Source organism: Xiphophorus hellerii, chromosome 3 (assembly GCF_003331165.1).
Source record: "Xiphophorus hellerii strain 12219 chromosome 3, Xiphophorus_hellerii-4.1, whole genome shotgun sequence".
NCBI lineage: Eukaryota > Metazoa > Chordata > Actinopteri > Cyprinodontiformes > Poeciliidae > Xiphophorus > Xiphophorus hellerii.
The window spans coordinates 22,231,610-22,303,698 of record NC_045674.1 but is presented as its reverse complement, the minus strand read 5'-3'; the positions used below and the strand labels follow the sequence as shown (position 1 = coordinate 22,303,698).

Sequence of the window (72,089 nt, the reverse complement as noted above, 5' to 3'; positions counted from 1 at the left end):
ACGTTGATCTCTGGTTGGTATGGCCAGGGTGTACTTGCTAAAAACATCAGTTAAGACGAGCACATTCTCCCGCCCATCTTGAGAAGGCTCCAGGATTGTGAAGTCCATGGCAAGGATCTCATTGGGTCGTGACGCTAACAAATGGCCCATATAGGTCCGTGCAAGAGGTCGAGTATCTTTTGCCACTTGGCATCGCTCACATGACCTGCACCAATCAACGACATCAGAGGACATTTTTGGCCAGTAACATCTCGTTCTCAGTAATGAGAGAGTCCTGTCCACACCTTGATGGCCATGGTCCTGGTGAGCCTGAGTCAGGACCTCCTCCTTCAAGGCTGTGGGCAGCAACAGCTGTAGCATCTCCTCAGCACCATCGGGACGAAAGGTCTTGCGGTGGAGGACACCATCCTTCTCCACCAGGCGATCCCACTGCCTCAGGAATGCCAACAGAGGTGCAGGTAAATTCTTTCGCTCTGTGCGGTCGGGTTGTTTCTTGCGAGCCCAAAAGGTCCAAAGTTCCTGCAAAACTGGGTCAGCATGTTGTAATACTTGCATATCCTTTGTAGTGCGTTCAGGGAGGACTGTGATGGCAGCTTGCGTAACTTCCCGTCTTTCCATCATCAACTGCAGAGATTCAGGCAGACTACTCCCTGGAACAAGAGCACCAACCTGTTCTCTAGTAGATGGATGTTTTCTGGAAAGAGCATCTGCGTTCCTGTTTGTACGCCCTGAGCGATACTGGATCTTGAAATCAAAGGAGGCAAGTTGTGCAGCCCATCGATGTTCAGTGGCACCCAGCTTGGCAGTACCAAGATAACTGAGGGGATTGTTATCAGTGAATACAAGACATTTATGGCCCAACAAGTACTCTCTGAATTTTTCAGTCATGGCCCATTTAAGGGCTAAAAATTCAAGTTTCATGGAGCTGTAGTTATCCATATTACGTTCAGTTGGCCTTAATCCTCGGCTGGCGTAGGCAATGGGACGCACTACCCCGTCCTGTTGTTGGGAGAGGACAGCCCCCAGACCACCATGGCTCGCATCAACCTCTAGGATAAAAGGCAGAGAAAAGTCAGCATAGGCTAGCACAGGTGAAGTAGTTAGCCTCCTTTTCAATTCCTCAAAGCTCTGTTGGTGTTCTGCAGTCCAGCCCTCAGCGATGTCCTGTCTTAGCCGCTTCTTTGTTTTTGAACTGCTTAAACGTCCCACTAGTTGGTGAAGGGGCGCAGCCAGCTTGGCAAAGCCTGCAACAAACCGCCGATAGTAACTGGCGAACCCAAGGAAGGACCTCAGCTCTGTGGATGTGGTGGGGCGCTGCCAGTTAACCACTGCCTCAATCTTAGATGGATCAGTTGCAACACCTTTGCTAGAAATGACATGGCCTAAGTATTTAACTTCTCGTTGAAGAAAGGAGCACTTTGTCAGCTTTGCCTTGAGACCCTCTTTCTTCAGGCGTCCAAGCACCATCCCCAGGCGCTCCAAATGCTGTTCCACCGTGGAGGAAAACACAACTATGTCATCAAGATACAGCAGCAATGATTGATTCTGCTTATCAGAGAAAATGCGTTGCATAAGCCTCTGAAATGTACTGGGCGCATTACAAAGGCCAAATGGCATCCTATTCCACTCAAATAGACCAAATGGAGTACAGAACGCAGTTTTATGACGATCTGCTTCTGCAACAGGTACCTGGTTGTAACCACTTGCCAAGTCCAAGGTAGAGAACCAGCAAGCACCTGTAAGTGCATCCAAAGACTCTTCAATGCGTGGTAATGGAAAGGCATCTTTGCGGGTTTTGCTATTAAGCTGCCGATAGTCCACACACATCCTCAGGCTCCCATCCTTCTTTTTAACTAGCACAATGGGAGATGCATAGGGGCTGCAGCTCTCTCTGATCACATTAGTACTAAGTAACTGATTGATGTGATCCTTTACTGCTTCATAGTCTGACGGTGGTATACGCCGGTATCGCTGGTTTACAGGGGTCTCATCAATAAGGGGTATGTCATGACTAATTATGTTTGTACACCCCAAATCACTGTCATTTTCTGCAAAAACTGATGAATAATCCCTAAGAAGGGTCCTCACCTGCCCCTGGTGTGTGCAGGGCAGTTGGGAGAAGTCAATAGCCTCAATTTGGTCCTGCACAGTTGGGACTACCACCTGAGAGGACACCTTAGCTGTATATGAGGGCTCTTCTTTAACACCGGCAGGCAGACTGATAACATTAACATGATGCAGAGTACCTACAACAGTACGGGGGTAAAGCAAGATATCTGTAGAGCCTACATTAACAATTGGTATGTAGGCTGTGCCTCGCACCACACGGACTAGGGCAGGGGAAGCAAGCAAACCTCCTGGCAGACCTGCCTCAGGAGGCTCAAATAGTACAGCCTGTGACAGCTGATCAGAGCATGTAGCAGCCACAAGCTTCATAACCCCACCTGGGACCCTGCATGCTGCACGACCCCGCACCTTTACCTTCCCCATATAGTCTAATGGGCCCTGCAAGCTTGCCTGATGGCACTTTTGCAATGCAGGCCAGATTTCATGAGGAGCCTGTGGGACATTGTCCTGACTGAACAACCCTGCGCCATGCTGTACAAAAAGCTCATGATAGCATTTTTGGATTACATTCATGCCTAAAACACCTGGTGTGGGAGCCACTTTGCCGGGAGGATCTTTTACAATTAAAACCCCGCAGTTTGGGATGTCTTTGCCGCAAAGCTCAACACTAAGCTCTATGTAGCCAAGGTATGGGATATTTAACCCATTTGCTGCCTTAAGCTGCAACCAGTGACAAGGGCGTAAACCATCAGGGCCACCAGACTTGAAATGATCCTTAAAGAACCTTTCTGTAAGGGTCGACACCATAGAACCAGTGTCAATTAGGCAGGGCACCTGAACACCTCCCAAACACACATCTAAATGAGGACACGATGCAACAAGCTTTGGCGTTTCCATACCATTATATGGTGCTGTGACTGAGCCAATAGTGGCCCCACCCGAACTGCGGCTCAACAATTCAGTGGGAACTAGTTTTCCGAGACCGCAGAATTATGAGGCAGGGAACTCGAGGGCTGCTGAGGGCCTCGAGTGTGAAAACGGGAAGGGACACGTACACCATCACATTCCCTAGCATAATGACCTGGCTGTTGGCACCGTCTACAGACTATAGGGACATTACGAGAGGGATGACTCTGTTGGTGAGTTTGACTAAGAGAGGCAATGCTCTGAGTGAGTTGATTTAATTGCTCTTGTTGTCGTGCCAACATATCATGCAGTGACCTCAATTCTGACCCCTGATCCCTTGGACTAATCTGAGAAGTGCCATGGACAGCATATTGAAATCCAAGTGATGGAACTGAAAGACTCCGAGCCCTACTACCGCCTGATGATCCCTCCCGTTCCCACCTAATAGCTTCAGCCCTGACATCAAGTAGTGTAGCTGCAGGTTTCTCCCGTACAAACTGTTTCAATGCACGCCGCAGTGGACCATCTAAAACATGCTCCACAAACTGATCCCTCAACAATACAGCAGCATTAACCATGCTAGTGGGTGCACAAGCTTTAACCTTCTCCATTAATCCCATTAGTGCAAGGGAAAATTCTTGAAGGGTTTCACCCTCCTGCTGCTTTCTAGAAAAGAAAGCCTCTTGCAATGAGACATAGGAATCAGTACAACCATATACCTCTTTTAGCACTCTAATAATGCAAGCTGGATCAGTCCGTTCAGCACTAGGACGGTGTCTAAGTTCCTCTCGTGCCTCACCCTCCAGATGATCATACAAGTAAAAAGCCTGATCAACAGGTGATAAGTGACGTGCCCTCATACAGGCCTCAGCCTCCTCCAACCACTCATTTAACCCTATTCCTGATCTTCCCCGGAACATCGGACATTTCCGGTCACGAGGCACAAACACCAACCTCTCTGACACAGGGGGACCCAAGGCAGGCAAAGCACTCTGAGATGTGCTTGAAGTAGAAGGGGCAGTAGAAGTACCTGGGGCCGAGCGTGACTGTTCCTGTCGTAATCGCTCGTTGTCTGCTTTCAATTGGGCAATCAAGTCCCGCATTTCTTGGATCTCCTCCTCCTCCATGACCTGGATCCTTTGTGATTAGATAGGCTCGCTGCTGTTTTGCCTGTACACACAACACAATTCTCTTCCAACGCAAAAAAAAAATACAACGCCACTACACAAACAGGAAAAAAAACAACAAAACAACAAAAAAAAAAGAGAAACAGCTGAAGAATCAAGTCTCACTTTACACAGCAGATCCTGCCGACAACGCCAATTTGTGGCAACCTGGGGTGGATTTTCTTTATTTTGAAACCCAAATGTAAGATGTTAAAGTTTAAGATAAGGGAAACCGACAACGCCACCTGGAATAACTCCAGGAAAATAGAATAATAATAAGGACACAGGTACGTTCTACTGGGAATGAGACAAGATTCAGACAGTTCTACAAAAAATTTATTAAACTTTAACGGGTTGTTTAAATTCACAATAACCTGAAATTGAATAGTTAAAACAGTGAATGTCTTTTTAATAAAGTTGATTATAAAATGTTTAAATGTCAAAGGAAACTGAGGCTTACCAGTGGGGGGAGAGTAGTGAGGAAAGGGGCAACATCCAGTGAAGAAAAGGGATCACCCTGGACACTACAAAGACACGGCAAACACACACACACAAAAAAAGGGGGGTTCCACAAAACACACGAGACAAGACACCGCCACCAGGGGTCACCACCGCCACCACAGAAGCCTCAGTCCCTAAAAGAAAGACAAAAAAATGAAACAATACGAGTAAAACAGTGATACAATAGCACTACAAGATTGCTTTTTTTATCCCGTTTGTGGTGCCATCAATACTCCCGGCAGCGGGGGAAAGTTCATACAAATCTTTTAAAACAATTCAACGTAGGCAAAACAGCAGCGAGTGTACATCCAAATAGAATAGTTGTCAGGGACTTGGCAGGAGGCTAAAAAAATAAAGTAGATTATTAATACAACTGCTGATAAAAACTATGACTTATGGTAGCTGCTTACCTGTAAATTACCACACGGCCAGATTAACAGATCCACAAGTTCACCTACGGAGCGCAGCTGTAACAGAATACTACATAAAGGCTTCGTTTACATGAGACGGATGTTACCTAGCCATGCTAGCGCTTACCTTACCGGCAGCAAACAACCGAACAAATTGGTCCAGGAGTTGGAGGCACAGCAAGGGAGGCTAAACAAATCAAACCAGCTTGCATTAATGGCTATGATAAAAGCTGACAAACAAAGAAACAGCCACGCTTACCCAGCACAGCTCAGCAAACAAACTAAGCAAAATGAGTTGACGTCATGACGCAAGTAGTCATGTGGCAGGTAGAGACCTGCTTATATGCAGCAGCTGAAATTGATCTTAAAGTGGCAGCGTACCATTTATGCTGCTACATCTAGAATAGCTTACTTAGGGGAAACTATGTACGCTAAATGTTTTTAAAGTTAGCAAAGCGCTAAACAAACAAACAAAAAAATATAGCTCCAGTCTTGATGAATTACCAGAAATGAGCCCATCACTGGGTCTTAGTTACCAAACAATGCATTAAATTTAGTTCATTATTCAAATTAGAGTAAAGTTTGTGTGTGTGTGCACACACACCTGCCCGACGCAGTCAGCTGTTTGATCCAGCAGACTTGATCAAGCAGCTGACTATTTGGGCGGGGCTGTCTAAGTGGTGTGCTGATGTATTTGCCTTCTGTCTATTGCATCCATTAGTTTGTCTAAAAATGTATCATCAATACCAAGAGTTTTGTATTGGGTTTCCACGTTACATGCAACATTCACTCCTGGATGAGCATACAACCCATATATAGATGCACTAGTCCTCGACGCAGCCTTCACAACTTGAGTCCCATCCCATTGGCTTGTCTTCCCCCTCTCTCACAACCGACTTTACTGTCTGACCACTGTCAAATAAAGGCTACGAGCCAAGGAAAAAGACTTTAAAAAACAAGTATAAAGTTAAAAGAAGAAAAAGAACGTTGATTTGTTGGCAGCAATATCTTAGATGATGCCTCCCTCCAGGAAGGGACCACAGCTAAACAGAGCACCAGATGTAGCTTCTATGGAGAGGAAAAAAATAATGAGAGAACATAAAGTTAACAGTGGAAATAACAGCAAATGTTGCAACCTGGAGAGCAGCAGAAGAATAAAGCATCAGAGTGAGGAAAAGTGGTTAGTTTGTCCTCCAGCAGCCTAAGCCTATAACTGCATGACTACGGAAATCGCTCAGGATAACCTAAACTCTTAAAATGAGGCACGAGAGAGACAGAGCAACGGAGAACCTTCTTTCCAGGCAGTACTCCCCTCGCCAAGTCGGGCTGTAGAAACTTTGAGCAGGTTTTAAACATACTATTCATTAAGCCAACACTTCAGAAGTAAAAATCTTTATTTTTTTCATAGTCTTATGTGATATTCTACTTTTACATGTCATACTTTCATCGACTGCAAACAGAAAATCAACAACATTAAAAGAAATAAAAGCTTGTGTTTTATGAAATTTCAGTAATATTCTAATTTATTGTATGCGTCTGCAAATGGTGCAAGCAAAAAAATAAATAAAAAAATGTTGAGTAGTTGCTATCGGGATTAAAATTCCCCATACATTAAGGCTGCTAAATGTGATTTTTTTTTCTCAGTGGATGATCATACAAAAAAATAACTTTTTGAAAGTTGGGATTAAGTGGCAAAGTTTGGATTTATAATGAATTTTCTCTATTTCATACAAAGCTAAAATAGTGCGTAGAAGCTCAAATGTTTTGATGAGGAATCAAGATTTATGTTTATGTGAAATTCCATGTTACATATATATTCCTTTTCCATATCTAAGTTGTACTTTTATTGAGTTTCTATACCTTGTATATAACAAATTCAGAAATAAAAAATTGAGGAGAAAGAAGTGAAAACAATTGAATCTGATTTTTCTGTAAACAAATTTATATGAATTGCACAATGCAAGGCTTCTAAAGAAAATGACTTGTATTGTCATTTAAATTTACCATATGAACTAAAAAATATGATGAAAAATGTAGGACACAGTGAAGAAGAAGAAGACATGAGAAAAGAGAGTGAAGGTGGGTGCAAAGCACTCTAATTGAAGTGGGCCAGTTGCAGTGGGGTGAAACCCTTTAAGACACATGCATTATTTACATAGTGGGTGTGTGTGTTGGCGGGCGTGTGTGTGTGTGTGTGTAGATTCTGTGTGACACCCTGTCTGCATTGCACCTCCTTTGGAGAATGAATATATGCTATCATTGGGCATTCATGTGGAAACAAAGACTCTGCAGTTCTCCATATTGTGCTCAAAATGGAAATACTGTCACCAACGCATTACTTAACTGCCACTGTCAAGAAAGGAATCTCAAGTGTTCTTCCAATATAAATCTAGTTTGCAATAGATAAAAGGTGAACTTAGTGGTTGAATCACTATTCCAACATAGCATAAAAATCAACTAAAGGTAGAGTCTGGTCAACTGGTGGGATGTGAACAGTTTTCTTCAAAATATACAATATATCTAGTACTTTAGCTAACTTTGTAGAAGTGGACACCTGAATGCCTTCAATAAAGATGGGGGATCCTATGTAAATATGTAGAGGACATGTGTTTCTTATTGCAAAAATTTGAATTGTTGAACAAATCAAAAAGTGATTTTATGTTGCAACTTATATATTACTCAGTCACTGATTCATGTAAATTCAACTTTGGCTTTAGTCAGAAATCTTCAGTCCAATCCAACAAATCAGGATATGCATTTACATGCTGGGAAATAAGATCTGAGAATTGAGCAGCAGGGTGAGAACAGTAGATGCTTTATTGAACAACCTTTTCTTGCAGAGTCACAAGAGCATGTCCATTGTTCATGTACAGTTTACTAGCAAACTGAGAATATCATCTGATGTCACTTTAAAAACATTTTCTTACCCCAAACCACAACTATAATTCTTATTACACTGAACTAATTGTAATATTTGAGAAATAGCTGCAGTTGGATATTTTACTTTTATGTCTCTCTCTCTCATAAACAAGTTGGGAAATCCCATAACAGTAACATGGTCAATTGACACACCTGAAAATGAATTTTTCGGCAATACTTCAAACACAATGCTTTTTGACATCATGAAAAAAATAAATAGAAGTCAGGAAAAGCATGAATAAAAAAAATGGTGGACCTTTATAGATCTGGCTCATCATTGCCTACAACTTTCCGGTGTCTGAAGGTGCCATGCTCATCAGTTCAAACTAATATGCACAATTTAAAACAGAAAGGGAATGTCCAGCCGTCATGCTTTTCAGGAAGTCGACACAATCTGTGTTTCAGTGATAAAAGTGCTTTGGTGCAAACAAAAAGAAAAAAAGAGAACAAAAAGAAAGACACCTTCGTGAAGATACTAAGATTGTTAATATTATTATCCTTAGTGAAACAAGCCCTGTGCTGGAGGCTACTCAACAAGGAAGAAACCATTACTCCAAAATCACGATTACAAAAGCCAGATTGCAGGTATAGCAGACACACAGTGGGATTTCTTGAGACAACTATTGGCACTAAAATTGAAGCGTTTGACCATAACCTCGACTATTACATTAGGAGGAAAAATGGGGAACCTGCATGTTTGCAAGACTCAGAACTCCATCCCAGGTGGGACGTTTGGGGAGTGGGAACATCATGTTGTGTGGGGGATTTGCTGCAGGATGGACTGGTCAACTTTACAAAATGGCACAATGAGGAAAACACGGTATGTGGAAGATAAAAAGGAGAAAATAAAACAGGAAATGTTCAGTCTGATCCGTCAGACAATGGGAAAAGAATGCTGGGAGTCTAAGACATATTTGGTTTTAATTGTATCCCTCTACCTTAAGTCAAAACAAACACTTGCTGACCTAACAAACCCATGAGAACAAGGCCATGACCGCTTTGTGGAGGGTTGCATATGCATGAAGCAAAATTCAGCTGTAACTTTAAGCAACGTCACTTTTTATCCCGTACCAGAGTCAAAATGAGAGTATGGGAAATGTCACATGAGAATTTATAATGACTCTTGCCCAGCAGGTTATTGTTGTTGTGTGCAAATAAGATTAGCAGCTTGTATTTTCTCAGGTCTGTGCTTTGAAACAGTAAGCCTGGCTGTGTATATAATTAGAGAGAGATTATGGCGAGGCCACTGCCAGCGACCACAGCCAACTGACATACTATGTGTGCATGTGTGTGTGTCGACGTGAGCTGGCTGCGGTTGTTTTGCCATTAGCCTCTCAATAATCTCTATGTGTGGATGCATATGAGGTTACAAGACCACAGGTGATGTTTGTAGTGCAAAAAAAAAGAGAGGGAAAAAAAACACCCAGGTCATCAGGCGAAACTGAAAAGTATATTTTAATAAACTACAGTGTGGTAAGCAAAATGCATACACGTGTCTGACGGGGCCACTACAAATCTCATTCCGTGAAAGACTAATGTTAATTTGATTGTCAGCGGTTGCCCTTTGTTACTCCAGGCTTCAGACTCAATCTGAGAGTAAACATGCCACACTGTGAACTTGGCAGATGTCTGCAGCTACTATCTATCCTCCTGATGCTCCTGAGTGTTTAATTGTGGGGCCATCAATATCCTGTTTATTCAGTCTGCATACGAATAATCACTTCAGTAAATGTGGGATGTTTTGACAGGACATTTAGGGGTTTGTAGGTCAGAAACCTTTCCCCATATAACCCAGGAAGGAAGTTTTGAAAATGAATTCAAACCTTTTCTTTTTTTTTTTTTAAACAAACTCAAAAATATTCCAATATACACCAATAAAATACAGATTTGTTTTTTAATAGGTGACTTATGATTAAAATCCTTCTCTAGAATTTCTTCTTCTTGTACATTTATTTATTGCAAACTGAATTATAGCTCTTAAAAATAAACAAAACGCTTCTTTTTATACCTCAGCATCGTCCGTCGTATCAACTACACAATGCCTCTCCTTCCATTACATTACCATCTATTTCCCGTCACTCCATGTAGCCTGAAAGTTACTAAATAATAGAAGAATTATGGGTATTTTATTCAGCCACTTTTCACGCGCAGTTTCACACAAATTTGCGCTCAGAGCGTTTTTCTAACTGACTGCAGAATCACAGTGGTTTACTGCAGCCTCTACTAATAGACATCTCCCCTCTTGCAATTAGTTTTCATTGAATGCTATTGATTTTTAACCCCTTTCAATTACATACACAAAAAGTCAACCACCTAGATGTTTGTAGTCATTAGGTGCAACTCTTTTGTGTCTTCCTCGATACTAATTATGTGTGGCTGTTGGTGGCAGCATCTTCCCTTCTTGGAAGAAGCAGAGAGAGAGAGAAAAAAAGAAAACACTACATGCACCAGTGAAGATCTGGGGTCCTGTCGCATATGTGTGTGCATGGGTGTATGTGATCGAGTGTCTGAGCGCATGGCTATCCTTCCACCATGAAGCCTATGGAGAATACACCTAATAAAATAAATATGACTTGGATAAAGGGAAAAAAAAAAACGTGGAAAGTGTTTGTCCCATGGCACGTCTTTCACTGAGTCGGTAATGTATTGCATTGTCTGTGTGGCCTGGCATTTCTCCTGCATTGTTAAAGGAATGCTCTCAGAAATGTCCTTGCTGTACTTAAGTCTAAATAAATCCTGACGTTAAACTTTTGTATCCTTTCAACAGGATTTGAAGATTTATATTAAAATGCTTTGGGGATTGAAAGGAGAGCTAGAAAAAGGAAGGAAAAAAATAAAAGGAAGAAAACAAATTTATAGATAGGAGTCTTTGAACAGATGTATACCTTCCTGTGAAGGTATACATTAGATAATCAAAAAAAAAAATTATCTTATGATGATTAAAAATTACGATTTTAAATCATGAAGAGAAAAAAAAAAGCCATCGTAGCCACAAATAAAACACTGTTGATCTTACTGAAGGTCAGTGTCCCCAGTTCAGCCATTGAAAAGAAACTGGGCAAAAAACAAGAGTGCCAAGGTAAATAAAACACAAACAAACAAACAAACAAAAAACAACCCTCACTGCTAATCAAGAAGAACATTAAGGCACATCTTACATGTATATAAAAATAAAAATCTAGATGTTCCTAAAACATTTGAAAAAATATTCAATGAGCTATCAAGAAAAATTGTAAACTTTTTTCAAGGCTTGTGACATCGGTGTAAAACTACCAAACAATTTCAGAAAAAAACATCAAACATTGTGGTAGTGGTATGATAATATGTGTCCTTTTTTTTATTAATTAAGAAAGTGAAAAATCGGGCATATCCCACATTTGATTTTGAATGTCAGCTCAAGCAGGGGCATGCCACATGTCTATGATCCAAAGCACACTAGCAAGTCAACCTCCAAATAGCTAAAAAAAGAAACAAAAAATGGTGCTCTGGATACAAACTTGATCTAAATCCCTTGGCGTGACTTTACAAATATCAATAATTCAGTTTTGCTGCAAACAAACAGAAAAGTTTTGGCTGGGTTGGTCTGGATAGCTATTTTTTTCCTTGATTTATGAAATAATTGCTTGCAGACTGCATTTGGTATTTACTCAAGTTTTCTTTCTCTGATATTAAGACTTGTATGGTAATCTGAGCCATCTAAGTGAGGCAAAAGAACAAAAACAAAAACAGAAATAATCTGTATATAATTTGGATTTCTATGTCACTGCTTACTTCAAATACTGGAGATAAGCTTAAAAAGTAGCACAGGTCTGTGTTTGTGCCAGCGTCACACATATTTGCTCACCCTCTAAACAAGGATGCCATGCATATGTACAGAACAGATTTGGCTACCTCCTCAGAGTTGAATCATTCAACCTATTCCGGCTGCATGGCAACAGTTCAATGACTATGAGAGGACATGTATACATGGTGATACAATAAAGCAGAATCTGACTTGTGCTATTATTTTAGATGTTTGATCTCAGAAACAAACATTATTTCACACTAATATGAAAAGTGACTAAGTGGCAGAGATTTGTCATAAATTGATATTAGATAAATATTAAAACATTACAGAGACGATAGATATTCTACATTACCAAACCAACCATCAATTGTTGTAGAGCCAAAGCTGATGTGCTCAGTATGTTCAGCTCATTTTTCATACTTTTTAAAAACAATATTCACACCGACAATGTAAATTAGTTTGCTCCTAATGAAGATAAGAATATTTTATGGAGGATCAAGACTAACAAAAATAAAAAAAATATATATAAATGGCCTTTAAATAAATAAATAAGCTTAACATGCTCCATTGGGGGTGTTCTCATTGATCTTTCCTCTCACTAAAGAAAGGATCTAATGGGGCGAAGGTGACATCCGAAGCAATGTCAGTACGGAAAGTCAGGAAGTCTAGGTCATAATGGTTTGAGGTCGACAGGTGGTTATGAATGGCCCCTTAATAATGGTTACTAGTGATGTTACGTGATGTGCCGAGGCTTCGAGGCGTGTGTCGAGTAATGGAGGGGGCGTTTCCGTAAAGCGCGTATCGAGGCTTGCTTCATTTAGGGGAGGAGCCGAAAACGATGACGTCCGAAGCCTCGCTGCCTGGCTGTACCACGTGACTGCTTCGGGAAGTGGCTCAGATGTTGGCGCGGGGTTTGACAGCTTTAGAAACCCCACAGGCTCCATTCAAAATGTGGGTTGTTGTAGGCGAGTTGCAGTCAGTTGAGAGAGTGGATAGAGTTTTGATAGTTTGGATAGCAGAGTTTGGATAGTGGTCATTTAGTTTGAGACAGTTAGTTTGGTGTTTGGAGAGTTTAGGAGAGAGATAGATAGATAGGAGATTTAGGAGAGCGAGGACAGGATAGGAGTAGGATGGAGCCGGCGAGAAAGAGGAGGATTTCCCCTATGTGGGAACATTTTGATTTGATAAGCCCTAACAAGGTAAGGTGAACTGAACATTTGCAGATGCATTAGGTTTGCTTATGAGGAACTGTATTTTTCACTGTTTCTTATTTTCTGTAAAGGTGAGGTGTTTATTGTGCTCCAAGGAGTTGGGGTACAATAATAACACCTCATCCATGTAGTGTCAAAAAAGAGAAATCGTTTGAAACCAAAAACTGTGGAGAAATTGTTGTTTCTTAATAAAAATGCGTGAAATCATCCAAGTTACACAAGCATTAGCCTATTCACTACCCCCTCCCTAGTTCCACAAGCACTTTCACTGTCCTCTGCCTGATTAAGCCCAGGCCATTTTTCTAGAGTCACAGAAAAACATTATTACACAACATGCCATATCACATGACACTACTATTTTGGGAATAATTACACACAGAGGATACATTCAAACAATATTTTATTATACACATATGTGTATACATAATTTATGTAGACAAATGATTTCGTCCTACACCTTTTGTGAAGTCATTCCCAAGAGCCATAATAGACAAAAATTCAATGCATCACACGTGTTAAGATACAGCTGGCTGTGATTATACACCTGGCCAGTAGGTGGTTTCGTGTGCACATGAAGCCTCAAGAAATGAACCCTTTCTCGAACCAGTTGGCTCAAGTGGTTCAATGCCTCATGAGGCTTCATCTCACCATCACTAATGGTTACCTTTGATTTATTTTCTTCCAGAGGACGTGTTTAAGGAAAGGGGTAATGTTGGAAGGTAGACAGGTACAGGTAAGGGAGTGTTAAGTTGCGGGAGCCATCCAAACAGCCGATCACAGAAGGGCAGTCAGAGGAGCAGTGATGAGATTCTTGAGAGGATCGAAGGGAATGAGGAAGCACAGCCGCTGGACTGTAGGAATGCAGGAGCAGGTCCTGTACAAAAGGAGAACAGCACCAATCAGCATCAGAACTTGAGGAAAGAACCAATGCAAGAGGTAGGTGTGATTACCATGGTGGTGAGCAAAACAATTTGGCTTCTGCCTCAGGGGATCTGCTCTTCTTTAAGCTCCTCCTGATTGGTCTTGATGAGCTGCAGCTGCGGGAGGACACCTGTCCGTCACATCTCACACACAAAGGAGGAGGTAAGGAGAGAAAAATACACACACCAACTTACACACAGCTCTTTGGATATGACATGCATGTGTGTGTCTGATTGCTTCAGCATGACTGTAAGAATAACAGACAGACTATCAGGGAGTTACAAAGTTTGTGTGAGTGAATAGTTTTTTAAAAAAGTCTTTATTCATCCTCTATCTGTTTCCAAACCCCCTTAGTCTTTACAAACTTAGAGTGCTGGTCCTTAAAGCCTGCTCCTAATTGGCGAAAGGTGGGGGTACAACCTGAACAAGTCAGGAGTTCATCACAAAGCAACATGTAGCAAGCATCTATGCCTGCAGACACTCACATCTGAAGGGAATTTAGAGAAACAAAATAATACAAAATGTGTAAAGTGTTTCTGGACTCTTCTTGATGCAAGCAGAATGTGAACAGCACATCCAACCAACACAGATGGCCCAAGCTGGGATTAGATCTCAGGGTTTTCTTGCCACAGTGCCCAACACATTGGAATCTGTACGGCAAGGCAAGGGAAGTTGGTTTCTACAGCACCATTCATATACAAGGCAATTCAAATTGCTTCATAGAGCATCAAATGAAAGGCCGCTCCCGGTCAGAAACAACCAATCACAGCCAGGAGGAATTTCTTAGCACTGCCAATCACACTTGTGCATGTGCTGTGCTACAGCTCCTCTTCCATAGCGGAGCCTATCATGAATCCACAGGTTAGTAAGCGTGGCCACCAATGACGGCAGACAAATAGTTAGCCTGTTTCTCCCTCCTGTTAGCACAGCTGCAGCAAAACAACAATCTTGACTTGTATGTTTTGTACTTCGAAGGGTTTAAGCAGTGCGTACACTAGCTTAATTGACAGTGAAACGTCATTCCTCCTGTCTCTGATTGGTTTTTTCCGACACGGAGCTTTGATATTTTCACAGATTATCTGCAAAAACTATGTTGTCAGGACACAGTGGCAGTTTAACATATATTTAAAAACATATTGTCATAAGTCACCTAGTGTGGTTTTAAAGTAATAAAAAAAGTCATTTTTTAATTTAAAATCTGCCATAAACAGAAATGTTTCCAGTTTTGATTTACAAGAAACTAAAAGTTTCAGCAAATTTCAGGTTTTCAGGACGTTTTTTCTAAGACCTGAGGTGTTGTAGGTAATAATTGCAATAGCAGAAATTTTTTATTTTTTTGTTGGGATGAGTACATGGTATAACTTATCTGTAAACTATTATTTGTTGGACATTAACATCACTTAAAGGGGTAAAAGGGTACACACATATTGTAGATAACACCAAATTCACACAGCATTTCTGAAAATCTGAATTGTTTACATAGTAGATTTAACTATTGAAAAAAAACAAAAAACTTCTTAAGTTATTGACTCAAAGATTCCATTTTCTTTTCAACTCCTTGCCTGTAATTGAGCTGATAAATATGGTAATAGACAGCAACTCTGATATGTTTAAATTAATGCTTGCATTTGTATAAAGAGCACCTTGACATCACAAAGAATCACATTTTTTCCAGATACTTTGACATCAGCGTTCTATTATTTGTTCACCAAAGGTCAACGTTCAGTTTTTACCCCCCCTTTGGCACCTAATTAAAATTGTTTGTTTGACAGCTTCGCAGGGATGTCTTGGCTATTCTCATGTCTCGCGTTTCAACAGTTTAAAGGTTTTTTGAGGAAAGTTTTTAGCCCTTGGATCAAAGTCAGGAAGATCCTCTCTAATTATGACGAGGCTCAGACTGGGTGTCTCACTCTCTCTTTCCCACCTGCTCTCTTGATCTCTCTGTCATTGACTTGGCTATCTATCACGAAGTGTTCCTTTGATAATTACATGCCAAAATGACTTAAAACCCCTCCACTAGGTGTAAGGGATTGCAGCTTGAATGACGTGCCAACTCACCCTGAGGACTTTAAAACAAGGTAAGTCAGGGGAACGGCATGAGCCTCCGCCTCCCCCTTTCCCATAACTGTTCAGCAAGAGCTAATTACAGTCTTTTATAATACTCTGACTCGTTATTTTTGACTAAACAAGATCACTCTGAATCTTCCCTTTCGTGCACGCGTCTGCGGGAGCGAGAGAGGAACAAGTTGGCAGAAGATGAGGTGAAGACAAGCTGCAATTCAGCGAAACAGATAATTAACCAGTGTTTGGCGGAGTGGAGGCTTCTTTGTTTATTTTAACAGGTTCAGCAAGCGACTCCTCTGAGTTTTTCAGGCAATGGAAATGAGACTTCAGGAAAGAGGGGCAGCAAAGAAATAGAATGTTGATGGGCAAAATGCCAAGCCACAGAGTCTCTGGTGGGTTCTTCCATGACACAGCTGTGTACGTGTGTCTCCATGGATGTGTGTACAGGTGTGTATGGAGGAGCAAAACCCCAGAACAAGCCAGCAGAGCCTGAACATTTGGCACTTGCAGTTCATGTGTTAAATGTGGGCATGGTTGTCAGCGTGTAAGGAGGTGTGTTGAACTTGCTTAGCATGTCTGTTGGACACTTGCACACTTTGTATACTTTTACACACCATGGCAGAGTCATGGAGCCACAGAGGTGCGCTTGAGTGTCTGGTTGCTTCGGTGTGACTGTAAGTGTAACAGATGAACCTGCAGCTGAGTTTATGTGAGAGAGAAAAACAATATTTTACAGTATTTTATCATCCTGAAGTAGATTTTTATAGCCTTACATATTTGTCTTTGCGTTTTCCATTCTTTGTAATATGGACAAATCTCTGAGAATAAGGTGAAGATGTGCTATAAGTTGATGAGCATTCAAAAACATATAGTCAACTGTTTCTTGGAAAATATTAGATTAGACGTGTATTACCTCTTTTTAAAAGTATAAAACACATTTTTATTGAAAGAGATGTGGGTGCCTGGGGTTTCTATGTTATTTTTTTTTATCAAAAGGTTTGCTGTGTTTATACACTGCTTAAAAATGTATAAAAGTCATTGAACTTTTCCACAGTATACAGTATTCCACAGACTCCTGTGTATTTTATCGAAAGTGTATACAAAAGACCAACAGTACTGTACCTTTGTGAATTTGAAGGTAAAGTATGTTGTCTTTTTATGACATAAAATCAGATGAATGCAAAGGGCATTTATCCTTTTGCTGCCCTGAGTTAAAATGTTGTGGAACTGCCTTTTCCTTCAAAAAAGCTGCTAATCTGAGGGAGTATGTCTCTAGTAACTTTGCACATCAAGAGACAGATTTTTCTTTAAGTAGCTGAAGTTCACAAAATTTATATGTGGAGCAATTTTAAAATATACCTCTATTTTAGGTCTTCACTTTGTGCCATTCCAGCATATGACTACTGTGATCTAAACCTTTTAGACAAACCTAACGCAGATTTTCTTCAGGCATTGACCTGTTTGTAGTTCAGTTCAGCCTCCTATTAAACTTGACCATCTTTCCTGTCTCTGCTGAAGAAAACCCTTGCCACTGCCTTTCACTGTTCTTTTTATATTTCACAAGAGGGATTGTGTTTCCACAAGGCGAATGTGCAGTGCTAGTTTTGTTCCAAACACAGGGGTTTGCATGTGTGAGAAAAAGAAAAAAAAAAAATCTGTGTTTTGTTCTAATTTTTGTGAAGCATGTATACTCTGTCTCACTTGGTTTGTGGCAATCTGCAAAGTTGGTCTTGTTATGGCTTTCTTGTCAACAGAGTTTTTCACCTGTGGTTTGAATTTCTGCAGCTCAGCCAGAGTTCATTGGGCCTTTTGGCTACTTCTCTGGTAAATTCTCTCCCTGCAGGCCTGTTAGCGTCAGTGGAAGCCCATGTCTTGGAGAGTTAGCTGTTGCACTATGGCTTACAAACCATTATGATTTTTGTTTCCTGAAAAAAAAAAAAAAAACTCTACAACTGTTATTACAGAAGTTCAGGATGTGTCAAAGTCTATTTAGATTTGCGGATTTAAAGGCCAGCATCGTTGAGGTTTCTACTGGAGTGTTAAACCGCAGTTTCAGTTTTTAATACTCGGGGCAGGTTTGAGGTTTATACTGTGAGCAGTCTACTTGTTTTGCCTTTTTAATTATGAGACTCTCCTGTACCCAGTAGCCAGAGTCAAAACCCAAAACACAATGTACACTTGCGGCAGAACAAAGATGGGGTTTACATTGTGCCCGGCTCAGTTTAGGCAGTATCTAAAGCAACAGTGACCTCTGTGGTTTAAAAGTAGAACTGCAAAAGAAAAGGAGCATCAAGTTGGACATATTGAACACATTATCTCAGAGTTTTGTGTTGAAATTTGCTTTGTACCCTATTAATTGTAATTTTATCAGCTAGCTCTGATGACTTCATCTCTATTACTACCTATTAAGAAAACAATGAGGTTGAAGATTAATATAGCTGAAATACAACCACGGGGACATAATTCCTGTTAAATGATATGAATTGAAACATGAATGAAGACTGAATTAAAGATCGGCGACATGCATCTAATTAAAACCGGTTTCTCTTTAGCTGTGAAGAAAGTGTCTCTTTGTCTGTCAATCTTGTTTGTCCATCTCTGTGTAAGTCACTACGCCTTTGTGGGTGTGCATGTCTGTGTGGGAGAGGGAAGAACCTGACTGCTAGTATCAGTGGTGATAGACAGACAGTCTGACAGTTTGCTGGAGGGGAAACATCTAGATATTTCTGCTTGACCGTACAGCTGCCCAGCCTGAGACGGCCTCTCTCCCTGTGTTGGCCCCTCTGCGGACAGCTGTGCCGGGCGTGGATGTGTCTGTTCATGTCTCTGTGTGTGTGCCTGTGTGTTTATGCACATCAGACAACTCGAGACAATGTGGGGGCCAGTTGGACAGTGATTTTGGAATCTGTTTCACCCTCAGGTGACTGTCAAGCTGTCAGAAAAGCAGGTTTGTTCCAGCTCAAGATGTATCTCACCATGTTTATATTTGCAGCTATTTTCCCCTTTGAGTGCTAACATCTTGTTGACAATGCTGTACACAGAGAGCCCGGACAGGTAAATAAGTCACACAGTGCTCCTGGCCTGTTGATGCAGCGGTATCTCGGAAAGCAGGACTAGGAAGATAAAGAAACTGCAGACTAATATTTTTAAATCTTAACATTTTTTTTAAGCCTAAGAGAAAGGTTTATGTTTATTGGTAATACGATTTTAAGATCCTAAAAGTTAGAGTTAAAATGTACTAAGGTTTAAGCAATTATCTTCCTCCATGTATTAATGAGGCATTACATAGATAAGTTAAATATGTCAAGGTACAGTGTTTATCTAGGTCCTAGTCATGTTTTAAAATAACTCTTTTTCTCTAAGGGAGACCTGGCCAAGAGCACCACATGAGCTACGATTGGCAAACTTATATGATTAATAATGACAAAAAAATGAACAAAATATGATGAAAAAAATGAAATCAGCCTCAAATACTCATGATTTGGATTTAAATCCACTCAATAAAAAGTTCTGTCATTTTCAAGTCAATCAGTTGATAGTAAGTAGAAAGGACAAGGACCAAACAATTTCTGTTTTGATTTAGCATGTTGAAGACATACTGAAAGACAACTGTTTTTTTCTGATAGCCCAGCTGGTTTTTATTTAAAATGTATTGCTAATTTAAAGACGTGATGAAATGTAGTTTAGCTAAACCCACCATGTTTAGTCAGTGAAAGACTGATAGTAACCGGCTTTTCAACAAAACTTATGGAGAACTGTTTTTGAGTTTTTACAGTTTTTTATCCTTCATTCTGGATTGATTAAAGCGGTCATCATTCAAAGCTTGTCATAATGGCTAAAATAAATGTCCATTTTTGTAATTTCACATCCAAACCCCAACAGGAAGCGAGCCAATAGGTAACTCTTTAGACACTTTTAGAAAATTTTGTCAACTTAAAAAGCTAAACAAAAATTAAAAATGCTTCAGGTAGTTATATTAAAATGAACGTTACAAATCATTGTGCCACTGATGAATTTATTATAAAACTCTTAACATAGATTGTTTTCCTCCTCAATGAATAAAACTACAGGCTGCATTTTATTTTCTAAAATCCCTGAGTAATGAATCAAGACATCAATAAGAGTTTTTACACCAAGACACAAAGAGTGACACTACATTAGTCCATGTTGGTTTTTTCTTGCTTTTGCATCGGAAAAGCCTTACTTAAGACTGTTAAATATAGTTAATTTGATTACAATCGCAAAACATTGTTTCTCTGAAAACTATCTGAACTTCATGTTTTGTTCCTCCCTAATCCCGTCAGCATGAGAATTTAGACTGAAACAAAACTGGAGAAGTATAAGCGTTATATCTGCTGCATCCATGTGCTTTATCACTTGGCAGATAATAATGAGCCTCTTAGTTTATCGTCGAACACAAGGCAGTCTACTCTGTTCATCGTCTGCTGTCCCTGGGTAAGCGTGCCCTAAGCGTTCCCTTGATCCCTGCAGTATTGAGAAAACAAAGTGAGAAAAGGCCTATTTATTATAACACCTATTACCTTTTGTATGGCAACAACCGTACATTAGGATTTTTTTATATTTAACAAAGCAGCACACAATAATTGAACTCCCCTTTGGACATGAACAATTGAAGGAGGTTGGCTGCCATATATCCAAAAACAAAGATTTATTTATTTTTTTTCCCCAGTTCAGGATGGTAATAAATGCATAAATGCAAGCATTGGAGATTACTGTTGGGTTTCTGTTCAAGCCTGTTATCAAAGAGTAACAATGGTTGAGACAGATAGCACTGGCTTTCATGAAACTAAAACTTTTTCTTTTTTTCCTGTCAAAGCCATCCTGCACTGAGGGAAATAATCTCCCATATATAAGTCCATTGTATGAGGGCCAATATAACCATCAGCAGGCTGATGTGTCTGTTGTTTGTGATTGCATGCTTGCATCACTTCCCAGAAGATAGGTGATCAAATACAAAGACAGCAGGATGCCAAACACATGTCGCAGCAAATGCGAGGATTTACACGGACCTCTGACGGGCCCTAAAGGACAGGGCAGAAATCCTTGTTTCTGGTTGCACTGTATGTTGCTGTGTCAAACAAATTTCTTTTATTATATTTTCTTCAAGAAACACCGATGGGAACATCAACCGAAGAGGAAATTCCGACGTGTTTACAAAAAACAGAACCAAATAGTGATTTCAACATCCTTTGTGTTCGACTGAAACAAACGCAGAGCGGCCTACAGACGATTCAGCATAAGCTCACATGCAAACAACTGCACAAACACACAAGATGCAGCGATGTGCAAATATGCAGTCGCAGTGCACGGAAGGGGATTACAATATTTCCCCCTTTTATCCAGATTAGACAAGATCAAATTATTTCCCTTCCTCGATGCCAGTTTTCTGCTGTCTAATGCCGGCTTTTCAAACAACACAAGGTTTATTGTGAGCGGCGCATAAAGCAGCAGATTTCAAATTCCTGTCAAATGTGCTGTGACAGAATGCTGCAGCTCCGCTCGCATTCAGTGGAAAGAGGCCCGTGCAGGCCACTTACACTGGGTGCAGCTAAGCTGTTTATGTCCCCCATTCATCAGTTACACAGGCCGGCGAGTGTAAACACAACAGTATCTTTTTAATTGTGCTGTTTCGAGCCTTGCTTCTCGGCCGAATTAGAGAGTAGACCACTCTCTGTTTCTCCCAGAGTTTAGCAGATTAGCAGCCTTCCTGTAAGGGTGGCTCGGTTTTGAGTTGTCACTGAATCAGCTTAAACTTCCCTCAGTGAGCGTGGAGCGGAGCGATAACAACCCTACTGTACTTTTGTAGGGCAGAGATGCTGCGGGACCTGGAGGGGTGGCTGGACGTGAGCGTGTGTTTGCATGTGTTTGTGTGTCCAGCAGGCTTTTTGGTTTGTTGTCCCTTCATTTGTTGGTTGGTCAAAGATAATAGGAAACAAGACTTCGATATTGTGGTGCCCGTGTGTACTTATTTGTGCGTGAGGATTTGATACAAAGAAAATGAGAGACGTACAACTGAGAAACTGGATGAACACAGAGGCTGCCGTGAATGCTCAGGGTACTTGTGGCCATTGATGATGGCGGATAAACAGTTTTCCCTTCGTTTCTCCATCATTAGCACATTTAGAAGCATGTACACAATATTGATTGACAGCGCTAAGACACTACTCCTGGCTCTGATTGGTAGTTTTTGACCAGGAGCGGTGCATTTCTTTAGACAGCAACAGTAGCACAGAGGGGAGCTTGATTTGTTCACAGATCATCTGTCTCATATTACACTACCACAGCAGTTTTAACAAGTGACAGTTTTAACAAGCATGTACAAAAAAAAAAATTAAATAAAAGTTACATGCTATGGCTTACTGCAGAATAACAAATGTAAAAAAAATATAAAATCTCTTTTTAGAACACAAATTTGTAAATGTATTTTTTTGGAAACTTCCAAACAAAATACATTTGTCAATCCAAGCCATTAAAAATTGCTAATACTGCTTTTTTCATTACATTGTCTGCTTTTATAGAACAATTAGATGGAGTTAAACTGGGAAGGACATTTGGTATTTAAAAATTGAAATGTTGTCTTTTCCGTACTGGGTATTGAATGTAAACCTGACAGTGAAAATACGGCCGGTCTCCTCACATGGAAAGAATTAACCTTTTTGCTTTTAATCAATGTAGATCATATATTACTGTTTCTGACAATTACTTGTGCCATTTAGGAAAAAAGAAAGTGAAAAGAGTAAAAAAAAGAATGGCACTGAATCAGAAATGATATGTTTAGTCCAGTTTTGTTTTATTTTACAGCTAATTAAAATCTCAGGTTAGACAAAATAAGATCTGTCATAAAATAAGAATAATGTTTCCAATTTGACATTATTTCCATGTATTTGCCTTAAAAAACTTCAACTTTGTCATCTGGCTTTTTACATACAGTATATGTGTGTGCACCTCAATAGGAACTCAGGTGGTATTCTCTATCAAGTGCCTTGGAAAAGTAATCATATCTCTTCACATTTTTCACATGTTGTTATATAATGTTGCAAAACAACAAAGGTTTGTGTAAATCAACAACAAAAGATGGCATAAAACACCTTTGGGTCAATACTTTGTAGAGCTATTTTGTCTTCAATTACAGCAACATGTTTTTTTGCCCAATGTTGTTTGTAAAGCAGCTCATGGTTAGGAAGTTTGGATGGAAAATGCCTGTGAACATACCTTTTCAAGTCTTGCCACCGATTCTCAGTTAGGTTTTTGGACTAGAGTTCGTCAAATTTAAACACAAGAATTTGTGTTGATCTAGAACATTCCATCGCAGCTCTGGGTTTTGGAGCTTAAAACACCTTTTCTTCCTGGACTGCCTTCAATTTATCTCCATTCATTTCTCTCTTACTTAACTCCAAAGAAATATATAGGAAATACAAAGGTAAATAAGTGTCCCTTATATGAAAGTAGGCTGACAGGAAAGGGGTTAGGAGAGGGGGGGCAACATGCGCCAAATGTCGCCGGGTCCGGGAATCGAACCCACGACGAGGACTCAAGGCCTCCAAACGTGGGTCGCGCTATCCCCTACTCCACGTCCCAAATAATCTTTTGACTTAGTGTGAAAAAGTTGACACTGTTGCAGACTTTGAGCAACAGCCCTGCACTGTTACACAGAAAAAATATAAAACACCTGCACAGAGAGACGTCAGGCCAGGATTCAAACCAAGGAACTTTTTGCTGAAACAGAACAGTGCCACCTGCAACACTGTGCACTGTAAAGATATTTTTAATATAATATATATATTTTTTTTTTATATCAGACATTTCAAACTGTTTAAGAGGTGTGCTGTCAGTAAAAAAAAAATAAATAAAAATCGATAAGTGAATATGTTCTCATGAATAATACATTGCAATTTTAATTTCAGCAAAAAATATCTCTGTCTAGAGTTCTGACTACTCACACACTGAGTACCAGAGTAACTTAATTCACACTTTTGTGTGCTCCAAAAGCCAACATCTGTTTCCTCATAGAGGAAAACAAAATCCAGGACCTTTGATGTTGCATGAGAATAATGCTATGGAAAGACTTACTGCAAACATTTTACTCATTAAAAGAGATCACCCCTCCTTTAGGATTTCAATATATCCTGTGTTTTAAAGGCATGTTATAAAAAGCTGATTTTCTGAGTTGTTTATTCTGACATGTTTTTCCTCCAGTTAGTTTTGTCATCGACCACTTATGAATGTGGAAACAGAAAAAAAAAACATAAAGAAAAATTAGATGAGTCTCTGTGTAAAATACAGTTACAGACAAAGAGAGACAGTTGATACAACAGTCAACAGAAAACTTAACCAAATCCTTTGTAAAATTCTTACTTTAAATTCCGAGAATGCAAAACAATATATACATATATATAAAAATTCCCAAGAAAATATGAAGACACTTTTCCAGCAGTCCAGATTGTTTGTCAATTATTTAGAAGGAAAGGCTCTGTAGAAGATGATTTATAAGCAGTCATTTTCCTGAATAAAATAGTAACGGACATATCTGTTGATGCATGAGGATGAGCTGGTGTGGATAAAACCAAAACTTTTCTGAATCACACACATGAAGATCTTAAGAGAACCCTTTGGTAGCTCTGTTGTTAAATCTCATAGATACACTGTCAATTTGAAGGGATATTTTAAAAATACATATATTCAACAGACAATTGAATTTCTCGTAATCATTTCAAAGGCAAGGGGAAAAAATTCTCAGGTCCAAGGAGCACTGAGGTGATGCCTATTAATGCCCTTCCATCCGACAGCAACGCTGAAAAGGTAGAATCGTGAAATGACAAGCCCCTAAAAAAAGTGAATGAGCACACTTGAACGATTTCAACTACAGCTCCCCTCAACCATGGCTGTGGTTTTGAAAAGGAGGAGAATATAGTGAATACTGTCTGAAGACTGATGCAAAGCCAAGTGGACAGACAGGTAATGGGAGGCTGAAGCGGGGAGGGAAAGACAGCTATGGAGCAATCATGAAAATGAATGCAAATGGAAGCAAGAGCAGCCATAGGAGGTCCGGGAGCATAAAGAAGGATGTACCTATTAGGAAATATATTCAAGTAGCGCCAAAAGTCTACACGTTTCACATTAATGTATTGGACTTACCAGACAACTTTGAAAATGCACGCTAATGTGTTAGCAGTTTAAAGTCATAAGTTGGCAACGTACAAATGAAAATGCAGTTTATTCAGTGAATCTGGGGCCCTTTAAATAAGCAAATAGCATCTTTAAAGAATTACCCTGGCAGCCAGGTTTAGCAAAGTCACTCCAAATTGTTAATGTTTAAAGTAAGAGTGGAAATTTAAGTTAAGTGTGTGTGTGTGTGTGTTTCCTCTTTTTGTAGATTAGGTCGACGCTCATAGACGCAACCGTTATTCCATAATACACTCGATAATTGGATGAAAACATACATCAGACCCGTGAAAGTTATCACCTCAAATGTATGTCAATAAAAATGGTAGGTAAAAAAGAAAGATAATACTTGCGCTGTTGAAATGCAGCTACAAAAATATGATAACAATAGGTTTAAATTTAAATTAATAGCACTGGTGCTTCCAATGGTCCAACAGTCTTGTATTGATAAAAAAATATATTTTAGGTATGTGAAGTTAAGATCGGAGAAGGTAAGCTTGAATGAATTCCACCTTTTATTTATTTATCTATGGTTATGTCTTATGGAAAACCATTTAGAAATTGTTTCCTAACTTTTTTGTTATATAAAGAAAACATAGAGTCTTGTGACCTTCTAACTTTGTAAATAGCAATAATAGTGGCTCCTGATGAAGTGTTGGCAAGCAGTTCATAACTCCTCTCTCTCACTCTTCCTCAGTTTCTGTTTTTTATATGCCTTCTTTCCATGCACCACAGGTTCTTGATGTCCTGCAGCTTTAAACATCTCAGCTTGTGGTTACCAGATTAATAAAACAGGGAATTAATGAATTTTGGATGGAATATTCACAGTTGGGAGCAGGCTGTACTTCATTAGAGCCTGTATTATTGATCAGACTGAAGACCTCATGTTCCTCTGGAGCTGAACTGTTAAAACCAGACACCAGCTTCCCTGTTCACTACAAAAAATGTTAATTATGCAAAGGTAATGAATTGATATCAAATTGGGAGCAATTTCCAGATGAATCATCATCATGGCTTGGCACTAAGAGGATTGACATTAATATGCATCGGCCCGTCACAAGAGCTTAAGCTGATAATATGAATAAGGGTGAGGAGGTTTAAAAGTTAGACATATTTAAACCCTGTGCTGCTCTGGCCCTGCACGGTGGTGCAATTGGTAGAACTATTGCCTCACAGAAAGAAGCCCTGTGTTCAAATACCAGCCTGAGGTCTTTCCGCATGGAGTTTCCATGTTCTCACCATGTATGTGTGAATTCTCTCCGGGTTCTCCGGCTTCTTCCCACTGTCTAAAAACATGACTGTCAGGTTAATTGATCCAGCTAGAAATGTGTGTTTGTACATCATTGTTTGTCCTCTTTGTTTCTATGTTGACCTGTGATGGACTGGTGACCTGTCCTGGATGCCTCTTGCTCAATAACCTCTGGAGATATGCACCAGTACTGCTCTATATGGGTATATCTTTATGAGTAGTAAGACATATCTCACCGTGCAAAAGAATAACATTTTACAATAAAGAATAAAACACAGAAAAGTACAAATTAGCCTTCATAACTTTACAGCCAACATGAGCCCACATTATGAAATAAACTCAGGTTAAAAGTCAGGGAAAGTATTAATTCGGTTCTCCTTTTTTGTGGAGATACCAGTATGTAAATGCATAATGAAGTTTCAGTTTGTTTGTTCTTTGCTCCTCTTTAACGACTATAGTTTGTGCTCTGGAGTAACTTGTCATAAAAATTTAACGGGATGCTAAGTGAATAATGCACTTTCTAGTTGTGCGCAGACACAATAAAAAATTAACACCAGAAATAATTAATCTTGATTGGTGCCTGCACTACTTAGGAACTGCTGTTGTGACCTTATGAGTAATTCATCTCTAATGCAAACTCTGCTCTTCACTTACGCAGAAAATAATGTCACTTCCATGTTACGTGGATTCTAAAAGACTACTAACTTATGTTCCACCGTGTCGTAATTACAATGAGCACTTGAGCACCTCTGCTTGATTTTGAAATTTTATTTTGCTTTATTTTGAAACTCCTCCCAGTCATTTAATATGCATTTAACCAGAGGTAAACATGCATCCTAAGCAAGATTTCAATTTGTAGCGATTAATTCTTACCTTTCTTCCCTGGCACGGCTCACTGTGAACAACTTTTGTTTTGTCTTGTTGTCTACCACTTGGCATATTGCTACTAGCACTGCACACGCCTTGGATTTAACTGTCATTTAGCCTAATGCAGCATCCAGTTCCCCGTGTTTACATGATGTTAGCCTGACTACTACCACTGAGGATATGTTAGTTTGCCTGTTTTCTAAAGCGAGTCAACAAATAAGTCCAGTGTTACATGAATATCTACAGGACCAGGGCGAGTCAGCGTCAACTTCTGGATCAGAATAACAAAGTCCTTATTGTTTATTTACTTTGTCATTAAAACATGATTTTTCTATTGAGCTGTGGCCCAATGGTTAACCCTTTCATGCATAGTGGTCACTACAGTGGACAGCTATCTAAAAGCCATTTTCTTGTGCTTCCTGTGGATTTTTATGTTATAAATGCAGACAGACCACTGAAGTGGACACTAATGCATCATAAAATATACCATCAACTACTGGCCATCAGCTGCAAATGCAAGAAATTATTTTTGTTAAATACAATATGGCCGACAGACAAAAAAGCATGAGAACCGACCGGGTCCCTCCTTCTACTGTAGATGACTCTTGCAAGTAAAAAAAATATTGTGACATCAGATAACCCCTAAGGAACAATACTACTGATGTATTTTTCAAATAACAACTTTGTATTTGGACAAAATTACAATTGATCACATAAAAAAAATATATATATTTTTACAAAAAAATTTTCCTACGTTTTTTTATGCCTTAAGAATTTTTTTTTTTTAAATGGAAAATAAATTCTGACACAAAGGATCATAATTCATGCATGAAAGGGTTGGCATATTTCCCCACATTTTGTGCTTTTTGCACTGCATGTCACGAGATTGCTGTGTTTAGATCAACCAGTTAAATTTGTTACATATGCATTCCTTAACAAAAAGACCTGCAAAGAAATCACAAAAGTTTAGCTGCTAATAATGTGTTTGCAAGTATATTTCAGCTGATTACAGTGAAAAGTTCATACATTTCTGTAGATTAATTTAAAAAGTAAAACTAATATTTTGTAGCTTCATTAAACACAGAAATAAATGCTTGAAATATGTCACTGTGTGTGATAAATCTGTAAAATATGGGCTTGATTTTGTGAACTCATTTAATGAAATAAAAGAACGCCTTCAGACATGTACAACTACCGGTAATTTCACTTGTGGACGCTCTGAAGGTTGGCGAAATATTTGTTGAGAGTTTTTCTGAGTACAGCCGAAAATCATGCATGTACAGTCACTTTATGAGTTTAAATTAGCACATTTAAATGAAAGTTAGATATGCAATGTTCTCAGTTATAGGATACAACTGATAAATGCATCCGCTTAGGTCCTGATTTAACCCAACCAATACTCTAAAACTCACAAGTAAAGTTCTTTCCACAAAACCAAGTGTGTAGTCTCGATGGGACACCTCCTCCCCCTCCACAAAGAGAGAGATTACTCTCAGCCTCCCGTGATCCTCTTGTTATTCCCGTACGGCATCTCGCTGAATGAGTGAATCCATCCTGACAATAAATGGGGTATAAGACACAGAATATGTTTCCCTTCACTTCTCTGTATTACTAATAGATAGACTGTTGGGTTGCATGGCATAAATACTTTAACTACGTCGCCTCCATTTGTAGTTGTGCGGCCCAAACAGATTCAAACAGGAATGTATGAAATATGAATTGGCATTTTATAATGGCTTATTGTGTGTGAGTAACCGTCTGCCTGAGTGCGTTGTGCATTATCGTCATGTTCTACGGGGACTGTCCAACCCATGTACACAAAATAAATTGAGGATGAGAACTCGAGCATTTCACTGGGGATTCAGCTTGCAATGGTGGGCAACACTGTATGGGAATCATATATCTGCCAAATCCTAAGACGTCTTAATAATATAAATACCCTGAAGCATCGTTTTCTGTCGGGTTTGTGTGAGAGTGATTCAAAAATATTGGTAATTTTTCGAGATAGTACTGCTCCACAATGCACTAAAATTGTAACTGTCTTTTCAGTACATATCTAACCACGTGTGACACCAGTTAAGGAAAATAGCAGAACACAAATTCAGGACATGAATTTGACTGGTAAATTAAAAAAAAAAAAAAAAAAAGAAATTTCCTGAGGAATCAGGGAATCAACATGTTGAATAGCAACGTGGCTGCAAAGAGAGTTGGGACCGACACCAGCCAGGGAGCAGCCTCACAAATTCTGGTGAAAACACAGCAGACTGGAGTGGAAACGGGCTTGACACTTGTCAGCACAGAGTTGTCATGTTAAGAACAAGGGTTTCTATTTTATACTTGTCAAACTCTCACAAAATCGTCAAAGTAGTTTAGTTGTTTTATTATGGATGTGTATCATTTTTGGTGAATGATCTGAGTAGAGGACTTGGCATAGGCCAAGAGAAATCCTACTTACAAAAGTGTTCACCCCCTTGGATGTCTTAGCCTTTTTATTGCTTTTTTTTTATTGCAAATTAGTCATGGCTAACAAAATTTCGATTTTTTTCTCACAAAAAAAAAGGACATTGCAGTTTTACTTCGTACTTTTTTGATTCTCTGTTGATTAGACTTAGTCTCATCCACTCCAGAACATCCACCTTGTTCTTACTGGATGCTGCATATATACAGTATATTTAACCAAACATATATATATATATATATATATATATATATATATATATATATATATATATATAATTCTTAATAATAATGACAATAATTATTATTAGTAGTATTATTATTCTTAAGTATGAAATTAAATTAAATCTCTTGGTTATTTTAGACCAAGAGATTAAGTCAAAAGAATACTTTTTCTCAGTGGCTGGTTTTATGTTTAACATGCTGTATGCCTACCACAAGAGAAAACATAGTTAGAAGAGCAAATGGGCAGAGCATGTAGACAAGATACACGGTTTCTTTGAGGTTGTACTACACTCTTGTTGGACATCATGTCAACCTAGGGCTGATCCATCACACTCAGCAACACAAAATGCACTCTAGTTGTGGAGCTCCGACCGCAGATCTGTCATTGTAAGGGCTGCAGAACATCTTGTCTGTCTTGAGCTCATACTACAGTTAAACTGTTGTACTACATATAAAATCAGAGGTCCCTCATTTAACAGGGCAAGGAACATAAAGTCTGTCTTGTTAAAAGCCCAAGACTGCAAATAGAACCAATTACGACTTCAAAGATTCTGCACTATAAGGATACAGATAAAAGCATGTGGACAAAATAAATGTTCTTTAAATTACCACAATACTCTTACAATAAAGACCAGTGAAAGCATCATCTTCACATTAGTTTTGCCCCTTTAGACATATAAATATAAAAGTGTTATAACATCATATTTCAAAATACGTGTTTTTGTTTTTTTTTTACTAAAAGAGCAATGTGAATTGCCCTAAGCAACCTCACACTTCAGAACGGGACACTTGTAAAATTCAGATAGATTTTCTCTTGTATTTTAAAATAAGATTTTTTTTATTTTTTATGAATGTACACAGCCCTTCAAGCATTGTGTTCCCTATAGCACTGAGCTGACTGAAAGAAAAAAAGACAAAGAAACAAAACACAGTAACATAGGTTTGGCATTTATGAATTAAGGAAAGCTTAGTGCTAATCAGCAGCCGATCTGTGGCTTGTGCCATATAGGAAAACATTTTTAATATATATAAAAACAAACAGGGTTGCAATGTGGTTTGGAATTAGTGTTATCTGATCTTTTTAAACCAAAGTCTGACCTTTTTCTCAGTACTGAAGTGAAGTTTGACCATACAGCACATATTTAGAAACCTTGTCCTCAGTTTTCATTTTAGATTAACACAAACCACATCTTTACTTTAGTTACGAAGATGAGTTGTGTCACATTAAGACATCTAAGGACCAGACATACTGGTTGTCTTCATGCATTTCTATGCCACAGCTCCTGTGGAAGAGAGACAGATTCTGCAGTCAGCTCTCCTAATGGTTTATAAGACAAATGGACCATAAAAAGAGAAAACTGCTTCACAGGAGTGTGTCCTCCGGAGATAATTATATGACAGATTATTTGTCTGTTCATTTTACCATATGTCATTTTATGAACTTGTCTGAAAGAAACATATTCAGCAACTAGTAAAGCAATGTATCACATTATGGTAGGTTGAAATATTTGGTCATATGTAGAGCCCCAAAAGTTTTTCATCAGGGTGACCAGATAGGGCCAGTGAGCATTTTTATATACATATTCTATATATTTTCTACGATTGAAGTATTTATTTAGTTATTATTTATGCATTTATTTATTGGGATTTGCATTTATGTCTGATTAAAGACGACTGTATGGTTTCTTGACCTGAATATCATTTATTAGGAGGGGGGCTTCTGTGAGGTGGCCAGGAATTTTCCAGGATCTTCATTAATGAATCTGCTGAGTTTATTGAAAAGATCTGAACTTTCCCTGATCTGTCAGACGATGTCATTTTCCTTAGCCTTGAATCCCAGAGTTTGTATGAAAATGTACACTCGAAACCAGATATTTACATACACCAAATAAAAAGACACAGGCACATTTCTGTCTTTGAAAATGTATGATTTGGGTCAAACCCTTTGAGCTTCTCACAATAGTTCAGTTTAAAAGACAGTTATCCTTGATACTGACCAAATATGTGTAAACTCTTGAATTTGAGGAATGTTTTCTGGCATTTATGAAATAGAAACAATTTGGGTAATTCTAACTGACCTAAAACAAGAGTGGTTTTGTCACATTTCAGACAGTGGGAAAAAAATGTGTATGTGTCTTTTTATTTGGTAAATATCTGGTTTAAAATGTAACAATTTCCAAACATTTTGGCTTTGGCTTTATCTAAAACCAGCCAAATTCCATTGGAACGTTGAAACATTAATAGAAAAAGCATCTGCAACATTTATTTATTTGTTTGTTTTAGGATTGGGTCACAAGGAAGAGAAAGAGAAGTGAGTCAACAGTTATTAATGACTCATCCATATGCATGTTCTGGACAATTATCCATTCACAGGTGAATGTAACCGATAGACCACTTGCTCGTTCTACAACAATTCAAATCAACCTTGATAACATCAATTGCATCCCTCTCTTTACTGCATCCATTCACTCTAGTCATCCATTCTAGTGCGTCCACTTGTCTGTGTGTGTGTCTCCTTGTTTTTGATAAACTATAAGGACCATTTTGCTAACAAATCCTACGTTGTGGGGACGTACTGCTCTTTATGGGGCCCAAAGCGTGGGCCTGTAAGAAAAGGTGCTGCTTGTGGCTTGGGGGTTAGGTTTAGGACCGTGGGGTGAATTGAGTTCATGTTAGGTTTAGGGTTCAGCATGTATCAGTAATGGTTAGATTATGCAATAGGAAAGACCAAAAAAGGAAGGTAAGTCAATGTAAACTCCCTGTGAAGACAGAAAGACATACTGTATGTGTGATTTTGTAACCCAGAGGATGTTGGGGTGCCTTTGGTTATCAATCTGTTACCAAAATTTGCTTTCCCATCCCCTGAGGGGACAAAGAGAAAAAAAAGAGAAAGGGAAGGGCTTAATTACTTTAGCCTGTTCCACTGTCAGGTCATTAATAAACCGAGTTATTTTCCTCTGATGCTCAGCTTGGAGCTTCCCTTAGCCATATCTGCAGCTTATCTACAGTAAAATATTTGGAATATTTTTTTTTCACTCAGAAAATAATTCAAGATTTTTGTCTTTTTTGGGGGGTATGAAGAGAAAAAAAAAATAAAGCATGGACTACACAGGAGATATTTCTGGCATGATGTGAAAAGTCAACTAAGTGCATGTGCTCATGTTAGTGCGATTCGATGTGCTTGTCTACATGCATGTGTGTGTTCTAGGCGGATAAATGTTGCAGACCAGGGCTGGCCACGGCTTCATAAACATTGATGGATCTCAGCAACCTGCAAATGCAGATAAGGGAGGTGGAAAAATCACCCGGGCAGTTTTCTTACTTCTCGGCCAATGTATATTTAAAAAGACTGTATATGTTGTAGGTTACATATGCATTGCTTACCTCTTCCCTCACATACATCAATGACAAGCAAGGAAAAATGAATAGTCAATAATAGCATGGCTGGGTTGTCCCACCAAGTCTAGTTGTGCATATTTTACACTCACCCCTATCAAAAAGAAATAGTAATGTGATATGGAGTTCATTTCCTGTGGAGTAACCTTTGGCCTATTTGCCTGGAAAGATAAAATGGTACAGAGTTAGTAATTTAGGCATGCTACAGCCTGCTATGAATTATCTAGCTACAAGCCGTGAAAATCCAGATTTTTTTTTTCTCAACTAGCATCCAGCAGTATTAAATCTCATAAAATGCTGACAGTATACAGATTCATGAGGGAAGAAGACTATTTATGGATATTACACTTGGTCAAATCTTGCTATTTGTTTTATGCGACAGATGCAATGTGTATGAGTTACGCTTAGCTAGAGGAGTACCTTATTTGGATGGGCTGTCTACTTTCTAACTAACTTAGAGTTCTGTTTTGAGAGTTCAATCACCTCCGTTTCTCTCTTAGCTGGACGATTAGTTATCTTTGACTCCAACAGTGGTTCTGTCTGCCACAGGAAATTCTAATGGGTTTTTCACTAATGTAGTGCTTACTAAGCTATATTTGGACTTGGATTAACCCACTCCAACACATGAACTAAGTTCTTCTGTTGTAGCTCTGGTTGTTTGGCCTGTTGTCCTGCTGGAAGAAGCTTGGACCAAGCGTTGTATCTATCGCAGCCTCTTCCAGCACTGCCTTGTATTCGGTTCAACTCTGAACAGCTCTCCTTAATCTGTTGAACAAAGCCTATCCACAGCATGACACTGAGTAGTAGCTCCAATGGGAAGCTACCACTTGGGAAGCCAAGATAAAAGTCCAAAGATAGTGGATAAAGACAGTGTAGAATAAAAATAATTAAGACAAAATACCACGAGGTTTAGACTATACAAATGTCAACCAATGATGTTCAGTAGTTTACATATGTTTTTGACATTGTATTTTTATCTTGTAACTTGTTAATATATTGAGTTCTTTTAATGTTGAATATTGAGCAATATTTTTTTAATCTAATGGAGATAGTAGTTATGCTACATAGTGATCATATTGTCAGAATGACCACTTAAACCACAGGTTTATTATTAACACAAAAGGATACAGCCTGGTCAGGAAATTACTGAGTTCTTCTCAGAATTTGTTTTATATAATAACCTCTTGAAATAATTCAAGAGGTTATTCCCAGTGAATCTTAATACAGACACACTTGAAAACTCTTTTTTTTTACCTTTATTTTTTCCATCAACCTTTGAGTTTATTGGAATGACAAAACAAAATATTTTTCTAACTCAAATTTGCATTAGCGCTCTCAGATATGGTTGTTAATGAAGTCAGACTCTCTACTGGTGATGTTGGTTGGTGATTCAATCACCCCACTACCCAGTGTTTTACCCAGCACACACATACACACACCCGCACATGCATGTAACCCACCCCCTTCGATATTCAGGGTCAGCCATGCCCATCTCCTCTGCTCTACATTTAGGATTCATGAATAAGTAATGGTGTCTCTCATCACCTCAGAGCACTGACAGTCAAGCCAAGAGCTTTCATCTGCTCCAGCCCATGTTCAATGTTAATGTTTTCTTTCCTTCCTGATCATATGACAGACAAGCAGCTGACCCGAAACCACCATAAACAGTGGCTCTATGTAAGCGCACCACTGTGAGGAAATGGAAATCTGGTTAAATTATTTGATTTATTCTAAGGTTGTTATTATGGCACAGTCATGCTTAAGTTTGCAAGCTTTTTGAGGTTCTAGCACTATAACTTCAACTTACTAAAATGAATTAAAAGTTAACACAAAATGCATTTTAAGGTGAAATTGGTTAAATGTTTATGATTTTGAAGCATTAAAGTTGCTCAAAAGCAGTTTTATGACCATCTTCGTAATAACATAAATCAATGTGCGAAAATAAATACAAACATTAATCAACCAGCTTAACAATGTGCCATCTCATAATAGTAATACATTCTAACCAAATGGCATCACATATTACAGTGTTTTTGAAAATCTGTCTTTTGAGTCAAGCTTGTAAGACAACTTTGAGGAAAATGACAAAGACAGATCCTCTTCTATGTTGTAGATACTCTTCAATATTTCTAGCTAATTCAGATCGACTGAAAATTTATCAACTTGATTATTTACCTTCACATTAATATATAGAGCACACTTGCTTTTACACCTTTCAAAAAGAAGAGAAGATGTAGTAGATTATCCAGCTAGCTGAAGCTAATGTTTCTCTGACACCTGTCTTAGTTTCTCTTATTATCTCAGATCTTTAGTACAGGAAAAATAGATTCAATTTTCCCAGCCCACAAGCAGTCCAAATTAAATCTACCTTATTTGCTGCTGACCTTGGACTTAATACTAACCTCAACAGGTTTCAAGGCCTTCTACACAACTTTGATGGGGAATTTCTCTGAAAAAGATTATGGTAATTTCTGTCAGGGTGTTCTACAGAAATGACTAATGCTAGCTTAAAAGTTGTTAATTTCAAAAGGTTCTTTTAATCTGGTGCACACCTTTTCTAACTTGTGGAATACAAATCTAAAACTCCAATATCTCCAATACGTCCTTAAACTTAGCTGTAAAATATTTAAATTTTGTGATGAAACAGAGAGTTGTTCTTTCAAAGTATTTAAGAACTTGCATTTATATTTCCACCCACATATTAAAAAAACAACAGAAACTTAAAATGAACTCCAAAGAAAAGGTGCCACTGCTGCTGCACCTGTGTAGTTCAATCCTTTGTTACTTTGCTGATGTCAGAACACTGACATCAGCAAAATTGATTTCAAATTTGTTACACTTGCACCAATTACTGACTTTGCTGTGATTTTATTTAAAGAGTAAAGTATAGTCTCTGTCACCCAGTCTCATATGATATACAGTACATTAACTGCTAAAAATGTTGACATTTTTGTGATGAAAGAGACTTTTCCACTCACCACCCCTTTGATCTCAGGTAACTCGGCCACTCATTATTTCCTGTCCTCGTCACCCTGTTCACTGCGTTTGTTACTGAAAAAAATAAAAAGTTCTAATAAGAATGCTTGCTTCATGAAAAGGGAAACTATCCCTTTAATACAGGTAGCAAAGCTTCATAGAGATTGACTGCATGCAAATGAGGCAGTTTAGCTATTTAATTCAAGTTTAGGGACACTGACCCTCGAGAATGGAGTTTGAGGCCACTGCTTTATGTTATGTTTCATATTAAGGAGAGGATTATGATGTAAAACACTGTGCAGGTAACAGAGTGAGGGAATTATGGATGTAGTGCAACTAGTTTGTCACTCCCTTATTTGGAGAGGTATAATAAGTTATTGAACTTCGTTTCACATTTAACACTTGATTTTAACTTTGTTACCATTGAAAATCTTTGTTCACAGATGAGTTTGTGTTTGGACACAAACTAATCTCTGTTCATCATCCATATTCCGGCTCTTACTTTCATTTTGTCTTTGACACTTACTTTTAAGTATTCAGTTAATGCTAAATTGATGGATTAAGTTATCCCCGGCTCCAAATCAATCGCAACATTTTTTTTTTCCCCTCCTTGTTCCTTTACGCTGGACTGAGATGCCAGAGAAAGGAAGAGAGAATGCATTGAGCCACTGATAAGGCTCTCACCCATTATGTGTCATTTTAAACAAAGAAGCAAGGCAGCCTGTGGAGACTCCCTATCAGCTATTAAACAGAGACGTAGCACGCAGCCTGAGATTAATGATTAGCATTTTCTCCTGGTAGAATAAAGATGCTGGCTTGGACTGGCGATAACAAGCCAGAGCGTAAAAAAAACACTTCCTATTCCACACTTCTCTCATTTCTTTCAGTATTCTCTTCTCTCTAGATATTCCTGACCTCATAAATATCTATATCCAGACATTATCGTCTCTTATACATTTTCCTCCTTTTTTTTACTCTCTTTCATTTTTCTTTTGCCATTACTTTTCATTCTCGCTCCCTTCATAGAGGTAAATAAACGCACTGGCTGCGTCGCTGTCCTTTTGTCTTGCATCCTCGTGTAATCTGTTAGGAGTGGACAACTTGGAATCCCTTATGTCACAGTCGGAGACTTGTAAGTCCCGGCCAGATACAAGGCAGAATGACACAGAATGAAAGGGGGGGATTTAAGTAAGGGTTTGATAGGAGCATGTAGGGCCATTGTTTTCTTCGCTGCAAGACCAATGTCAGCCATTGTGCTGAGACAGTTTCAACTGCATGGGTTGGAAGACGGCTAGGTTTTAAATGTGCCAAAAGGATCTGCACTGTATGTTTCTTGAGGTACATTAGATATGAAAAAATGCTGTGATGCTTAATTACTTTGCTATGGGTGCAGTTCAAATTATGTAGCATATTTTATATGAGCTCTAAATTACACTGACGATAACTTTATTCAAAGATACTGAGATTGATTGCACAAAAGAAATTAATAATGTTTTAATTAAAATAAATAAATAAATTGAACAGTGAAGTCAAATAGGAGGTCATTCTGACTGGGCTGGAGATGTATTGCAGTTACAGTGAGTGTGACCAGCTGGTGCGATCATGCCATTCATTTACCATAGTTATTAGGGATGCAACATTTTTACAAAAATCATGGCTTAATTCATTTTCATTAAGCTTCAATCATTAAAAAAAATAAAACATGTGATTTTATGATTTTCCTTTTTCACTTTAGTCACAAAAAAACCTGATAATTTTAAGTTCTGCAATTTGTTTGAACTTATTAAGTTCCAAAACTTCAAAAAGTGGAATGTTTAAAACTGATTGACAAAGATAAGTAAAAGTATATACATTTATTACAATTTCATACTGAAAGAAAGGGGAAATAACTACCGTTTATCACCAAATATACTGTTTATTCCGAATTATCGAAATATTATTCATGAGTGCAAAACTGTCACAGTGCCGCAAGTTTGTTTTCCTCTTCCTTTGGCTTTATCATAGCTGAGGAACCATACACTTAAAAACTTGGAAAATTGTTATTTCAGTAAATTAGATAATGTGCTAAAAGTTGAAAATATATTTTGAAATAGCTTTTAAGATTTTCGATGACTGACAGAACCTAATGACTTTACGCTCTTAATTTGTCAAACCAAAATAGGAGAAACAAACATCACACCTTTGACCAAAGCACTAGTCTCATAAATATGCTGATCTTGTGTTTTTCCACAAGAACAGCTAGAAATAAATGCAACAAAAAACACCCAAAATTTAATCTCACACAAAGACATGTGCTTATTTTTCAAGGATGGATATGAACACATGCTGCACATGTGGCACCATACAAACAAAAGGAAATTTACACAGAATGTACCGTGCATGCATGCATACACACTTGCAGATGTGAGCAGTCACAGATGAAGACATGGTCCACACAAGCACTTTAGAGATGGTCAAAGGAACATCACAAGAGCTCCACCATTTGCTTGCAGCTAGTACTGCAACAAGCCAGACACCATATTCTACATGTCAGATGCTTTTGTATAAATCACACAGACACCTTTTTACTTATGATTAGTCATGTAAAACTAATAACATATTTTTCCACTGTGGTTTTATTTGTATTGGCAGTCAAATTGTCAGGTTGTAAGCAAGTCCTCAGAAAAAGTCATATTTCCTGGGTCAAATACGTATTAAACTAGTTAACAAGCGAGCTCAGAGTCAGACCTCTTGGTTGTCATTACCACACATAAGACCAAGAAATGATGGGGAAAGCCCAACAGTAAAAGAGTGTGAAATCAAAATCCTTTTGCTTTGATACAGTTGTCATCACCACAGGTGCTCAATTAGACTAAACACTATCACCCTTTCAGGGAAACAAAGGACAGCAGAGGCAGCCAGAGGAAGAGAGGAAATAAGGTTGTATTTGTTGCAGTGTTAGCAGATGTGGAGACATGGAAGGACATTTCTCCAACAAAAGAATATAAACAAGTCGCGAGAAATGTGCCATCAACCCTGTTACACTTTTAGTGTAGATTTATTTTTCTAAGCTTTCAGCCTGTTTTCCATTCCAGCATGTCTTGACCAATCACATCCATTAAAGTAAAGAATGTCTGGTTTTGTTTAATTTTTCCAGCCTGCTTGTCAAAACAAGAACTGACTCTCAAATCTTGACAATTGGCAGTGCTGTGAAAAAGTATTTGCCTCAACAAGATTTTTAGGGTTTTCCCTTTTGTTGTCACGGTTGATGTATCTGATGAAGAAAGAGACAACCTATGCAATTACCTGAAAGGATTCTTTCAGCTATTAACAATAAAAATTATACCCAAATCACCCTAGTCTCCTTTTTATTAAGCATGAACTAACTGTGATTAACTGCAACTTTGGGAAAAACAAAGTTCGAATTCACAAGTCACACACAGGCCTGGTTAACTTTCGGACGTGTTCAGTCAAGAAATCACTTAAATCGAACATGTTTTATAACATAAAGAAGGCTAAAATATCTCCAGACGCAACACATTATATCCCGAAAGGTTGCTTTCATGTGACGTCACATAACTGTACCGTGAGAGCATGGAAAACAGATGGAGGGTAGGCGGTGAAAAAGCTGAGAATCTGCCATTTTAAAAATTCTTGTGTTTTGTGCAGTTTACAGCTGCTCCAATAAACAAAAGGGGAAACGTTATTACAGAGCACCAAAGGTTGTTGTTTATGAATGTGAAACATGTAAAAAGCTCACAGAACAACGCTGTAAAAAGTGGATTTTGAATCTACGTTAGCTGTCGGAAGGATTGGCGTCTGCTAATGCCATGGTCTGCATCAACCACTTCACCGGCGGTAGGTTAGCTGGCTCTTTTTAGGTTGTCTTTAAATAATTGTTTACATAATATTGATTGTTAAGCTAGCGTTAGTCTAATATGTACTTTGTCTATACTTATGCTACACAATCCCATGATCAGGGGTGATCAGTGGACATTGAATGGTCGAGGCAGAATGTGTAACCAGCAGTATTCTTAAATATTACATGTAATATTGCCTGAAACAACAACTATCAGGCTAATGTTCCCTGTTTGTTGACATGATTGCCTCTACTACTAGCTGCTAGCATGTTAAGTTATAAAGCAGTAAATAAAATAGAACTCGCCATGATCTAAACCTAACCATATTTATTGTGGAGCCATTTGGTACAAGGGTTCTGAACCCACTCGCTGACAAAACAGTTGCTGCTGTGTGGGGTTGTAAGTTGTTTAAAAGACCGTGTAGTTTGTGATATCAACATCTTCTATTGCCGCAAATTTTTTAGGTTCTTTCCAACTCATGATGAGATACCAGTCATGTCCAACATATTTATTAATTTGCTTTTTTGTATCTTTGCATTGAACCTGCATGTAAAGCGCTACAATATGGAATCGGTACAACAGTTACCTTCATTGACATTTTATTGACTGCCTTCCTTCCTGCCATGTTCATGTGTCATGAAGATTGCGTGACTGAAACCTAGCTATTTGAAAATCTAAATGAGAAATTTAAAAACAGACGAGAAACAAAGTTACTGACATCTATTAGTCTGAAAGGACATTGGTACTAAGCAGTTTTTGGAATTCCAGCAACTCACAGTGAGAAGGAATATCCACGAATGGAGAAAACACAAAAGTGTTGCACATTTTAGGCTGGCCAACCAAAATTATTCCAAGAAGCACTTGCAATTTATCCAGGAGGTTACAAAAGAAAGGAGAATATCATCTAAAGTGCTCTTGACGTTACATGCTTCAGAGAAGACAAGAATATTTAATTTTAAAGAAAATCTGTCATTTTTCCTTGACACTTGCATTTAACTAGAAAGCCATCCAATTAAAAAGATGGGTGTGCCCCTCAGTATAATTCAAATCAAATTATATGAATAATGAATTATGGCTTCTGAATTATGTAGTGAAACACCTGCCACTACATGTTTGGAGTGTAATCACATGATTCAGAAGCCAGCTTGTTTTTAATCACAGTGCACTAAAAGCCTGATATGAACACACAGAAACGAAAAGTAATGGCCACAAACTTTGACCCTTGCCTTGACATCCATTGTAAAGTTCAAGAATTTCACAGGCATCTCATTGTCTAGAACAGACACTAATACCTACTCAAACATTAGTAACTCCTTAGTGGTTTTCAGCTGACACGCTTTGCATGGTGAGAGCACAACAGAGTAAGTGTATTTGGAATGACTGTGTGTTCATCTACTTCAGTACTTCGTCTGTTTTGTCTTCCTGCCGTCTATAATTTAATCACATTCCAAAGCCTTGAGCTCCCATATTCAGTTCTACATTTTATCTGTTGCTGTGTCTGCAGTCATATTCAATAATTTAGAATGTATGTTCCAGTGAGTCTCATTTGTCAGACTAAATCTAATAAATGATCTCTTTCTTTTGGAATTAACAGAGTCAACCATATTAAGTCTACATTTTTGTTTTTAAAAATAGTTTTGTATTCATTTGATTCTTACGATTATATGACTGCTATGAAGTTGTATAACCACATTTCCTTACCGTGGTCTGTGAGTAGAATATAAAACTAAATTTGGTGGTTTAAATCAGGGTATGAAATGCATTTCTTATAAGTCTGAATTGAGGCAAGGTTAGTATGAAACAGCTGCTCCATTTTTTTTTTTTTACCCAAAAATGTCCATCATAAAACAATCAAAATTACAAAGATACCCTATGTTAATGGCCAAAAGATATTCTCAACTTGTGAAAAAGGGGTTTATATTATTCTACCTAAAGCTCGCCCTCTTAGAAAGCGTCTTTTGAAATGGAAGATGTCTATTTTCCTACTATACACAAACCTTCAAGAATATAAGGCTACAAAAGAAACTGTGACAAACATTTTCCTGCATAATCCCTCCTTATGCCTCTTTTCCTTTTTGTATTTGAGAAATTACAGTTGTACAGGTGTCTTACCAAAAGAATAATGCTGAAAGACAGGCATGCAAAAGGACAGCCAAGCACTTGTGTTCAGCACAAAGATCTTGCTTGTCTTACAACTGCCTGCCCTGCCCAACAAGTGGCTTTAGTTACAAACAACCCTGCTCCTCTACCCAGAACCCCTTCATCTCCATGAGGAGCAAAGAGGACGATGGAAGGTGCTTTCCGAGATGAGCCGAAAAGTGGCTTCCATTTTCAAAGGGCCGTGGATGTACATGGCTTGCGGATTCCTGTGTTAGCTATGAGATAACGCGACACCTGGAGGGGCCCAACAGGAAGAAAAGACAAGAGAACAGAGATGAGGAAAAAATGAAATGAGAGAAGCCGCTTAGATGCCATGCCAGGGAGGGGATACGCGGCTCTCTCAGATTTCAAATGTCCGTTCTGTGAAATTGTGGTTTCAAACATTTCCAATCTCGCTGCCATCCCATCTCTACCCCTTTCATCCCAGACTTGTCGTCAGCACATCATGAAATGTGAAGATTAGTGCTTTGCACAGAAATGACTGGTGTGAATTCCTTTTTACCACAGGCTTTTGAGAAAACCATTGCCTGTGTTTTGTGTTTTATCGCTTATGGTGCCAAAAGATGACAAAATGCATGGTTCTATATTACATAAAGAGAAAGGCTCTTTGTGGCAGGAGTAAAACAAAGGACCTTTTTTTGAATGACACATCCAGAGAGCCCCCTGTCAATCTCAGGCACAAGCCATTTCCTGAAGCCAAACTGTTCTCTTTGTGTGTTGAATATGTTTTGGAACATGCTGACCATTGATTGACATGGGCGCAAGGGCTGGTAAAACATTTCTGCGGTATGAAGCAAACAACAGTTCGTCTGTCACTCTGCTTCAGATGTTTTGCCTGAGGGGTTGTACTGATATAATAGTGGTGCAAAAATCTGAACATTTCCTCTTCATGTTCTCGTTCTCCCTCATCCTTCCCCTTTCACTCACTCCAGCTGCTTTGAAACAATCCCTCTGGTTAAAAAAAATAATAATAATAATCCTTTGTATTTTTCTTAACCTGATTACAGGCTGTGATTTTTCTTCTCAGTTTGACCCTTTATCTTCTTTGGTTTTAGACATGCATAATTTGTGTTCACAACCAGCAATGGACGAAAGACAGTTGCAGCCAAACTACCAGCAATCCTTCAGCTGATTGATACAAGATAAGCAGGAATCCAAATAAGCTTACAAAGAATGTTGTACATCTGTCTGAGACTGCATCAGATCTTACATTTTTCAATGAGAACTCTGAGTTAACAAAGATAGCATGGAGTTGATCGATGCTAAATTCTCTACTCTCTTTATTTCATATCTATATGCTACGTCTAGCTCTGTGGTCATTTGCTGCTTCATTCAATGCTTCAGAAAGGCAGTGCTGTGTGGCTTCGTGTTCCAAATACGTTGAGAAAACTCGGATCAATTCGGCTCTGATCATTAAAAGGGGCTTCAAGTGGTAAGAACAATATAAAGTCATAACTGAGTTGTTTTGAAGCCTCTTGATCTAAATTTGAAAACTGGGGAAAAGTTACAATTTCACCTTTCACATAACTGGATCATTGTAAAGCTTCAAAGCACAGAGGGAAGAGCTGGAGTAGACACATTATTAACTGTATTTAAATTAGGGCAGTCGACGTGATTAATCTAAAATGTTCTATGTGTTTTAATATTAATTTCATTAACTATTTTGATATAAAAGCCTCTCTCTCGCAGCAGCGAGTTACCCGGTCAGATCCTCTAGTCAACACTGAGAAGTAAACGTAAGTGGAAAGATGAGCAAAGAGAGTCAAACTGGTGCGCTCAGCAGCAACTTTTGCTTTAAAAATCACTTCAAAGGAAGTTTGGATAAAACCATGGTTATATATAGACATTGCAACAATGAATTATCCTTCCAGCAAAACACAAATAGTTTATAGTTAACATTTTCAAATTAATGTTTCATACAAAATGACTTTTTTAGACCTTCATGAACAAGTATGAAAACCTGGAAAACAGAGAATATTCAAGCATGTTTGTTTTGAGACAATGAAATACTTTTTCAAACATTTTTTTTGAAAACGTGCATATTTACATTTCAAACTTCAGCGTAGATTAATTGTGATTAGCGTTAGAGCATGGATTAAAATGATTAAATCTTTTTTATTGATTGACAGCACTAATTTAAATTCAGACAGGCTGTTTTTCAGCTGATCAACAACAATAAAATGTTCAAATCCGGAAGGAAATATGGCTTCACATGATTTTGTGGCAAGCATTTACAATCCCAAAACCCTTAATGGCAAAGTGAGAAAGGTTTTCTTTGACAACATTTCTGTAAAGTGGACCAAGGATGGGACATTGGGATGTGGAAGAAAATGTTATTCTTCAACAAGAAAATTAATCTGAATGGTCCTGATGGCTTACAAGATTAGAATGACAAGTAGATTCTACTCAAGATGTTTTCCATACAGTGACGGAGATTCCATCATAACTGCAGAGCTTCAGGTTATTCAGGGTTATCTAAAATGTTCTATGTGTTAATATTAATCTCATTAACTATTTTGATACAGACTAGGTAGAAATGCTTCAGTGAGCCTTGAATGAAGCTCTTCTATGAGACAATGTCTTGGTCTTTCAACAAGACAAGGTTGCAGTTCAAACCTCTCATCTGACAAAAAAGCTCTTCAAGAAGTACTAAGAGATCGACCGAGATTGTACTTTACCGCTTAGAATGATCTAATTCGAGGTGATCATATCTTTAGACTTATTTTTTGTTTGTTTGAGGTAAATGTTTATTGTACATTGTATAACCTTTCTTCTTGCTTATGAGTTAACACAACGTACAATAACCATGGCGTATTAATACTTTTTGAGATGTTTAAGCTTTACTTTTACCCCTTCAAATAGTTGGAAGGCATAGTAGTGGCACTTTCGATTTCCAAATGAAAACAACAGGGGGAAAAATGCTTTATATATATATATATATATATATATATATATATAAATATATAAAATGTCCTTATAGTTGTGTATTTTCCAAAATGTCATATGGATTGATTCAACAGCAGCATTACAATTTTAATCAGTGGTGTAGAACCAGGTGTTAAAACCCATGCGGCAGCCCTCCAGGCCATAAGAAATTGGACAAGGCACCAGGAAATTGTCTCTCCTCTAGAAACAAGTGTTTTGTGATTGTTTACCCCATGTCTTTAAATTGCATTTCTTCCTTTTTAATTTAAGCACCTCAGCTATGGGACTGAAGAAGGGAAAGGGAACGTGAAAGGAGAGTGGGAGAAATGAGGAGGGTGGTGGGCACCTTTTGCTTTTTTTCCCCTTTCTCTCTATCTCTCCATTTTCTCCAGCATTAACCCTGTCTGGTGTCATTGTTGTCAAATGCAAATGTCACGACCTGATATGGTCAGCCCACGGGGCACTTTGGCTACATATTGTTGCACACTGGAATTAAAATATGAAGTAGAGTGGTCCTTTGTGTGTGTGTGTGTGTGTGTGTGTGTGTGTGCGGGGGTGGGTGTGTGTGGGTGTGCGTGTGTGTGTGCGGTCCCTACAAATGTGTGTGGATGTTTTCACAGATGTCTGCATTCAACTGCCTGTCCTTGACATTCTTAGAAAAAGCATAAGCAGAAACATGATTGCACAAAAGAACAAGGGGGAGATTCGGTGTCATAGATGAAATGTTGCCTTCAACATGCAAACCAATTTTTCCTACTATGCTTGAGCACATACGTGAACAAACATGCCCTTCAATCAATGGGCTCATAAAAGGAAAACTTTCAAAACTGCTGTGCAGATGCAATTCAGCTTAACACCAACAGAGTTTAATACTTGGTTTATTCTTAAAGGAGGGGGTTTTATAAAAATTCTTCTTTTTTGAGTTAAAAATGCCTTGAGTGTCGCTCTGATTCTTTCATGCATGTTTGAGGAATCCTTGGATCTCCTGTAGCATCTATTCGTGGATCCCTGAACATTCGCTCTCAACAAAACCACCTATTTCCACAAAGCTGCTCCTTGGAGCTGCAGTCTCCAGCCGAGCTTCCGCCTCACAGAGCACCTGTCCCTCCATGTCTTCCACACTCGGCTCCTTCAGACTAGCAGCAGCAAACACCTGGTGGAACTGCAGGTCTGCTATACTTACACAAATTACTTCTCAGCCCAGTTCTGCGAAGAACCATTGTATCGACATAATAAGAAGCACTGATGTGATGAGGTGCAGAATTCAGTGTCAGAAAGAGCAGGAGCTTCTTCAAAAACGGAAGCCCAATTTCAAGATATGAAATTACAAAGTTAAATTTCTTTTATTTAAATCATGGTCCCTATATACAGTACACCATTTTAATAAAAGGCTGAAGGTAACACAGTTGCTGGATTGTGCTTCAAAATGACACTATGTACCTGGAACATACACAGTACCACTCCTTTAACACTTAATTTTGGGTTATGTTACACTATATTGCACTAATCTTAATTCACATTGTCTCTAGTTAAAAGTACTAATTGCATAAGACCCTGTTTTATATTTTCGAAGGGTCTGATGAAAATGTAAGTTAGAAAGAAATGATTGAGACTTTATGACTCTTATTGAGCATCTTATTCTGACATAATTTGTACTTCTACCTTGTGTTTTAACATCAGAAAGAAACTTGTTAAATGTTGGTTCCAGCTAGTGTTGCCAAGCATAATTTTATATTAGTAAAGATGAACATAAAACAGTGATGAACAAAAGGTCATATTAAGGGTTTCAATACTTGGAACAAAATAACATACTGTTGTAGAATCTTCCTGAATATTTCACACGAACTGTTTTAATAGTATTTTTTCCATATTTTGTCATTTTAGCACTACATTATGATACATGTTTTAAATGTATTGCAATGTAAACAGCTACGTAGAAAATTCACTGTTAAAAAAAGACATTTCTAAAATAAGTTTTTCCATCTACTGTTTTAAATGCTCTGCATTGGTCTATCATTTGAAAGACCCCTAAAAACATATTCTCATTTTTACTTGTAAAGTGGTAAAAATGTGGAAATTGTAAATAAATACTTACAGGGCAGAGCACAATCCATATTTGTTGCATACATAAATAAATCCTTAATGGTAGAGAAAATGCAAGTTAATTACCAAGTTAGTTTTTTTTTTGTTTTTTTTTTACATTTTACAATAAAACATTTCAAAAATTATTTCAAGGCGTGCAAATGAAAACAGCATTACCTTTTTGTATAGCAACTGATAGGGCTTTTAAAATGTTGAGTTTTTTTCCCGAATGGTAGTATTTCTCAGAAAAGATGTTGCCACAAGAGGGCAGCACATAACTATTTTTGCAACACCGAAGTCAATCCACAGTGCCGACACTGCTGAATAACATCACACTTCTGGTAGAAATAAATTGTCAAATATTACACATCAGTAAATACAAAACATGCAAAGATCAAACCTAACAGGCATATGTATTTTAATATTTGAATACTGATAGTTGCTATAGCCTATAGTCAGGGATTTTTAAACGCATTATCAGTCACATTTTCTACTTTGACCATAGACTACTGTAAATTACCAACCTCAGTTTACGCCCAACAACACAAGAGTTCATCCAGTAGAAATTTACCATAAAATGTGAAAGTTAGGGAGGAACAAAGGTGCATAATGGGATTCAGTGACTAAATTACTGAATCCCATGTTTTCACCACATGAGAAGACTATTGTTAAATTTAAATCAAAAACAAAAATACTTCAGTGACCACAAGAAAAAAAAATCCTAAGGTTATTATTTAATAATTTGTTAAAGATTTATTTGCCATGAGCAGCAGAACTAATAAAACAGTTAAGAAAAGATAGGATTACATAATCCTTCTATTTGAACACAGGATCACTGATATTACTAATTATTACGATGACTACGGTTTGAACTTTATATAACCCTCTAACTACAAACTATATGTCTGTACTTTATATACTTCATTTTGCTGTATTCATTACACAGCTTTGCGTTAAAGTTTTTAAATTACGACATGTGAGGTTGATTTTGAAGGCAGCATTGGGTCGTGCTTGGCAAATGCCGTTGTGGACGTTGCGCAGGCGCACTGCTGTAAGAACGGTATCGCGCTTCCGTTAGCATTGAGAGCTAGCTGGCAGGTCTGGTTGGGGAAGAGGCTGTGCAGGAAGGAGACCTGCGCAGCCAGACAGATATCGGTGACTTCAGATATCCCCAGTTAATCCTTGAGCTAACAATTATCCCTCCATGCTGACCAGGAAAGGAAGATAACGTTAATAGCTTGGCACTGCCTCCATCTAAATTAGCAACCGACCAAGCCAGTTAAGGGGAGACCGCGTTTTGGGTTTGAGGGGCTTCTTCTCTCTCTTTTTTTTTTTTTTTTGGCAGTTTTCTTTTTAGGACATAAAAAGTACCAACTGCAGCCTCACCTTACGGTCTTTCTAAGTATGAGGTTGCCGAGTAGCAAACATTTTGCGACTGAAGGAGATGGAAAGAAAATGGACCAACCTCCTCCGTTCAGAAACCCTTTTGTGCACGTCTTGAAATTCACTCCACTGGAAAAGGCAAAGGTATGAACCGCTTATCTACACACTAACAAGATGCTTTGCTTGTTGGACATGAAACAGCTGAGTGCGACACAGCAATTGTGTTGTCACAATTATTTTAGTTTTTCTTGTTTCCTTTTAATCAGCTGTGCTAAGTCTTAGCTAACCGGCTAACATTAGCAGAGTACATGTCACTTTTATCTTGTGGCTTTATTCAGCTTTTACTTCAAACACGTTTTGGTTCTCATATAGTTTAGAGCACAATAAATATTAGGAGTTGCAACCACGTTGTTTAGTTTTAATATCAGGGTTTATGTAAAATAAGTTTGTTTCACTCATGAAACCCTTAAAATAGAATAGAGTTGACTGAAGCATGGCCCGCTGTCAAGGAGGGGCCTAGCTTGTTGCTCTGAACTGCATGCTTTTCTTGTGCCTTTACCAAAAAGACATTTCAGTAGGCATTATCAAAGAAAAAAATATATGTATTTTTCAAACACTGCAGTTTAGCAACTTGTTTTGGGATGTCCTCTTGCATTGTTGGATTTGACGATGAGCACAATTCACAGCAGCAAAGCAACATTCGTGTAGAAAGACAGACAACTGATAGCTGCTCTTTTTATTAACAGTTTCTCACTTAAATGTCGTTTTTGTTATTGTTTTTGCTGTGATCCATTGCTTTTATTTTGTTTAGGATTGGTTACTTGGAACAAAAATATGGCTATAGTTTTGGAGAACTATAGAGATTAAAAACATATTAAAACATTTAGAAAAGTGTGTGAGACTCATTGTCATTTGAGCTGTATCAATGTCATAAATATGCTCAAAAGGCAGGTTGTATTAGAATATGTTACCAAAACTATCCATTAACAAAATGTTAGTAAAAAGCTTTCCCCACAATCAGTACGTTTTCTTGGAATTGACAAATATTGAATGTGATTTGGCAATATACAGAAAGAAGCTTATTTTATTGATCAAATATTTAAACACACGTGTCATCTTGAATTGATTTGTGTTCCTCTGTTTAAAACACATTTTTGTGCAATATTTACCTGGGTTACAAATAAGAGAAAATAATGTGTAGGTATATAAAAATTGTTGCACAAACGAAATATGCCACCATATGTAATTTCGAGATGCATGTAATGAGTTGTAATTTTTCTGAATCTTGTTTTTTTTTTCCCAGATTCTGCTTTATTCCATTTTAAAATTTGACACATTTTCTAAGTTAACACATTATATTACCTAAGAGCTTTCTGAAGTCATGTGGCTAATGTTAAAAAAAAAACAATAAAACCAATAGTTCAATATAGAGTAGTCCAAGTTTCATGAGATTAAGTTGAATAGTTGATGTTTTTGTAAAGCTCATGGGAGGAAATGAAGAATATAAAAATTTGTGATTTCTGGGCATTCGTGTTTTTGTTACAAGTCCATGGGCAAAATATACAACCATGATTCTTAAAATCTTTATTTTTATTTCAGAAACTACTACAGAAGGTCAGGATAGAAATCTAAAACTATTCTGTCAAGCTCTTATCATCATGAGTACATGAAGAGGGTGACTGAGTTTCAACATTTACTTTCAACAACACTGACATGTACTGTTGCTCTCCATAAGTGTTCAAATTCAAAATAATAAATGTCACAGACGCTATTACTGTAAAAATCAATGTATATTATTTTGGCCACTACAGTGTAGTAATGGTTGCTTTTCAATTTTAAATAAAAAAAAAAAAGATTATGTTTAACATTTTTGGTTTAAAATGTTTGTGGGAAGAGAGGAGTATTTTCCAGGTGCATGGTGCCATTTCTTAACACAGTCAAGTAAGTTGTGTACATCATCAAGAATAATTTTAAATAAATTTGACTTAGCAGTTTGACTTCTTGAAATTAGCCTCTGTCTCTTTAAGAATCTCCTACACTTTCAGATATTCCTCATTCAGCCTGTCATGAAAACAGTGCTTCTCCATGATGCTGTTTTAAACTGTTCTTAGGAGCATTGGTCTGAGGAATAGTTTGTATGATGAGCTCAGCAGATGCACAGTTCCACCAGGTATTTATTCATTGCTGCCACTGCTAGCCTAGAGGAGCAGCATGGTGTAGGTGTGGGGGAGGGGTGCTCTATGAGGTGGAAGCGTGTTTGGAGATCAAGCTCTAAGGAAGAGCTTTGGGTAAATAGGAGCCGCACTGTATAAGCAAAAGTTTAGGCACCCCAGAATGGCTGCCACAGGACATTTAAGGGATTTCTCAGACATGCAGAAATGATTCAACGCAGCACTCCAAATATGTTTTTGATGAGGGCTTAACAGTATAACATGATATAAGGCTTAGTCAATTTGACATAATTTAGCATGATTTACCTAATTTTTCTGTAGAAACTTTTCATCTGTGCTAAGTTACATTCTTGTTATTCAAATTCAATTCAAAAATGTAAAAAAAAAACTAACACTTTGTTCCATGCTTCATCCAGAGTGTCTGGACTCTTGGCTATTGAGAAACAATTGCTTGCTGGAGGCATACCAGCCGAACCAGGTGGCTCTTATGTTAATGTTAATTCGATATTTAGAAGCATGGCCAACCTGGACTGAATAGCTTTACTCATTTTCACTGCTGCTACTGTCAAACTACAGGCAGACTAAAATTCTGAATCAGAACAGAAATCAATATCATTCTTCACATTTTTTTGAAATACTGCAGGAGTAATCCAGTTCAATGGAAGAAAGCCCTTATGGGGTAGTGAAGAGAGTTGAGAATCAAATGGAATTCTGTAGTAAGGCAATGGCCAGGCTAGGTTCTTCGTGTCAAACAAAAGGTAGAAAGGCATATAAAAGGTCAGTGTTGAGTCCTGGGATTGCTGCCACTGTTGGGTCAGTGGTGGTATATTGAAATTTCAATATTCAATCAAATGCTTGATTGCAACAAGATGCACTTTGCAGAATATTTAAATCTTATAACTGCTGATCATAGAGATTTAACTACAGTATATGCAACATTTTTGTGAAGTTTAATGTTTGCAGATATATTATAATTAAAATTATCACAGCTTTGGCAATCATGTTGAACATTTGCAAAAAGTACTACAAGTGCCTACTAATGTGAATCACAAGATTTTGATGGAGAAATACTGTCACATGCTGCATTATGCACAGATGATGGACATTCTACTAATGACATTTGTTCCTTTAAAAACTAAGGGTTGTCTAATCATTAAGAATACCAATTGTTGAATTCACATGAGTTAAAATGGGGAAGTGTTTGCATCTACGTGAGGTCATGAGTTTGCTGTAGAGAACAGTGATTAGAAATCCAGCATGTGGTTTAAAACTTCAGACTGCAGAAGTGTCTACTCACAAATGAGGTTGAGAAAAGCGCAGTACTCCTCAGAGTGATGCTGTTGCATGTTTCCTGTCAAGATGGTTTGCAAAAAGAAAAAGATTTGCACAACTAAGCTGTATGTGGCATGAATTTGCACAAAATGTTTGGTCAGCATTATAATAAATTGTCTTTTATGAAAGGAACTACTCTTCCATATCAGGTATCTTGTTACAGGTTACAAATGGTAACCTAAGGAAAGTCAGACACAGATGACATCATGTTTTCATGGATCGTGTGAAAAGTTAGATGGTTAGACGAATAAAGAAAAAAAGTCAGTACTGGAAGTCTTTAACTGTTTTTCTTATTGCAATATGTAATCAAAGGTTCTGTGAGAATAGACATTAACTACAACTAAAAAGACAGAAATGAATGATGAAATAAATGTGAAGAAATGTTGCTTGTTAGCCAGAAAGCTGAGGAAAAGAATGACCTCAGATTTATCTTTTAACTAAATCATAAAAAAAAATCCTATCTGAGAATCATCTCTAACCTGGTACAGATGAACTACTGCTGAGACTTGTGGGATTTCCCCCACTGGTGCGAAGCAAGATGAGGGAAATCCCTCCGTTCAGAAACTCTTGTGGAGTTGTGATCACTTCAATTGGAGAAATGTTCCGATTTCAAAACTTTGAGTGAAGCGCAGATTGATCATTTAGATAAAACATCAAAGTCATGACATTTGATGATGCACAAGCGATTACGCAATTCAAGTCCATGCAGACCAGGTAGTTTGCAAACGCGTTTGTTTCTTCAACACCTTTTGTTTGTTTGCTGATGGTGCTAGTCTTACAATGTTGTTTAAAAGTAATAATGGGCTTCTTAACAAACGATCACCCAATAAACTGAAGTGACATATTTATGGATGTAAGGAATATGTTCACTCTAACACTGATCCCATCTCTTTTCACTCAAAAGTTTCCAATTTCAGAAAAGGGGAGGAAGCAAAGCCAATCCACGTCTGATCTGATAGATCGTCGCAGAGCCGAATTGACGTGATTAGTCCAAGTTGTACTTAGTCTTTGACCATAAGGCTCTTACGTGTAAAGGACAAACTAAAGACCACTGAACTAATAGGCTGAAGCAGAATTATAACCTACCGTGTTTTCAGCATGTCTCTCTTGTCCTTGCCTGAGTAGACTTACTATGCCGAGATGAACAAGTCAAATTTATCTCCTTGTGAAATATGTTGAAATCTTTTCTATCAAAGGAAGAAACTATTCATCAAAGCCGGATGTGTGTAATTATGGTTGCTTCTGTTGGTTTTCTACATAAATCAGTTATATAACATTAAGAAACTTAATTTAGCAGTGGGATAACTTGCGCTTATTGTCTTAAATCTGTTTGATCCTGTTTTATATTGCCTGAATTGGATAGTGAATACTGGTCAATAATGCAGTGCATGAACCTGTCTTTGTACTAGCCATCATTTTAAAGACAAAGCAGCCTATCCAACAGTTATAGTTTTTTTCTGGTTTTACTTTATAAAAAAAATACTAACTTATTTAGAAACCCCAATAACTCACCCCAGACTCCACAATGTAGTTATTGTTTTGAACAAGAATGAATCTAAGCAGGAAAAAAAAAAAATGAACCCAGAATGCCTCGGTACATGCAACATACATTCAAGACTGGAGTTTAAATGGCTTATCTTTATTTCATGGTTATATGATGGTTGCATTTTAATTTACGTACAGCACTCACGAAGTGACACTCATTTCATAAGTATCTTGTAAGATTAATTGAATTGATTTTTAATCATGTTCATCACTTTTGAACCATTTATCCTGCATCGTAGCACTGCACAATTTCACAGATATGATTATTTACGGTACAATTGCTTAAAATTTTAACTATCTGTACTACAGTTAACCCTCTTTTGAAGGAATGTTTTTAAATTCTGTACCTTTGCATAATGTTGCCATCACTTTCCGTTTGCTGTAGGATCTTGTCCACTAAGGAAATAGACCTGGGGTAGGCATTAAGGGAATTTAGAGTTCATCAAACTGCAGATAACCACCATTATATTCTACTCAGCAGGCGTTAAAGGATTTGGTGTTTTGTGACGCTACTTGCATTGATTGCTTAACACCAATCAAAAGTGCAGTGATAATTATGACCAAGTAACCAAGCCATTGGGTGAATTCTATAAAAGCTCTGCAGTAGCCCCTTTCTGAACAAGTAAATTTGAGGGTTTGTTTAGTAGAATAGTTTTGAAAAAAGAAAACCTTTAAAAGACTATGCAATTCAGACTTCCATATATATATATATATATATATATATATATATATATGTTTTTTTTTGTTTCTTTTCTGTTACTACTGCTTCCTCTTTCACCGTATGTTTGCTTGTTGTTCACAAGAAAGGTTTAACCTGAAACTGCTTTGCGTTTAAAGCCCAAAATACCAGAATAAAATATGCATCTTTACTCAATTTCAACAAAAGCAGAACAATAACTAACTGTGCAGCTGTTCACTAAAATAGTGTGACATTAGTGAAACACTGTCATTAAAGCTGGTATTTAAAAGCACCTTCTGGGTCTATTCATTGAACAGTAATTATTAAAAAAACTAAATGATGTTCATTAGGGCAGTGGTAAATGACAGCTAGAAAAATGTATTCCACTTGTAATTTTTTTCGTAGTGTCAACAATGTCGGCTTTTGTTCCCCTTTCAAGAGTGAGAACTGCTTTTGTAAAATTGTATGTGGTGTACTTTAAAATCCTTATGCAATTTAGGGTTTGCTTTAGAAATATCGCATATTTGTTGCAATAAATTAGGTGCTTGCTCCTGTTCTTAAGAGTCAGTTCTCTCAGAGCACATGGCTGAAAGCTTCTTTTTATGTGGATGTTCAAGATTTTAAGGACCTGAGACACCTAGAGGGCAGCAAAGTAAGAAGATGTTAGCTGTGTACCTGTGACACAGTATTTAGGGAAAATAAACAATTGATACACCAATGATAACTTTTTTTTTCAAGTTTTCTGACTTGCAAAAAATGAAGATGACATATTGTTTAAAAAACAAGGATCCACACAATCACATTGTTTATTTTTGAAATAATTAAATGTTTATTTTATTCCACGTAATAAGTATGATATAAAATAGAGCTTAATGTTTGGTGCAGAAGTCTGTTTCTTGTAGTTTTTGACCAGGTTTGCATATACTGCAGCAGGGATTTTAGCCCGTACAGATCTCCAGATCTTTCCGACTTCGGGGCTGTTGCTGGGCAACACAGAGTTTCAGCTTGTTCCTAAGATTTTCTATTGAGATCAGGTCTCAAGACTGCCTCAGCCATGCTAGGACCTTGAAATTCATTTTACAGAGCTACTACTTGATTGCCCTCTGTGTGTGTTTGGGTCATTGTAATGCTAGAAGACCCAGCCACAACCCATCTTCATTCTCTTACTGAGGGGACGAGGTTGTTACTGCCCCATCCATCCTTAAAATCTAACATTTTTCAAACATCAAATGGTTATGCATTGGTGCATCACCAAACCTTTCTCATTTTAGAGTAGTTTTGATTCCATTATTTGATTTTATACTGAGAAGACATGATCAAATGATTGTCATTTGATTAACACTTCTTTCCCCCTCCTCTTAATCTTTAACAGATTGGATTAATGACGGTGACGCTATTCCCTATTCGTTTGCTCATAGCAGCATTTATGATGCTACTGGCTTGGCCTTTTGCCTTCCTTGCTTCAGTGGGGCGCTCCGAGACCACTGTTGAACCCCAGTGCCTCTGGAGAAGGTAGGTGCTCTGCTGCTCAAATGTGTCTCTGAAAAGATGTGTGCATTGATGTAAGGAAGCTGAAATAACTTTTGATTATAGAGATTAACTCTTGACTTCTTTTTTTTTTTTGCTTTATTACATGTAATATCAGCAAAAAACTATTGCATTACTAGCAGATGTTTCTATTTGTTTCAGAATTTTTAAAAATGATTTTTTTTTGTGTTCAACAAAAAAAAGTCACAGCTGTTCTTTGTATCATTTAATCTTTGCTATTTTATTAAGACCCTGAGGGTTTATTAAAGAAATGTATTAAACTAATGGCAATCAGACAAGTCAATAAATAAGTTTTGAAAAGATTTGTCTGGAGTTGGGTTATAAAACAATATGCCAAGTTTAAAACATCCAGATTTTTCACTTTTAAATCTGTGATCCAAAAATAAAATTAAAAGAAAACATGGCACAATTCAAATCTGCAGACATGGTGAAGACATACCCCAAAAGACTTTCAGCTGGTATTATGTTGATGAACTTGTTCAGAGGGGTATAATGCAAATGCATACCAGGTTTGGGTTTTCATTCAGAACACGTTATCAAAACCAATGTATTTAGTTTTTTCACATCTAAATTATTTCTCTGTGTCAGCCCATCTCACAAACCTCCCATATTACCAGCACTGCTATTTAAGTAAAATGCACCATACTTAGCGTTTGTAATCCAAAGTTGAATGAAAGGACCACTAAGTCATGCCAAATTTTGTTTACAGACTGGTGGACATCATCCTAAGAGTGATCATGCGGATCATGTGGTTTGCGGGAGGCTTTCACTGGATAACTGTGAAAGGGCAAAGAGCTCTGCCGAGAGAAGCACCCATCATCACCCTGGCACCCCACTCCTCTTACTTTGATGCCATCCCCGTCACAATGACAATGTCCTCGATAGTCATGAAGGCTGAGAGCAAGGATATACCTGTTTGGGGAAGTAAGTAAAACGTGCTAAAATGTTTATTGTTACCATTAAACAAAACAATCATTCAGTACACATGTAGCATATGATATTGTTTGGTTTGATGCCACAAATGAGAGGTATTGCTTTAAAATTGTAATAGAGCTAAAGTTTTTACTTTGTCTATTTATTTAAATAAGCTGCCTGCACTATCAGTGACTATGCTTTTCTGATAAGATAGTGTGGACTTTATGCCGAGTAGTAGTTGCTACAATCAAAACAAATATTGACAGTCGATAAGGACTGCTACTAGAAAGTCATAAAGGAAACAATCCAAATCGGGTCAACACAATGACAAACTAAACAATCTTGGTCCATTTATTAAAAATGACACAGTACACCTTTCATCTCATTTAGACAACAAAGGTCACTATTGACCTACACCATAGTTTTTCGTAGTTTTTTGCATAGTTGAAAATTTTCCCACATTTTAGCAGTGTGTAAAAGAATGTGTGTGTGTACAGGAACAGGCTTGAGATTTAGCTGTAAAATTATTGTCAGAATTTTCAGTTTCCCCAAAAGCTACTTTGGTAAACTGTTAATTTAAACATACATATACAGTACCTATATAATTTTATTCTCCAAATGCAATGAGTTTCTAAGGCAACACTCAAATGTCCTCAGTTATTTTAGGAATAGGAAAACTCTTAATTTCAAATAAACATTGATTTATTTAGAATTTCAGTTAACCTTAGTTTCAACGTTTAATTTGCTAAATAAATTTTGCTCATTGATTGCTAAATATTTGACAAGGAGACACTTCTCTAATAACTCCTACAGAATACTTTCAGTTATTTGAAGTAAACTTATTATTTTCTCCTGCTATTATTCATTTAATTTTATCCAAACCTAGACCAGGAGCTTACACAGACCCAATGCAGACATCAGGTAGACCTTAGTCGCAGACTGTAGTCACACCACATTGACAACATATCCTATTAAGTGGCTTGCATGTGAAGTTACCCTTCTAGCTGCCAGTGCAGACATTGGATCATATATACCTCTAAGCAGGTACACAGTCAAGGTTTGTGTCTTATTTTAGCCTCTCTTTCACCTCATCCTGCCCTGTCAACTAAGTCAGCAATTTGCCACATTGTTAGCTCCAAGCTGAGTGGAGCTCAGCCAAGTTAAAACACTCTTACTTGCTTGCATTGCAAGATTGAAACGGCATACTATTGGTGCATAATATTTCTGGCAGTGTGTGTCAGAATCAACAGCCTGCAATATGCTGGGATATGCGTTGTAGTATTCTGAGGTATCAAATATGTGCAATACTAGATTCATTTATTTATTTCTTTTTTTGCACAGCTTTTGTTTGACTCTGAAACAGTCATGGCAATGTAAAAATAATAAGACTTGCCAATCTTAAATTTCAGTCCTATTGCCTTTGTAAAAGGAGCCAAGAAGCAGAGCCTGCCAAGCATGTGGAACCCATAATGAGCATTAAGACATGATCAGCTGCAGTCACGTGTGCAGAATGTCTTTTGGAAAGAGCTACCATTAATCCCTTCCTGTCAGTGGGAAACTCAGTCACAAGCAGCTTTTTCTCCATGTAGTTCCACCTCATTTTTTTCCAAATACAACATTATCTTTTTTTTTCATGCCCTTTATTTTTAATTTTTTTTCTCAAACATGTCTGGAAGATTTGGTTTCCAACAGTGTCTTGGTTAAGCTTGAACATTCAAAAATATCAAGAAATATACAACTGCCATGTGAATCTTTAACCCAGTGTCGTATTCATTGCACTTTTTCATGTGCTGTATGCCTCTGTTAGTGCCAATGGCTAAGGTTTACCGTTTTTAATGTTATGAAAGCTTTCTTTTAGTTTTAAGGAGTGAAGGAGTTTAGATCCAGGAAGTAATATTGAAAGCTGCATTTTGTAATCATTTGTCAGTGTGCTGTGTTTTGTCTGAATTTTCTTTAGCTGATTTAAACTGTTTATCTTCCTAATTAAAGTACATCTTCCTTAACCTTAAGTTGGGTTTATCACATTACACATCTGTTTCACTTTCCCACATCTATAGAGTGGGAAACTTGCTAAAGCATATAGCCTTAGTTTTAGTCATTCTAAAAGTACTAAACCAGTGTTACCAGTGATGCTTTGTGTTGGTTGGGTTTTGTTTTGGTGGAAGTTAGTTTGCATAAAAACGAGGAAGACAGACACAGCTAGTATGAGGAAAAGCACTGACAGCTTCGCTGGGAAATTACCTGGATGGCCAGCAGCAGCAACAACATACACCATGTTGTGTCTGTTTAAACAAATTGGTTCTGCATTAACCAAGATTAGGCATAAAAGTAGGCAGAGTGTCTACTTCCACAACAAAATACTGTTTAAAACAGAGAGCAGTGATCATATTCAAATATTTTCAGTCCAGCTAATTTTTGCACCAATGGCTCCTTTAACAATTTATACACTGATTGTCAGTTTTGTAAATGTTATTACTCCTTTTAATAATTTGTATTTTAATATTTTACATTTATTTACATGTTTTTATTTATTTTAATGTCTTTAAATTCAGCTATAGACTCAGATTATATAAACTTGCTTATTATTTTGACTAGCCACAATTACTAACTGGATTAGTAATTGTGGCCACAGTACATGGCCGCTACTATACAACTGTCAGTTAAACTAGAAACTGAACTCTGCATTGCTAAGTTCCTGTCATGCGTCATTGTATATAAAAATAGTTATGCAAATACCAGGAAGAAACAATGCAGTTTGTTAATGGGGAACAATGACATTGTGGAGCTTGATTAAACTATGATGAGGATAAAAGATTGCTTGTGTCCTTGTAGCCTTATATTTGCTTACTGTATTTATAAAAAGAAGCAAGACCTATCTTACATTTACGATCATAAGATGAGGCTATTCTGACTCATGCTTCTGTCTTTGAGGAACGTGCATTACTAACATTCACAGCTGTGTTTAAAATAGCACACTAATTGTGGTTACTTTGGCCCAAACATAACACGGATGGGTTTGCTGATTAATGCTTCGCTCAGTCAAATATAACTGTTTTCTAAAGTTTCCATGATGAGAGGTTTTACTCCCCCAAGCTTCTGCTTTTTATCTAATTGTACTGCAGACTTGTAAAAATGTCTGCCGATAAGCATGTTTGACATGACATGTTTGTCAGGAGTGATTTGGTGTTAACTTGTTTGATCATCTGTGTTTTACTTAGTTGAAATAACAAATGTTTTCTTGACTAACTGTGCTATATATTCATTTTTTGATTGTGCGTCTCTTCTAGCTTTGATAAAATACATTCGGCCGGTGTTCGTATCCCGATCAGACCAGAACTCAAGAAAGAAGACAGTCGAGGAGATCAAGCGGAGAGCTCATTATGGAGGAGATTGGCCTCAAGTGAGTTGATTTACTGCAATTTCGTTGTTGCCTAATGATCCCCCAAAGAAGCATCTTTTAACAGAAACTTTTTTTTTGTTTGTTTGTTTTGTTTTGGGGGTTTTTGCATGTCTAATTTACCAAGGTGGTTGCGGTTCTGCTATATCTTTTTGACATTTTCTTTTTTTTTTCCAAAAATGAAAAGATATTAAAACAAGTTTACATAGAGTCACACAAATGATTCAGAGTAACATTTGGTGGATCGTTTTGGGATGAATTACTTGCCGTGTTACAAATTGTAGTTAAGACAAACACTCTATTGTTCCTAGTAGCATGAACAATGATAGAAAATATTGTTAAATCAGTGATTAATTTCCTACTGTTACTTTTAGGTCATGATTTTTCCAGAGGGGACCTGCACCAATAGATCCTGCCTCATTACCTTTAAGCCAGGTAACATGTTTCCAGGCATTCAGTCGAAACTTTGTTCACTAAACTACAGCTGATTTCAAAGCTTGCTTTTAACCAGAAAACGAAGAGTATTGTTTGCCATTAGTAAATCACACACTTCGTCATTTGAAAGAATGTTATACAACATTAAACAAAGTGGGTCCAAATGTGAAAATTGGGCTATTTTAGGCCTATTTATCCATTGTCTTTTATTCTGGTATCTTTCTAATAATCTACTCTAATAAAATCAAATATTCTTGATGACCACTGACATAAGTAAATAACTGATTATTACTGGTGAACCAGCGACATGGTGATTGATAAAAAGGTATTTTTTTGATGCACGTTGGAATCAAAGGCTGCAAGTTGTCTATCCAACAGATGAGCCATCATAGCAAAAATTCCTAAAGTGTAACTCTTCAGAAAAACAAAACAAAAAACTTTCCTGTAAATGTCAATTTACTCTGTGCTCAAAATAACTTGATACTTTTTACAAGATATTTCTTGAACCACAGAGACATGTGAAGGGTAATCAGAAAAATAGACAAAGTTTAAGTTGTTATTAAACTCCCAAATGTAGATTTATGACATATAAACTACAGAAATATGGCTTTGGCCGTTATATTTTAATGGTTCTGTTTATGTGTTTCCAGGTTTTTATACATCTAAATTTTCTTTTTCTTTTTTCTTTTAGGAGCTTTTATTCCTGGTGTTCCAGTACAGCCTGTTGTGATTCGCTACCCCAATAAACTGGTAAGATTGCCGATATATTTTGTAATAGACTATTTTATTGCCAAACCTTTGATATTTATATAAAATAGTCTGGTAAATACATCAGCTTGCTATCTGTACATAAAGTCCAAGGATAATACAATAATAATATGTTTTAAAGCAAATTTAGCTTAATAGTTGTATGTGTTTTTAACAGGACACAATCACATGGACGTGGCAAGGACCAGGAGCGTACGTCATGTTTTTTTATACATTAATTATTATATGGTCTATGGTGTGCTAGCAATGTTGTTAGAAATTTGCATTTTGTGGGGAGGTAAACGATTAAATAAATGTGTAACAAAATTTCATATGGTCTCAGATTTATTCAAAATGCACAAGTTGTTTTTGATATACCTAAAACAATTGCGACCCATTTTAGAAATTAGATGTCATAAAATTGACATTTGCAGGAGTAAAAGAAAGAAACCCAGTGCTTATAGTTTTCATTTTAGCATTATTATTACAACTTAGATCTGTGCTGCGTTGAATGCTGTGATTACTTGTTAGTTGGCCTCACTGAGCCATTTGACAGATAGTCATTTGACAGAATATTGCACAACATTAAACAAAGTGTTTTGTTTAATGGTGTCATAGAAACTGCTGTATGTGTCTTTATTGGTCACTTATGATTTCTATCTTTCTGCCTTTCAGTTTTAAAATCTTGTGGCTGACTCTCTGCCAGTTACACAACGAATTTGTGATAGAGGTAAGTATTAAAGCAGGATTATGTGTGCATTTTTCTCTCATTGTCAAAGATGGCTTACTTGATGTTTGTCAATCATTAAAAGCAAGAATTTGATCTTAGAAACCCTCAGGTTCTTTTGTCATTCTAATTTTTGTTAAATTTAGACTTATTTTTCATTTTGAATGATGAACAGCTCACATTTTATTTTTGATTTTTGTGCAGTTCCTTCCCATTTACACCCCTTCAGAGGAGGAGAAAAGAAATCCTGCTCTCTTTGCTGTCAATGTGAGACGAGTCATGGCCAAGTAAGTGAAATGTATTGATTGTTTTGGCAGATGTGAGAAATTACACCATCCTGCACTCTGCACTTTGGTATGCACATCACCACATGTAACAGAAAGGAAGCTCAGATGGCCACAGATTTGTAAAACCCCTCTATCTAATCATAAGGATTTGATCTGTGATCACTAAAAGTTTCATACGTTTGAGATGGAAGCATAAATCTTTTCCATAATAAGAACATATACCTAAAGCAAAGTATTGATTTGTCCTGTCGTTGTCCCATCATCTCTGGTGCTCTCAGAGCCCTTGGGGTACCTATCACAGATTATTCATTTGAAGACTGCCAGCTGGCGATGGCAGAGGGCCAGCTGAGGCTGCCGGTCGACACCTGTCTGTTGGAGTTTGCCAAGCTTGTCAGGAGACTGGGGTGAGTCAAGTTTTCCAATGCATAGCACTCATTTAAGAGAACTAAGTAAAGTGCACAAATGGGGGACGATGAAAATCACAGCAGGAAATCAGCAGGGATTTGTTTTTTGGCCGCAGTATTGTAAACAAGTCTTGCGTATACTAAGTTAACTGACTGCAGTGGATTGGTGCTTTTTGTGACGAGCAGCTACCGGAAAAGAGTTCCAGTTCCTCTCTAGCTGCTGGAGATTTCACTGAACTTCTTCTTTTAAAAGTATTGTAAAATTCTGTTATGTTATGTTATCTACTCTAAACGTCAACCAAAATTGTCCTTGCAGTTGAGAGAATATTATCCTTTCTCAATGCATCAGTTGTCCTTTTTTTTTTTTTTTAATAATTAGAAAATGTTTTCTTGCTCATATAAATGCATAATAGTTTATAGATTCTAAACAAGTGTTTCCTCCCATGCTGTCACAGGCTGAAACCCCAGAACACCGAGAAGGTTTTGCAGGAATACGGGAACAGAGCCAGAAAGCTGGAAGGGCAGAAACTTGCCTTGGAAGACTTTGCTCACTTCCTTGATGTTCCAGTTTCAGATATGCTGCGTGACATGTTTGCTCTTTTCGATGAGGTAAAGGCCTTACTCACACAGCTACAGCTAACAGTCCTCTAAGAACTTTGTGGTTAGTATATCTGTACACATTAAAAAACAAAATACAATATCTCAAACTATGCATTTATTCAACCATCTATACCTTCTTAGGAAATGTATAGCTATGGCAACACTTTGCATTTCAAAAGATTTATTTTTCGTCTAGACATGCATTAATAGTTTCTCAGGATTTTGTTCTATTAGGAGTCAGAATGCTACAGAAAATCCTCCCAAGCACATTATCAAGGACTTTTAATCAATTTCTGGTCTGACCTCTTTGGGGGTCAGACCCAATATATATTTGAAAAAAAAAATCCTCAGAGACAATCCTGGAAATGTGATCTTGCTGGTAGAGGTGTTGGGGGTAGAAAACTGATGGAAAAGTTTGTCACTCTGTGAAACCAGGTAGCAAGATGGCCATTTTTTTACATGGTCACATTATTCTGCTAATATTAAACCCCATGTGATGTTACTCTTGTGAGCTCAGACAGGATTTGCAGCGTGTGACAAATTAATTTAATTTAGCACATGCCATTTCAGCAAATTCCATTGTAAATTTAATTTATCCTTTTGTTTAATTTACTTATGCTCAATCAGGCTGCTGACATATTTTTGACTACTTTTTTTGGTGGCAACAAACTTCTTTTTTTCGTATTATAGTTCGTTTTCATTTTTTTTTTACAGCATGAAGATAACAGCATGGATATTAGAGAGTATGTCATAGCCTTATCCGTTGTATGCAGACCTGCCAAAACTCTGGAAACGATGAAATTGGCTTTCAAGGTAGGTTTTGATTCTTTCTGTGCTTAATTATTTATTTGGAAAAAAATGATTTGAAGACAAATAGAACAAGATCAAACTGTGTGCTGATCTTGTCGTCAGACAAAATGATGCACTGTGTTTGTTGACTTGGCCTGAGTTTAGTTTTATTCAAGTGCTACTTGGTGATTTGAGTGCCGAAGTAGTATGCTGTCTTTTTTTTTTTTGTTTCTCAGTGCAAGCTGTCAGTTTATTAAACATTACTTTCCAGGTTCATTGTGCAGCTGTTCAGAGCTCTGTTTCATAGAAATGAAATGTGAATGTGCATCACAACCAAGTAGACTTATACATTTTTACAATCTTTTAAATAAGCTGTTCGATATGCATTTCCTCTTTTGCAGATGTTTGAGGCAGAGGAAGACAGTGCCATCACAGAGAGCGAGCTGGCAGTTGTGCTGAAGACGGCTTTAGGAGTGACTCACCTCAACGTGTCCCGTCTGTTTACGGCCATCGACGTCGATGACACGGGGAAGATTACATTTGGTAAAACAATCCTCCAAACACTTCAACGCTCTTCTCTGTTATAAACTTTGCAGTCAAAGTGGGGATGGTCTTCTTTCACAGTCTAAACATTTAAAGTTCAGCCAGCTTGTAACGTTGTCTTTGTCTCTGGCTCCCCCTTGTGGTCTTTTCAGATAAGTTCCGAGGTTTTGTGGAGGAGAACCCAGACTTTGCTGATGACTATCTTCACACTGGAAGTGTAGGTCCTCAGAGTGGACCTTGTCAGGAACACCACACCCAGACCAATCCATCGACTATAAACCTGCAAGGCACTGCCAACAGCAAAACAGCCAATGGTATCTGTCCCGACTTCAGCCCTAAAGACCAGGACAGCTCAGTAGATGCACTCATAAAGAAACACAACTGATAGAGTAGAGGGAGCAGGGCCTCTCCTGGTGAGAGGGAATTCTGTAAGGGGCAATATTGGTTACCTTGTAGTAACTTTTTCACACAGTAAGGGACAACATTTCATTAAACACAAACATAAAATGAAGTTTACCCTTTCTTATTGGTGTTGTATCCATGAGGTTTTTTTCATTTTCAGTAAACAACCTTTTTTTTTCCCCATAGGAAGAATTGTCGTAATGCCAAATACTGGCTTTTTTTGGGATACAATGCTTAAATACTTGAAGGGCAAGCACTTATTAGGATTCTTGTGGTCAATTTTAATTTATTTTTACTTGTTCTCCCCTGCCGCTGCATGTTTTTAACACAAATTTACCGAGACGCAAACAATCCCTGGATTGTAAAGAGAACACAATTTTTTGTGAAATCTATTTTTGTTTTGTTCTTGTAATGTTTTATCCATTTCCTCTCTTTAATGGTAGCTGCCTTTTGAACTTTTAAATGAAAATGCAGAATAAATGGGCTCATGTTATTTCTGTGAAGAAGGAAGGCCCGGGGGAACCGGTGAGGAATGGCTGGAAGCACGAAGCTTCACCAGCCGTATTTGAGGTTATCTCGGGTCTCTGAACTTCGACAATTATAACTGCTATGAGTGTGTGCGCGCTCGTATGAATGTGTGTGTGTAAACACAGTGATATGATTTAGCTCAGGGTTCAGTGACAAAAATGGAAAAATTAACAATGATGTCATGGTTTTTGACTATTTTTAGGTTACATGCATGTAAACTGTTCTTCGCAACTGATCTCTTGTGCTTGTCGCTTCATAGTTTCATACAGTTTTGGTTATTTCAATGTTTTGTTTCATTTGATAACACACAACTTGGACCAAAATGCATTGGGTGAAAAAATTAAGCACCTTTTTTTTTGTATGTGATTTTGTTTGCCTTTCATGTAGGCATGGGCCGGTAGGAGATTCTCAAAATATACCAAAGTGACCACGCTTTCCCTGTATCACCATATTGAAAAGTTAAAAAAAATGAACTCATCAAATAGTTTTTGTTTTTTTGTTTTGAAAGCATTTTAAGGAGAGGACTGTATTACGCCCCCTGCCCCACAAAGCTGGAGGAAACTATAGCTAACTACAACAAGTTTGAATGCTAAGAGATGTTTTCTTTCTCATTCCGAAGTCATAATATTTTAAGCATTGGTATATCTTGATACATAGTAACCGGCACATGCCTACCCAGTCTTGTAAGCGGTTGAAAGGGATCAAATTATGGCATCCGACCAGTGAAAGCAAACAATCACCAAAATTGTTGGCACTTTCTTCTCAGTGTTACATTGTTAAAAGAAAACGTTGGAGCCACTTATTGATACAGTCACAATTTTCTGAGTTCTTGTAATTTTTTTTTTTTATTTCCAGTCCAAATTTAAATATTTAACCTTCCAGAATATCCACCATGTTTCTGATCTTCACAAAAGGAAATATTTTCATTATGCTGTAAGGTGGATCCGAGAACTTGTACCTCTGACCACAATAAAGAAGAGCCCACCTCTGTTAGCATTTAAACCTCATTCTGAAAATGTACTTGTAGGTTGAGCAAACTGTCGTGCTAAAATGCGTCAGTGAGCAGGGTTTAGTTTGAGTCCTGTACATGTATGAAATATGTTCAGAATTAACCAGAAGTAAAGGGGAGCTACTTTTAAAATTTAAACTAAAAAGAAGGAAGATTCCAGACTTTTTTTTTTCTTTTTTCATCACAAATTTAAGGAAGTTGTCGATGATCTCTAAGATTAGGTAGTCATTTTTGTAGGGGTGCACTGATTGCAGTGTTTTGGCCGATTGTCAATCATTAAAAAGCCTGGCCTGCAGAATCCAATTTTGATTACCAATTTTTCGTCAGAAATGTTGCTAAATATAACAAGAAAGCCGCTGAGATTGGCTTCACATGAAAGTATCAGACGATCACCAATCTCTCAAAATTGAGGAAATCTGCACCAATAAATCAGCTGACCGATAAATCGGTGCACCCCTACGTTTTTGCGTTTTTTTTAGACTTAAAATCTAACTATTGGTTTAATGAAGGTTTGTCTTAGTAACATTAACAAATGTTTGAATTTCAATTATGCTGGTATTTTATGAAAAAATGTAAAATATACACAGCTGCCAACTAAATTTTTATCAAACTTTGTTTACCTCCTTCAGATTATGCCAATGATGCTCACTTTTTAGTCATTTTCTGACAAATTTGGTTTTCTTTGTTCTACAGAAACGCTCAGTATAACAACTTGTGTTTCTACTTCTCTTAAACTTTACCCTTCTTTACATTCTGTCATTTATCATCTAACGGATCATATTTAAAGAGAATACCTCCCCTGAGAGAATCCAGTGATTCACTTTGCCGTCTGTGTTCACAATCATTTCCAAAACTGTAAATTTGTCATGTTTCCATTTCGTTTGTGACCTTGTATCCTTTATATGTCCTCCTTTACGACTTTGAGTAAAGCAATATTCCTCATATGTTTAGCCTTCTCCAGATGAATGCTTTTTAAAAGTTCTAATATGTATTTTGAATATTCCAGATGCGGGACATTTTGTGAATTTTTGATATACGTATATGAATGATTATTATTCTTTTCACTGCCATGACAAAGATCTGTGATCTTCTCTGCTTTGCAGTTTGTATCGACCATAACAAATGAGCCACATTTTTTGTTCTCCTTTTTTTTAATAATCTTAGTTAGTTTGTGCTTTATTGCTCCTACACAGTGTAAAATTTTATTGCTATATTATTACTGGTGTCGCCGAGTCGACTGCTTAGGAACAAAATGCAGATTTCATATGGAAACCTATAGCCTTGATAGCCTCTACAGAATTTTTATGCTAAAAAGAGAATGTACAGACAATCTTGTCACAATCAGAAACTCTCTATAGTGCTGATCTCCCCAGTGGACATTTTCCTAAGACGTCATGGTTCTCCAGAATTTGCTTTTAGTTTTTTTTTTTGTTTTTGTTGTTTTGTTTGAGATGTGCAGGTTGAACTAAGTGCGAGTGCAATGACTGGTAGAGCCCTGAGGTGATGCGCCACCACATGACGGGCCGGCGTCACACAAACACTCCAGACTGCACACGCATACAAACTATCATTTCCTATGATTTATGACAATCTTAAAGCATTGTCCTGCTGTTACTTTTTTTCAGAATTGTATGAATTTGTGCTTGCACTTTACAGTGCTTTTATTTTTGTAAACATAAGGTCAGAAAGCTCTGAAGCGCAGTAGGGTCATAGTCTACAGTATTTCAATTCACTGTTCACTTCTTTCCTTTTTAAAGGGAGCACAGAGAAAATTGAGGATTGTATTTAGTTCAGTTTCAGTTCTTTCCCTAACTCATCCTACTGTTCTTTGTCAGGATTGTGGAAATTAGTTGCCTAAAATAATCGTGTAAACTCATAGGAGTTGGCAGTCAGAAAAAAAGATTTGAAGGACTTGATTATGTTTACACCATTAAATGTTTCCTTAAATAATGCAATTTAAAAGCACTCTGCTATTAATACAGATGCTGCATTTTAGGAAAATGTTATTGTATTTGTAAACAAGCTGAAAATCAGTGAAATACATTAAAACACAACAAATTCTCAAAGTTTTGTCCCAGAAGGAATATGCTGTTTTGTTTGATTTGAACAGAATATATGATTATACATCCTCAGATATTCAAAACGAAACTTTTTTTTCCTTTTTTTTGGTATTTAAAAAGAGTAATGTGTTGGGGCACAATGAATATACATTTCTTTTCATTTAGTTTCCCTTGTTATAAATACCTCTGTAGAGATTTAACATGAAATCTTCATGTGAGGAAAATGTAAAACCTGCAAGAGACAAACTTGTATTTATGCTATTGCTGCCTGTCACAGTTTGTTCTGCAGTGAGCCTAAGACGAAAGACTGGTGTACTCTTACAGAGTGATATTGTCTTTCTGATGGCTTATTGTAAGTGAATCACCTGAAATATTTTTGAGTTTTTTTTTTCTTCGTCTAGTTTTATTTCCAGTCTTTTTCTATATCAAACAAGTTTTATTTTATTACTGCATTTTGATGCTAAAGAGTCATTACAAAAAAAGCTATTTTGAATCTGTTCATGATGGCTATTATGTAACTTGTCAATGTGACTCTTGGATGAAATTAAAGACAAAAGTGTTAATATGCAGCCGTGTATGTCATTATTAGAACATTATGTTTCTCTGATTAAATAAAGTGGTGTTCTATGTAAAGGTGCTGTACAGTATAAAAATTAGGAGTGTAAACAAAACATTTCCAAATATCGGTTAGTATAATTTATTGATTGAAAGTATTTTGTGATGTCTTTTTTTCCTGTTTCTTTCTATCAAGAAAAATCAGAAATGCTCATTTGAACCATTGTAGTTTAAGGAAAAGGAAAATACTCGACAGTTGTTTAATGTCTCCCTCTTGTGAGGTCATAATGAACTGCTATTCATTTTTGAAGGCACTAGCTTTATGCTACTGACTAAAGTTTTACCCTTCCTTGTAGGTGTAAATAATGGAGGAGTTTCTAGACAATTCATCTACTTAAAAAATCTGCTTTTTCACTTGTCTTTACAACACACCCAGAGCCTCTGCACATTAAAATTGGATGACTTCAGTTGCCATTTTTTGCTGTTATCTTCCACTTTTACTATAAAATCCCAATGAGGATTGTGAAAAGAAAAGATTGATTGGGAATTTTGTTGTATTGCGACAAATGTTTACATGCAGGTGTAGTGAGGCAGAAAAATATCACAAGTATTGTTTTTCAGATTATTTTATCAGAAAACTTACAAATGACTAACATCATTTGAATGTTGGTGCTAAATTTATTGTGACTTTTATTTATTTTATCTAATTCATTGCCTCCTTTTCTTAGCTTATTTTTTATCTACTTCTTATGCTCTGATGCAGAACTACTTTATTAGTCTGCATCCTTGTATTTATTTTATTTCTTATGTTTTATTTCATTTTGTTTAACATTTGTCAGTAAACAAAAATCTGATTTTGGACAAATTTAGCTGAATTGGTGAATGGCATTCACTGAAACTATTATTGAATTGGCTTGTTGGTAACTTAATTTTATCTGTTGAAATGATTTAATTGAGCATAAGTATTTTTTAAATAAGCCAGGGTTGTTTGACTTTAGGATAATATTTGATACGAGTTTATGCAGTCTAAAACTGAATTGTGAAATGAGACCTGCAGTGTGTTTTTCTGTACCTGACATGGTTGTCTGGGCTTGAGGAGCAAAGTTTTAATTGTCTCAAATAAGTGCTAGCCATGAGATGTACATAACTGTCCTTGTTAATCTTTTGTTCCTTTTGTGTTCTTTTGTTGTAAAACCAGACACTAGTCAGAAAAAAGGAATGTTCTGAACTGTTCTTTGAAGCAGAACAAAAATAAGAATGGAGAAAAAAAACACCAAGGGTGTGTTGCTCTAAGACAGAATGATTTAATCCATGTATTTTCCTTTCATTCCTAGCTATGCATCCTTCCCCATCTCACCTTTCCACTTCATTCGTCTTCACCTCTTTTGCTCCCTCCTTGCTCTTGCTCTCTTTCTCACTGGGTCTCAGCTGTTGCATTTATGAAAACAAGACACTCGATTAAGCTCCATTCGAAATCTCATATTTCCAGCACGACTTGCATTGACCCAACAATTTCTGCTATGAGGCCTGAGGATTGATTGATGGTTGCACTTTAAAGGTGTGTACATTGTGGAGCCAGCAGATTTAGGGATTAGTGGCCAATTGATCAACTTGATTGGCTTGCATACAAGAAACTGTCATTGTGGATACGACGGGTCTTAAATCCTTCCGTGGCGCGAGAGCTGATTGTGTTATTTGATGTCCTGATCCTGTTTTGGTTGAGCTGGAAACGGGAGAGGCCTGGATGTTGGGAATTATTGTGTTTAAGCCGCTGAACATGACACATAATGAAATTTATGGTTCTGCAAGGCATGTTGGTTGGTCACTGAGTTGGAGGAAGTGGAGACCAAGGCAAAAAGAGGAAATGGCTTTATACCAGGTGGCGTTATGTTGACGGTTACTTTTTCCATTGCTTAAATTTGCAAAGTAAAATTTCTTAAAATGCTTTTTATTTGTTCCGAGTATTGAGATGATTAGCCTCTTAAACACAAACCTTTTTGAAGGTGTGCATTTCAAGTTTTACATGGTAAATGTAAGTGACCTGTACTTATAGCACTTTATCAAGCCTACGAGACCTTGGTGTGCTTAACACTGCATTCAGCCATTCAAGAATATGAAATGGAATACAACTCAGAAAATTATTTCAGTGATTTAATTTAAAGTGAAACTTAGATTCATTATAGGAAATTAAGTAATTGAAGATTTTTTTTTTCCCGTTCATGTTAATAAATAGTTACATTTCTCAGGAAATTATCTTATCATCTGACCTACAACACTTGTTGGTGCTTGTCCACTGTGTTTTATTAAATCCACACTCAGCTCAGCCATTTGCACATGCTTCTATCTACTAACAAACCGTATTTTGGCACCTGTCCACACTGCCAAAAGTGCCAATACCAGGTTTAATTATCTTGATATAAATGTATCTGATTTGCTAGCAGACTCAAAACCCCCGCAAAGAGTAACGGGAAGACAAGAAAAATCAGACCCAGCAATGCATAGTCTGAATTCCCCTATAGCTCAGAGAATAGACATTAAAATATAATTTTTAGTTTAGAATTTACTGGGTGATTTGGCACCAAAACACATCAAACACTTCTTGCCATTCTATCAACTCTCCAGGCCACTCATGTCTTCAAATCTACTCTGCATTAACCAGAATCAAAACCAAACGTAGAGCAGCAGCATCCCGTTTTTATGCTTCACTACTCTGGGACAAACT

At 37.5% G+C, this 72,089-nt stretch overlaps 1 protein-coding gene across 1 annotated transcript; it reads left to right on the top strand.

Annotated features, from left to right (window-relative positions):
* The first annotated feature begins 48,353 nt into the window (after nucleotides 1–48,353).
* Nucleotides 48,354–69,381, top strand: LOC116717525 (lysophosphatidylcholine acyltransferase 1). Its single transcript, XM_032558978.1, has 14 exons — nucleotides 48,354–48,838; nucleotides 55,794–55,933; nucleotides 56,679–56,893; nucleotides 60,172–60,284; nucleotides 60,656–60,716; nucleotides 61,408–61,466; nucleotides 61,642–61,676; nucleotides 62,139–62,193; nucleotides 62,395–62,477; nucleotides 62,756–62,881; nucleotides 63,337–63,490; nucleotides 64,196–64,294; nucleotides 64,672–64,813; nucleotides 64,966–69,381. The coding sequence occupies exons 1-14, from the start codon at nucleotides 48,716–48,718 to the stop codon at nucleotides 65,196–65,198; spliced, it is 1,638 nt and encodes a 545-aa protein (XP_032414869.1). The 5' UTR covers nucleotides 48,354–48,715; the 3' UTR covers nucleotides 65,199–69,381.
* The last annotated feature ends 2,708 nt before the right edge of the window (nucleotides 69,382–72,089 follow it).

Bases quoted from the DNA above. Each gene is read 5' to 3' on its own strand.
- LOC116717525 (XM_032558978.1), top strand. From the start codon at position 48,716: ATGAGGTTGCCGAGTAGCAAACATTTTGCGACTGAAGGAGATGGAAAG. The intron at 62,478-62,755 runs GTAAGTGAAATG...TGGTGCTCTCAG, and splicing joins GTGAGACGAGTCATGGCCAA to AGCCCTTGGGGTACCTATCA. The intron at 64,814-64,965 runs GTAAAACAATCC...TGGTCTTTTCAG, and splicing joins CACGGGGAAGATTACATTTG to ATAAGTTCCGAGGTTTTGTG.